Consider the following 60948-nt stretch of genomic DNA (forward strand, 5'->3'; position numbering starts at 1 on the left):
GATGGGACATGGTAATTGTTTATCCAAATTGTGTGTTTCTGTTAAAAAACTTAGTCCTAACCCTTTTCCTGTCTCTCTGGTGTTACAGCATGAGTGGCTAAGTTCAACCTAACTACCATCCTGTGGTTTTGTTCCTGTTGGGATCTTTCAGTGTCAGCACATGAGCATGTGACTTGCTCTCTCATACATAAGAGTGCTAAGTCCTTACTCCTTTAAGTGGATGTCTTATAATTAACCTACTCTAAATTTTTAGTTTCCTTCCAATTTATTAGAATTGGCTAATTTTGGTATCTCCTCTGGAGAAACTTTTGGTAGTGTGTCAGTATTGCACTTGCTAATACATTTTACTATTTCTTAAAATAAGGTTTCCTTTCCTTAAGGAAAAGCACCTAAAAGAGTAATCTTGAAAAGATGTCTAATATTCTGGATTGCTCTTATTTTATTTTCATAGGATGGATTTTTATAAATGTCTGTGTTTTAGAGTATCTTCCAATTTTAATTGGCAAGCTTTGAAATCAGAAGCTACTGACTTCTTTTTTTGTACTTACCATCTTTTTGGGGTTTTTTAGTGCAGTGGGGTAATAGTTAAGGGTAATTTTTGAAATTCAAAGAACCTGATATATTTGAAGGAACTTAATGTTTTTTTCCAAATTATATATAAAACATTTCGCTATATCAATATCACACTACAAATTTAAATAGTTAATCTTATGAGTATTGCCTAATGTCATGCAGAGCAGATTTTGTGCAGGCATCATCATTTCGAGTAGAAACATGCTAGTACTGGTAAGTTTGCAGAGCACATGAAAGAAAATTGTGTGACAGTTAATTTGTGTGAGCTGTGATGGATAACAGCTCTTCAGTCAGGTATTTTTCCTTTAGATTGTTCTGTAGTAGTGTGTAATAGTGGAAAGAACCAGTGTCATTGGTTGGTCAAGGGACATTAACAAAGATTGTCAGCTCACTCATGGACTAGGGTAAGAGGTTTAATTACTGTAATCATAATGAACTGGCCATCAGTATCTTAAAACTTGGGGGTTTATACATTAATGTGCATTAATCATCACTTGATTGTTTCTGATTTGAAAGTACAATCCCTATATTATTTAAAAGTGCTATTAATGATTTGGAAATCAGAGTTATGAACTAAAACTCCTGTGTCTTGAATCTCAACGAATGTGTTGTACTGTACTCTAGCTGATGCACAGCTAGTTAACTAAAGCTGCACTGATATTTACCATCTTTCTCAGTTTTGAGTTTTGTGTTTTGCTTATGATTTAAAGCTTTGGAAGTGCTGTGTGAAGAATTCATATGGGGAGCCAAAAATATAAAAATGCCTGTTGGCAGTTTCTGAAACTTTAAGTGAAGCAATAACTTCTGCTGTCTCAGGATTTAATCCTTGTTAAATAAATTTATTATGAGGTATATCTGGTTTGTTGCAAGTTTCTGTCTTTGTAAATAAAAGCAAAACTTGATTGGTGACACTTGATTTTTAGCATGATTAAAGGCTATATATTTGAGTTCCATTCATTGCAGTAAAGTTTTACTTGAACTTGGGGTAGAAATACTGCTAAGAGCAGTATAATACTGCTGGGTCAGACAGCTGGTGTTAGAGCTGTGTGGAGGATAAGCTTGGCCAAAGAGTGCAAAAATCATCTGAGTTGAGAAAAGTCAGAATGGGAATTCTGGGTGGTTTCCTGGACAGGAGGGTGGTTTTTGAAGAAGATGTGATACAGAGGAGTCACTGGTAGCCAAGCTAAGTATTCTTTGCAAAATTGATGGTTGAGACCAGTTTTATTGTTAATCTGAGACAAAAAAAAGAGGATGGAAAAATTCTCTGTTTGTGTCCATCTGCTTCCCTATTCAAGTACAAGCAGATGAGTCTTCTGCTACTGTGGGTTACTATTTCTCCTAAAAAAAGCTATGTGTGATTTACTCTCTGAAATGTATTAAATGCAAGCAGCTAGTAACTTTAAGGATACAAGGGCATAGAGTAGAAACATTATTTATTCTTAGTAGAGGCAGTAAACAGTTGGTTAAAATTACCTTATGCTCTTTGGAAACAATTTATATCCACAGCATTTTCTCAATTGCTTTCTTCTGGTTTTCCCCCCATTTTGATTGCTTTGAGAATCTACTGTGTTTTCTATTAAAATATGTATTTCTGAAGCTGAGTACTAAGCACTTTATCAATTTAAGCAAAGGAGGCCCCTACATGTTGTTGTTATGCAATCTAGTGCATCCTTATAGTGTATCACCATACCTTCAAGATTGTCTTTCAAGTAGAAGCATGCAATTGAAGAAAGAAGTGTTGGGATAGGTGCAATGAACAGGAAAATTTCATACACAATCATACACAAACTGTTGAGCTGAGTGGGGCTGTTCTGTGCTAGTAAGGCCTGTCTTTGATGTCTGTCAGTCTGTGTTGGATTGCAGTTCTCCTGGAGAAACGATAATCAAATAGACAAGATCTAACAAGTCTGTACAGAGGTGGTTGTAGCAGGTGGGATGCAGCTGAAGAACAGTTTGTCTACATGGCAAAGCTGTTCCATACTTTTCTCCCTTGAGGGCTAAACATAATCTGACTTTTGATAATTGTCCAGAAGGGACTGCAGGATGACCCATTTTAGAACTTGGTATGTGGTCTTGGTGGAGAATGGTAGGAAGACATGCAAGATCAGTAAACCTACATTCTGTGGTTAGTGTTAATTTATGTAACTGGCTTCCATTTTAAACACAGAACATTCATTCTCAACCTTCCCTTTCAGTCTCAGGGAAATAAATTGATCCTAGAAATTAGCCAGGCTCTCCTGTTCACTGTGAAAGAGGTTCTGTTGGGCTGCAGCTCTTCATGGTTCTGTCAAAGCTGTGGGTGCAGCTTAAGAACATGCTAAGCATTAAAGCGGAGTCTTGAGCAGGAAGTATAAGCCTGTTTAGGGAGATCTGTATTTCAAGCAGGGTGTCAAGCATCAGTGTTCCTCAGCAAACATGTTTTTAAAAAAATTCAGTTGCATAAAGATGAAATAATCAGTCTTAAAACTAGCAGTGATTCATGTAAAAAGGAACAGTTCTTTCAATCTGTTCTGAGAATGGAACAAGTAGAAGCTTCAAAGCCAGTAAGTGCACAGGTGAATTTAAGTAACCATCTTAGAAGGCTGCCCATGCAGAGTTTATTTGGAGATGGTTTTTTCAAGGGAGAAGGTGGTCGTTTGTTCTGTTTGGGTGGTTTTGTTTTGTTTCGAGTTTTTGTTTTGCATTGTTCGGTAAGGTTTTTTTTTTTGTTTTATTCTTTTGTGTTTGTTGGGGGATTTTTTGGGGTTTGGAGTTTTTTGGATAAAAAAGGAAAGAGTAGTTAGGTGCTTTGTGTCTGCTATGTAATAGCTTTAGGCTCCAGCTTTGGACTCTTAAAGCCTTCTCTCAGTGCTCTCTGAATAAGTAAGCCCAAAGAATTTCCCATTTCAGGGGCCACATGATAAACAGAACACTCAACAAGTTTGTATCTCTCTTTTCTCTGCTTAAACACTGGGATGACTTACACCACTCACCCTGTGCTGCCATTCCTGTCCCTGCCTGCTAGAGTACTTCAGCAGTGTTCAGCTCTAGGACAGGAGACGAAGCTGAAACAGTAGATTGTGTCGGTTGCCTTTATGTTCCCTCTTACTTGTGGGAAATCCATCCAGCTGAGCCCAGCTTACCACCCTCAGCAAATTACCCATCATCTTTTATAATATCATTATAGCCACACACAACTTCTCCCCTCAGTTTATTATGAAAAGGACCTCCTTTATACAGCTTCTGGCTAGATTATGAATTCAGGTATTTCTGCTTACTTAACAGTGGGTCTCAGACCTATAGCTGAGAGACACTGCAGCTTGAAAACCATTTGAAATGGTTTCTTTGAGCTAAAACATGCTGAGGAAAGGTTAGCTTACTTGGGTTGACAAAAATGATAGTGAAAAATTACCTTCAGAAATGCAATTTGATTCAAGCAGCTTTGTAGGCATACCTGGTGTGAAAGAATCTAATAGCAAAGAATACAGAGTATTCCTGTTTTTCTGGGAGTTTCGCACAGGATGAGAAACAGATCAAGAAAACTTGATGATGTGCAAATTGTTGTGAAGGAGATCTTACATCAGCCAGTTTTATGTGAGCTGAATACACAAAGTGAAAAGAGTGTCAACATGTTTGAATTTCATAAAAAGATGTTTATCCTCAACTGTTTGTGACCCATTTTTCCTATCTTTAGTTAAATAGTGCACATTTGTGGATGACTAGACCTTTTGTGGAGGGTTAACCCTGGGTAGCTGATGGGTACCTATCAAACAGCTGACTCTCCCCTCAGCAGACCAGGAGAAAATGGGATGAGAAAATTCATGGGTTGGGGCAGGGACATTATTCACCGGTACCCACAACAGATGAAACAAACTGGTCTTGGGAAAATTATTTTATTACCAATTAAAATTAAAATATAATAACCAAACACTTTCCCCCAACCTCCCCTTCCTTCCCAGATTCATTCTTCTGCCTTCTCTCTCACAGTGGTGTAGAAGAACTGGGTTAACTCAGTTAAGAGTCGGGTCATGGTCAGTCTGAAAAATTTCCTCTCTGCTTCATTCCTTTCCTCACTATTGCCCTGCTCCAGCATGGGGTCCACTCCATGGAATACCATCTCTCATAAACTGCTTCAGACTGGATTCTCCTCTTGCTGGGGTGGTCCTTCAGGAAGAGATTGTTCCAGCATGGATCCCTGTGGGCCACAGTTGCTGCCAGAAATGTGCTCTTGTGTGGGCTCTTTGGGCTGCAGCTTCCTTCAGGGCTCATCCATCCACCTGCTTAGTGTGGGTGCTCCAAGGCTGCCACTGTGGGTATCTGCTCCAGCGTGCTCCACAGTGGGCTGCAGGTGTAGAGCCTCTTCCTCATCATTTAAAGGATTGAGCTGCTGAGCAGTACCACACCAGTAAGAGGCTAATTGGCAAGACTGTTAGTATATAATTTAATGTGTGTATTTACTTGCTTTGAGCCACAGGCTGCATGGAATCTCTGTTCCAGTGCCTGGACTATCTCCGCCTGCTCCTCCAGTATGGGCCTGGCTGCCTGCAGGACTCTTCCTCACACATATTCCACAGCATTTTTTACTCCTTGTTAAATACATTATAGAGAGGAGGCACCAGCTTATGTTTGTTGGAACTGGCCCTGTCTGACACAGCCCTCCCTTGCCACCACACCCTTGCCACCTAAACCCACTACATCTCTTTTCACAGCAGCAGGTGGATGTAAGTTCAAAGATGCACTAATAAGGCAAAGGCTTGGTTCCTTCATCCTGTAAAAAACAAGCTGCAGGAGTATAAAAAACAATTCATCAGGTGGTTTCTCTGAGAGCTTTGTCTCTCTAAGATGGCCTACCTGAATGGCTTGCAGTCAGAAATAGTTCTTTTTCACAGGAGTAACTTCAAGTAAAGTTGAATACATTTGTCTTTTAATTACAAGTGTAACAGCAGTGAAATCAAAATACAAAATTAGCATGTAAGATTTGCATAGAGATAATTACTACTAAAGAAGTACAAACTTCTAAAATTTCACAACTAAAAAGATTTACCTGCTAAACAACAGTAGCACAGTAGTAAGATATGAATATTAAGAATGTTAATATATCAGTTAATGTTTTACTTGCACAGATCCAAAACCTGAACAGCAGAACGCTGACCAGGATGGGCTTGGCTACATCATTACCACAGAACCACAGAAAAATATTAACTTGAAGCACAGTTTTTATTTCTTTTAACATAGATTAAGCAGGTTTCTTTATCATAAAAAAAGCTTTAAGTATTATCCCCTTAAAACAATAATGAATTTTGACATCAGGTCACAACAGGCTTGTAGGTATGATAGACATTATCTGTAACCAGTAGCTACAATGCAGAATAAGCTTAATGCTGGAACCCAGACTGCGTTTCTTTCATCTAACTTCAGTCTCAAGTTTAACTCTTAAAATGAAGTTCAAGTTGCATTCATTAATGGCTCCAGCTTTCCACGTAATACTCGCAATTATTGCACTTTTACTGGTTGTATTGGCTTAGAAAAGCCATTCTAAAGCAACAGTTTAATATCTGTACATTTTAAAGCACTTGATCTTATCTACAAAGGAAATAAAGATGATGAAACCACAATTCATTTAAAACTTAATTGTGAATAGTCTTAATTTCAGGGTTTAAATGGATGTGCATTTAGTAACTACGCTAGAAAAGCAACAGATGCTGGAACTACCTACGATGACTAGTTTGGTCCATGTCAGTAATCAAATGATGTTATAAAAAATAAACTAGTTTATCATGTATAAAATGAGTAATGTTACATTTTTGTTCAGATTGCACAGTACAAACAAGCTAATATCTAAATTAATACTGTTACAGGTAGTTATTATATAGGGACAGCAGCTAGAAAAAATAAGTACCTCAAAGCAACAGACTTCTGCAGCCAGGTTTTCATAACATTGTATGAAAGTTAAATATGTCTTAGTTAGAAGTATGCATATTATAAAATGTTTGAAAAATGTTTAAGTATGAGCTGTTAAACTAGTTTTCCATAGCAAGAGTATATGATGATTATTTACATTTAAAAAATCCATTTATCAGAAAAGAATTTACAATTAAATAAATAACCTTCAGCAATCCCTTAACCCAACTGCAAGATCTGTTAAGTGGCAGTAAAAAAACAGGTAAGCCACCTTGTGTCAGTGTTAGGTCAGTAAATTATGCCTCATCCATAAAGAAGTGCAACTCTGCTTTAACTTTACTAGTCATCTAGAAACATGCAAACACACATAGGTACCTCCAAATATGCTACAGTCTTGAGTATTTGTACAAGATTATTCACAAAAACATACAATATATTTTACAGTCCTTTAATACAAAATACCGGTATCAAACCAATCTGAACTGCATTGATCAGACATTTATTAGGCAGGCAAGCTGCAAAGAAAACAGTTTTTATATTTAATCCCCTCTTCACCTTTTAAACTCAAGCAAGATGTAAGTAGTTCATTCGGATCATGTTGGTGATGTAAAGGTACTGATGAACATTGCCTGAATCTGTCTCCATGTGTGTTCACTCTCCAACACCATTTAAAGTATCAAAATGTAAAGCTGCAGTCTGGCCATTGCATCAAAAAAGAGTCATGCCTCCTTTTGAAATTATCTGATGAAACTGGTGTTTAGTTATCCCCACTAAAATTTTCAAAGATTGAAATATTAAAAAACCAAACCAAACAAACAAAATTTAAAAAAGAGTTCAAATCCAAAACACAGAAGCAGATCTAAGAGCTGGTTTGCTTCCTTTCACACCTGAACAAATGGAAGTTGTTCACCTTCCATTAAGACACAACACAGTCATAACTGCCTTCTTGGAATGAATCTTCATCCTCTGTCTTAGCCTTGTCCTCTTCATGTCTGCTTGCACTGCTGCTTCCAGCATCACTCTGAGGATTAGTGCCATGGCTAGATGAAGTCCTGCTTTCCTCAGCTCTTGGGTTCGCTTGTTCAGGAACCTTAGATGGATTCACTGGCTGAAATGCCTCTGGTTGTACTTGCTCTTCTACTATTTCATTTAGTTTCTGGATCTGTGGTTTGATGATACTTAGAAATGGCTTGTACCCAGGGCTAGGAGGAGAATGGGATGAAACACCACAAATGAATTAAAATTAGTACTTCTGTCACGTGCCTGAAAAGCACAAATGTTTATAAATAAAGAGAAAATGGCAACGCTGATCAAACAATAAAAGTTGGAAAGCTGGTTCCTCTGGGTTTGGTTTGGTTTGTGTTTTGGGTATTTTTTTCCCAGTTTCATTACAACTCTCTGAAGTGAAGTTTCAGATAAGGCGAAGGTAATAACTTTTGTTACTTTTTAGGTAACAAAATATCTACAGCTCAAATGAAAATGAAAACAGAAAGTAACACTTACCAATCTGTAGAAGCCCACTTGTCAACAGCATCTAGGCCAGTCTTAATATTCTGACAGATTTCTCCATCAATATCAGAGGACTGCATGATACTGAAAACCTGGTTGATAACTGAAGATTCTCTGAGAATAAGGCCTATGACAACACACCAATCCAGACATCCTGCTTCCATGAAGATATGTAGCAAATACCTATATGGAGAGAATAGCTGTTTATTTTTCTACTCCCAAGACAAAAATTGCAGTGTGATTGTGTAGATTGTTTCTTTCTCCAAATGCTGCAAGCCAGCAATTCTCAGTCTCAAAGGTGTCATTACTTACCGGAGCTGCACCTGTGACTTGTGTGGCCCTTTACTTGCCAGCTCTAGAGAGAGCTGCTCAAGCTCTGACTGAGTTAAACTTAGACTGGAGAAGTTTTCATCCATCATGGTCCAGTCTCCATCCACCATGGAACTTGTTTCAGTCAGGTCCGTTGCTGAACCAATGCTGCATTCATCACCTATCAAAAACACTCAGAAACATAAGGGAAAAAAGAAACTACTTACTTTAGTAAGATTCAGAATTTCTGAACTACTTCCTATAAAAATTGACAAACAGTAATGCTTTACGGTGCATCACAGTTACTTCAGGGATATTGTCCATCCCGCTTCAGCATTCTTCTTGTCACTATGGATGGTAGAACTAATGTTGCAGGAATGCAATAGTTTTTCTATCCAGTAAAAATAATTCAGGAGAATTATTATCAGTAAGGCATCCTAGGTATCTGCGGGCAATCATCATTAAAGCACCAATACAGCATCTTGCATACTGTAGTCCTAGAATTAAGTCCAGGAAGTGTTACAGTCTGTCTAAAATTCTGCTTATTTAACTTTAAATTTTGTTAAAATGAAGTTTCAATATCAAATTATTTTCTTCACACAAAACCATGAAGATTTCAAGTGTTTTGTAATGTAAATATTTACCAGCACAAAAATACAAAAATAAGTATTTCCAGTAAAAACATGAAGAGCAGATACAGTAACAGAATTTTCAGAAGAAAAGTAACAAAGCTAAAAACATTACAGTGGTGAGTCATGAAGGCACCTACTCTTGAGAACTATTTCCATATTAAAGCATATGCATCTTTTCTTGGAAAAAGTTCAGGAAGTCAAAAGGTTATTTGATTATCTTCTTGCCCATAAATACCAGTGCTGGATTAGTAATTTATGAAATTTTTATTAGAATTCAGCTTGCAATGTTTTGAAGGCTATTAATTTAGTTTCTTTAGAAATAAACTGCTTCAAAATGTGTAGCAAAGTACATTCAACTCAAAGGTCTTCATCCAGCTCAGAAAAAAGCCCTACATATACCTGTTTATATAAAGACCAGTAGTGGCAGACAGCAGTAAAGTCAATGCAATGAAAAAAGGTAACTATTTTCTTGCAGTCTCCAGATTTAAAACACAAGAGAAATAGGAGTGAAAATAAAATGAGACCATGCCCAAGCAGACAGAAAACATCTCCAAATGCCCTGAATCTCACAGAAAGCTCTACAGTTGTAAAAATTAAGGAAAAAACTGTAGCTCACACTATGTACTTAGATCTTTGCCCTAATGGAGTGGAAATCACATGATTTAGATACTGTTGAAAACACTCTATGCTCAAGGACAAGAGGAAGTATACAAAATTTTTAAAAGACTACAATGGTCTAACAAACTTTTCCCATATCCTTCTGTGTTCAAAAAAAGTATATATAAAGTACACTTTCTATTTTAGTAAGCTCATCATACATTGCACCTTTTAATAAGCAATTTACATAAAGCCTTAGGAAAAAATACAACAATATGGATCTCTAATTTCCTCAACTTCCTCAATAAGTAATATATCTAATATCATTCTTAGGAAACCCAAAAGCACAAAGTTCATGCAATTAGAGCTGTTCCAACACCTGCAAGAGGCTGATTTATGCAAGAGACAAGGAAACAAAAAACCACAACGTAGGACACTCTTCCTATGCAGACTGAAAAAATACTGAACTTCAAGTTATCACCACAGATAGAAACTTCAGCAAATATCTATTCCACATTCAACTTCATGTACTTAGAGATGTACAACATGGGCATTACCTTTCTGTTGTAAAAAATTCAGTTCACTTTTCAGTAAGTCCCTTCTTTTTTTTTCCTGAATTTTTCTTATCAGTAGTTGAGAAGGGACAATACAACAGTGACACGCAAATATCAAAATATAAGCATACACTTCACATTGTCCCAATGAGCAGACAGAAGGAAGAGTGACTAACCTTTACTTAGCAAAGGAGAAAGGAATGCATCTTGCATGTGTGGTCCATGGGATGAAACAGTATCAATTTCTCTCTGAGAAGAGCTGATAGTACCAAGCCAGCTACGACTGCGAGGTGTGTTTGAAATCCCTGTGTCCATTTCCATGTTTACAAAGGTGTCTGTAGACTGAGATTTTAGTAGTTGTTCCCCCACAGCTAGAAAAATCAAAACACACCATAGAAAAATCATGCAAATATCCAGAAGGAAATTTAGACAGTTCTCTCCAGGCATTTCAGGAAGCTAAAACTTGCATCTAAGTCAATATTCAGGGGACCAATGAAATTCAAGGGAATGCAGCAAGTTTAGGCATTTCAGGAATTTCTGACCAGCTTTTTATGAGAGCACTGGCATAAAAGAAGCATGATGTAATAAAGTGTTAGCATCAACAGAAGTAAATAATGATGCTGTTACTAAAAAGAGGAAGACTTGGCAGCAATGTCAGCCTTGCCATGTGGAGATACGGTAGCAAATGTCACTTTTGCTGTAAGGAGGTAAGGTAGTGAACTGAGAGATCAGTAACATAAAGGAGGCTTAGAAGTCTTCAAAGTTCTTACCATCTAACTTTCAAATATTAGGAACATTACTATTTATTTTTTAAGAAGTTAATCAAAAGCTCATCAAGAGACTACAAAAGAATATTGATTTTAGTAATTTTCTGCAGCAGAATTTACACTGAAGTAATTTCCATGTTGAGTTCAATATCTACAGTGATGTCCAATTCAGTACACCTGAGAAATCAGGAGATTTCAACAGAAATGGTAATCACACGAGAGGTACCATCTATGTTAAACAGAATCTCTTCAAAAAATACACTCTGTGTGAGAAAGCTGTGCAGGTGGCAAGCCTCAGCCTGTTCTTATCTTGGCTAAAAAGGGGCAGAACAGACTGAGATTCACAGATGTAGCATTGCAGGAGGGAAATCTGAGTTTGAAATCTATCAAACTCAGATGCTACTGTACCTGTCTTGTACTTTCCATTCTTGAAAGGTGAATTAATGGATGAAGCTGGTATAACTGGAAATGGCCAGAGGAAATCCTTGTGTAGCTTTTTCAAAGCACACACAAAATCCTCCACACGGGCAGCTCTGGCTCGCTCCTTGCACAACCAGCCGATCAGCTCAAAGCCCAACTGTGCAGCAAAGCAGCCAAGGTCTTTCAGCTTGATTTCCTCCAGCAGACGCCGAGCATGCCGCCAGAGCATCATGTCAATGTACATGTTCTCAGCACAGTCACTGTCTTTACTCCACCTACACACACAGCACAGAACACCCTAGTGAACACTGATAAAGCTGAGTCACAAAGGCCACAACTGCAGAACATCAAGTCACCAGAGTAGTAGAAGGGGAGCTTTCTATAATACAGCAGAAGCAGTTTCCCTAGTTCCTTGCTGTTTATATTCTCTAAAAGGTCCCATTGCCTCAACAGGTAGGTGAAATAAAGGATTTAAGTTACAACAGCAGCAGTTTTTATAGAACATTAAACTATTAGCAATGCAGAAAAAAGTAAAGTAGGAGATAAAAGGCAGATGACATTGCAAAGTTTAGAGAAGTAGTCAAGTATTGGCCCACAGCCCTTCCTATCCAAACCTTTAAGACAGTACTCTCTATTAAAAATTCCTAAATTCAGAATTTATACTAGGATGGTTTTAGAAATCAGGATGGGGAAAAATGCCAAAGCAAAGACAATAATTTCAATTCAATCCTACTTCTGAACTGTAATACCTATCAATATCAAGTTGGTATACAGCAGCTTTAGAGGGGTTCACCCCAAGGCATAAAAGGTTCTATTTGTAGCTTGGAAACACAGTGCCAGATCAAGATGTGCATGGTAGCAGAGCAGTACACTGTGATGCTGTGAACTGTGAGCAGTTCAAAATGTGTTTTTCAGAAAAACAGGTCCTTTAAATATGAGGCACGTGATCTCACTAGCTACTTAAATTACTACACTTGCAATATGTACCACATCCAGTGGTTTCAGAGTCTTTGGGTCAGCAATATCTATGTAAGCATACCTGTGCATACATATAAACATAAATACATGTATTTACATGTGTGAGAATATATTTTCCCAAGAATGTTAGGAGACACAAACAGTAAAAAAGTTGTGAAATTATAAATGCAAAAAATGTGGAAGGAGATTAGGACATATCCATCAAATAAATTTTTTCTGTAACTTAAATTAGTAAGAAGTTAGTCCTCTACCTAATAAAGTGGGCAATGAGAAGACATTACCTTTTTCCAGATGGGCCAGAGGGCATACTCAGTGTTTTTGTCAGATTAAATTTGCTATGGAGATTCTCCGCTGATTGGGATAAACTAATGCTGCGATGCCTGAAGAATTCAAAACCACTACTTGAACTAGGTTCCTAAAAGCAAGAAAACCAAAACATACACTGAAAGGACCAAACATGATATATAATATGAAGATTAATCATACAAGGCTTGATGCATAGTATCTACTTTTCTCATCACAAACCTGAGTTGTTGGTGTAGCTGGGGGTGTTTCTGTTTCTCCAGAGCCAATGGCTTTAAGAAATCTAATCATATGACGACAGAGATCCCACTTTCCCTGCTCTAAGGCAGTATTAAACAGGAGAGTAGCGTGTTGTCTGCTAACTGCTGGAACTTCCATATTCTGCAAGCAACAAAGCATAATTAAGTGATTTACTTTTACTATAGAAGATCTGAAGTTCTAATAAGTCAAGCCACACTACTTCACATTCGAGTATACCAAAGATTATAAACAATAAATTTAATGCTATAATTTTCCCATTTAAAACAGTAAACTAACTACTTACACTGCATGATCTTACCACCCTTCATAACTGGACATAATATCAACAGAAAACTGTTACATTAAAGATCTATTGAACATGCATAACTTTGATATGACATTATTTTTAAAATACTGCAATATTAGTAAATATCTTGCAATATATCTGGTGCTGTTACCTGTAGGATAATAAGGTAAGAGGCAGCTGTGTCCAAGTCCTGGGCCATTAAGCACTCTTCAAATAAGTCCTTCGGGTTTCCAACAGCAGCAAAAAGGTAATTCCACAGGGCATATTCTGTCTTCCTAGCACAATGAACAACTGTCTGCAGGAAGAGGGGGAATTCTGTAATGAACTTCGCCACAGTGGGAAGGAGAGGGTCAGGAATAGGTTCCCGCGAGGTAGCTTCTTCTTCCAGCACTTCATGAAGCATCAGTTCTAGTACATGAGGGAAGTATGGTAATGTGGCACAGGAGTGGGCCAAAAGCAAGGCTTGTTCACCGAGGTTCCTAACCAAGAGCTGGCGTAAAATGTGATGGAGGTAGATCTGAGAGGTTCTCTCAACAATGGAGAACGGAAAGAGAACTTCTAAGTGTTCTCTAGCACTGGTTTGAGTGTATAAACAGTCATAGAGCACAGTGTCATTAACAGCACCAAGAACCAAGGCATCTTCAAACAAAACAGCCAATGGGTATATGTTGATGTGGAAAGGCAGCATGATCCGTCTTGACAGAAAGGAATGCGGTTTTCGATGATCTCTGGGAAACAGGGGAAGCCAGACTTTCATACCTGCCCCACCACAGCTGAGCCACAGAGCCTCCAGTAAGTGGCGTTTCTGTTTATTAATCCTGCAAGTAGTCCATACATTTTCAACAGACTGGGCTAGGACAACTGGAGCACAAAAAGGCAGCTATTTAAAATGAAAAGAAAAAAATCAGTATCCATTATTCCTTTTATTTTTACCCTATTCACAAGAACTCTATTTTTCAGCTAAGTACTGTCTTCAAACATGTTATTCTTCTAACAAAGAAGAAACAAATTTGCTTTTCTCTTATCTGCACGCTAGCATGTGACAAAACACCACTTAATACCTATATTAACTCAAGACACTTTTTTTTTTAACCTCCTTAATACTTAGTCAGGAAGCAGAGAGGTAAGAGTAAAGGTGAAAAGTAAAAACCTGTTCTCTGCTTCTTCAGGTAGCCCCCAAGTCCAACCTAGAATTGACAAATCTATCTGAATTTTCCAAATTTCACTCTCCCAATGTGCTTGTTTCACATAGAATTGGTTTTCATCAGCTCAGAAGAACTGAGAGTTCAGTAATTGATTTCTATTGTTGTTATTGCCAAGAACTCTGTAAATGTACTCTGCAAAAAATGATAACGTTCCATAAACATACAAAACAGTTCTGGACAGACTAGAGATTTTCTGTTATTGGTGCGTATGAAATTTTGGGCAGTATCTTTACTCTTAAAACTTGTCTATTTCTTTTCAATATAACTAGTGAACACAAGCAAATGCTAATATACTTCCAGCCCACAATTTCGTCAGTAAGCATAAATACTGCCTTGCTTATAGTCTTATTTTCTTTATGTCTGGACCACTCTCTTGCACAGCTTCTTCCATCACTGCCATCTTTGAAGTCATACACAGTATGACTTCATATATGTACTCACATGCTTTCTTTGATTAGGATTGTTATCTTTATCTCGTATCTGGGGTCCAGATCGATCCCTTTGCAACATGATAAGTTGTCCTGCTAAGTTAAGCATAATACTTTCAGCTTCACAAGCCTAAGGACAGAAAGAATATTATGCAAATTATTTAAGCTTTTTGAATTATAATTTCACTCATAACCACATTAAAAACCCAGAAAAAAAAGTAAATTAAATGTCCCACTTTACAGAGATGACTAACAGCTGAATTCAATATAGAAGGACTTAGAAAAATCAAGAACAAGTTCTTGTGCAAAGCAGTAAATACTGGAAGGTTTCTTATTCACCAAACTCATTCCATGTGTTTAATATGGACTTTTTCCAACCATGTGTCTTAAAATGGGCAATCCACCAGCATTCTAAGAAAAATAAAACTCTGTATTCTTATCAGTATCATCACAGTATGATTGCCAGTATCTGACTGCAAAGACTACACTGGTACACAACCCAAGAGCTGAGCCAAAAAGAGCTGAGCCACACTTGTACAGCATCTTGAACTTTTATTTAGCTGCAGTTAGAGAAAAATTGTTTTAGTAAGGTGGGTCAAGAAAGCAAAGTATTCTGCTCAGTTAAGTCTACTCTGTTTTTATTTACAACAAAAATCCAAGTTCTCTTTGCATGTAGAAATTCTTTCAGTGCCCTGACAAAATTATGATGTTAAGACAGGGACCTTCACATCTTAAGTTATTGTTTGGCTGTTGCAGAATTGACAAAGAGTGCCTCATAGGGTCATATGAGACACAGAATGCCATCTTTTCATTTTTTCTATTTATTCTTTGAGTAATGGACATGTTGTTGCAAGAAAGGTAATTCCTGATGCCATGGATTGCTCTGGTTTTTGACTGTTAATACATGATAGAGCAACATACCCTTGACAGAGTTAAATTTAATTTGTTCACCAAGACTTGGTCTCAAACTTTGCAAGTTAAGACGAGAAGGTATGAAATAAAATCTAAACTCTTATTTCTCTATCCACCCCCTTATGCCCAATTCCCACATAGCATATCTACATAGTGAACTTCAGAAAAAAACGCGTTCTGGATTTTACCATATACAAGAGTCACTGATTCATGACTGATTTATCAGCCAGGTAACCTTTAAGGAGTAAGCTAACAAATTCAGGCACCAATTCTATCAAATTTCAAGATCTGTTACCTGCTGAGGCATCTTCAAGGTGATGCCAGTCTCTGTTCTCACTGATGTCAACGTAACAGATACTACAAGAAAAGGATGAGGAATGTACCGAGACATGGATACTTCTTGAAGAATTTGGATACTGGCAGTAGGATTAAGACTGAAAGGAAAATGACTACATTTAGAAATTTTACAACAGTACTTAACATGAAAGAACTACCTTAAAGTAAACTTAATGAAAATAAGCAACTTACCCTTAGCAAACAATTTACTCTATGGAACAAATGACATTTCTTTAATCAGGAATCAGCAGAAATGCCCACTTATCTACTCTATATAAAGTTACCAAACAAACCTAAAATGGGCTACTGATCTCGATACCTTGGGAAATACAGATATGCATGGATAGAAGACAATATCAGATACTTCAGAATATGACTCTATTGACCGTTCAATGAGACAGTTTCCAGGTTTGGATTCTGCTGAGAGCTTTTTTAAAAGCATTAAAAATATTTTTCTCTGAAGTTCACCAACAACTTGCTTTTTTCTACCACGAAAAGGTCCTTTCTTGCTAAAAAGAAGATACCATAACTGTAAGAAACATCACCTACATAGGGACTTAAACCCCCAATCTCTGAATCTTTATCTCCTCCTTAGATTCACTAATCTTAATTGTCTGAAAGCACCTGGCATATTTTACGTTGCTACTCCTTTTGTACTAAAACAATTCCTCAACACCTCACCAAGACCAAACCTTTTCATCTTTGCAAGCCTACTGCCACCTTCCCTTCAGTAATTAGTGCTTCTAACATTACAAACATGTTTTTATTAAAAAAAAAATTCAAATATGTGGGTCTTTTTTAGTCCCTTTTTGTCCTATTCATATTCAGTTTTCAAGTTCCCACAATTTAGGAACATGTTTGTTCAGACAGCTGGAAATGTGCATACACCAGCCACTACCTACTTCTGGCTTGCATGGGCCTATCAGTATGTGTGCAAATGAAAAGCCTCATGAACTTATGCATAAAGATAACATCACTCCATATTTTAAAAATCTGACTCCACCAGCTATCAAATACCTTTGTATTATTGTAGGAATTTACTCAAACTGAGAGCAGGTCTACAGGTACCTTACTGCAAAAGCATTTCAATAGTGACACTCACCCCTCAGACCTTCTCTCAATACTGTAAAGGCAAATGGAACAATCTGCTCTGAACAGTATCACAATGTCCCGGAAGACACTCAGTAGTAATGTGTTTGCCTGCACTTTGGTGATATGAGCAAACGCGTTGTCAAGGTTAGACGTTCGCAGGTAGATTCTCAGCTGCAAGGAAAAGGAGTAGTTTGTAAACATGTTCTGTTTACCAAGAAGGTAACAGTAATTCCACTTCTGGTTATTTTCTTTATTGTGGAATGGCTGTCAAGAATTTCTACCAAGACACGCTACTGAGTTTTTGTTTCATCAAGTATTTTATCCATTGCATCCGTTTTATTATTATAACCGAAGCAGTTAAAGCACAGTATAGCCAAAGCTGAAGTACTGAACAACAATCATAAGGAAGGAATTTTATTCACCAGTTTTAAAGAGCAAAGAGTAAGTAAATCTCCTCTGCCCATATAGTTTAAAAGCTTGCAAAATTGTCCCAAAACACTGTAAACAGGTATCTCAGAACACACTTCATGCTAATTGCAAAAGTGTCACAAAGTTTTCAGAACGAGTAGATTCACTGTAGTCAGCAGTACACAGTTTTTAATAACAACAACAAAAATTTTCTGCAAAGAATTACTTATATATTAACATATAAACTCTGAATATAACCAAAAACCACCAAAGTTTATCATGTATAAACATGCTCACAATATCACGATAAATTTCATGCTTATGAAATTTAATAATAATACTACTGTCATACAGATCAGATAATTTAATCATTGTAGGTTTACTTTGAAGAAAAGTATCTCACCTCTTCCTGGTGATCATTTAAATTATAACATGCAAGAACAATGAAGTCATTCCACCATGCTAAGCCACCTGTTACCATCATAGTTTGCTCCTGAAAAGAAAAAAGCAAGCAGATGACATATAGGTATGTATTTTTATACACTAAAACACACACACATGTACATTATATGGGTAATTTCTTAAAGCCATGCATGATCTCTATAAGCTTTATGCATAGGGGCAAGACTATGAATAAGAAGTTTTTAATGCTTAAAATAACCAAAGTACTAAAGAGTAGTATGTGCAGGCCAAACTTCATACTACAAAATATAGTTCCACAGTTCTTCATGCTACTGACATCCCTGGACTCTCTCAAATGCCCAAATTTATAAGCTTTACATCCAAAGCTACATCACATGAACTCTCAGATAAAACAAATGGAATTAAGTGACTGACTATACACTCGCAAAATTGGAACACTCTGCTAATATTCAGACACAAATTAGTGTGTCAAAACCACAAGACCTGTGTTTCAGACACTTTATGAGAAACACATGCATAACCAGCAACCCTAATCCCAAATGTGTCTACAGGCTGTTCCCTTGAAAATGATACTCTTTAATTTTCTCCAGGTCTCACATCCCAACAAATAAAATCTTCCCTGTGCACCAGAATAAAATTCCATAACCTCTCACCTGGGTAATGTTTCCAAACAGCTTCCATTTTTTGGTGAGCAAAGAATAATGTGCAAAACCAAACTTGCCAACAACAGCTACATTCTGTCCAAGCTTGTCAATAGCTGAAAACTGTAAAAAAGAAATAAAAGGCAGCAGAACCTCAGATGGGAATTTATTTAAACTCTATGTCCTATCCAAATATGCACCACAAGGCAACAACATCAGACTCAAAACGTGTAAATTATCTTCATGTTTCATACTTTACTAACACAGTTTTCTCTCTGTAATGTAAATTAATGATTTCATTTTCAGAGTTCAGTCAATCCTAAGAATAACCCTCCAATATCTTTAAAAAGCATGAACATATTCTTAAAATAACTCACCCTTATAGGCCAGTTGCTCTCTAGATATGTACTATGAATCTAAAAAAAAAAAAAGAGAAAATGAAAACCACATGACTATACCAACTACCATTAAAGTATCAATTAATTGCCACATCCTACAAGAATTTGGACAATGTCAGTGGTTTCTTTTCAAAACACTATCATAAAGGTATTTAATGTTGGAAATTTGTTTTTAAATAAAATTACTGCCCACACACCAAAAGTTACTCATGCCTAAATGTTACCCTGTTTTGAATACACAAAACATCAAAATGTACTAACAACATATACCAATTAATACTATATTACAAATTAATAGTCACAATTTGCTCATGTCTCCTCCCAGCTACTTCCCTCTCTAAGAGAATCTTTCAAAGGAACATAAATATTTTGATAAATACAGTCTTCAGACAGGACTTTCAGTGTAGGGATGAAATTTCTAATCCTGTCCCAAATACACACCAGCATATCCAAAAGCCTTCCTATAAGAGAACCTTACTGGAATATGTCAGATCAAATCTCAATTCGGTATTCTTCACGTCACATGGGATGATACAAAATCAGCCTAGAACTCCATTCTCCAATCTGACACAAGGAAGGTAGGTACTCTTGAGACCTAGGCACTGTCCTTTTTCAAGGATATGCTGCTCTGCACAGTAATTCTAATTGTTTCAGCTTTACTTTTACCACAGAACAAAGATATCTCCTTCTTACACCCCAGTTTTAGAAGACAGAAGAGCCACTTGGCCAGCTAAAGTGGAAATTCAACAGTATCTAGAACCTGCCTGATATGCCTAGAATCAAATACTTTTTAATACTACTGATTCATGTGCTATGTGAAGAACAAAATAGTGGGGATCTTTCAGAAATCTTGTTTTAAAAGTGTCACCAATTCAACCATCAAAGAATACATATTAGAATCACAGATTAAAAGATATTTATCTTTTTATTTATATTGCACGAAAAATAGAAGTCCCATTACTACCCTGGAAACAACTTCTTCTTTGAAAGCCTGATATTGTGAAGTTTCAGTTATATGCTAAAATAGATGCCATTTTTTATGTTTGAAAATATAGATGGAAGACTATATACATCAGCTGAATATGGTTTAAAGCATTTTGCATAAATAAAAAAACAAACACCTAAATTATTTCTTGCATGTTGCACTTATTCTCTCTTTCAAAGCCCAGGAAAGTAATTAACTACTCCTTCCCAAAGTCATAAAAGCTTTAAGACTGTATTTATTGGCTAGGAGGCAAACTCATACCCACAAGGCTGATAGGACCAACACTGCTTTACCTTTTGTCAATGAGAAAAAGTTGTACCATGGCAAACCCCCAGAGACAATAAAAAGGCAATGATCTCATACCAGAGGAAGAAAGTCTGGCAGAGAGTGAGGAGATCAGCTGCATATTCTATTCCTACAAATTCTTGCAAGCATGAAGCACATACGGGCAACCAGGATCAATTACCTGTACAACATGCCAATGCCGGTGTCCTAGTAAAGTGCTTAAACCCTGAGAATCTAAACTGCCATCTGAAAAAGGGCCTCTTTCCCTGGTGTGGTTATGTTCAGAGTGTGCCAAAGTATTTCTGGGACTCTGAGTCTGTGCTGCATCTCCACAGTTCAAATATAAGCGATCTTCTCCTTGAAGGAGGACTTGCTCCTGGTTACTCTATATTAAAACCAAACAAAAACAAAACAAAAGAAAAAAAAGCAACTTTGAACTTCACATACAGAAAGGAAAGGAAAAACACATGATCAATATATTAAGAGATTCTAAGTAAACAATATGAAATATTGCATAGCAATATTTTCACAGTACCATTTTAAAGGTTCTACGATAAAAAAGAAAGACAACTCTAAAACTCTAATAGCTGCAGAACAGACTTAAAACCTGAGAGAACAACCCAGAGGGCACCTAAAACTGGAAGTATGATCTAAAAAAAGGATATTATTTATCAACAAATAAACTTACCATACAAGGATTAACAGTGAGTGCACTCTTGATGAACTGAAACTGCAGAATACCAAACTGCTGAGCTTCATTATTGGCATTTCTTTCAGGTTTCATGTTTGAAGAAGAACTCCCATCAATAACCCAGAGATGATACCCTTCTGATCCCCAGGTCTGAAGGTAAAAGAATAACAACAATAAAATTCCCAGCCCAACACTACATACACATATATAAATGTAATACCATATATTCTCACAAAACAAGAACTACAGAAACTTACTGCAACTGATCTTATGACATACTTGAGCCTGGAAAAAATCCACACATTCTATTGTTCTAAAGCATATCATTATAGGAATCAAACAGTAAAAATCACAAGATACAGTAAGACTCTAGCTTGAATGATTTCCTGTCTTATGTTAAAAAAGTAATGATTAAATGAAGTGTAACTGTGCAAAGACACTCACATAAGTAATGAAGACTGTTTAGTTCACGTTTAGGGTAACAAACAAAAATTCAAACAAAGAGCCAGGTATGAAACAATCCTGATTTCCAAAATTACACTGGCTCCTGCTCATTAAATTCAATGATATCAGAATTTCAATTTTTGAAATTTTTTAAGAGGTAAATTTAAAAGGTACTGTCATTGCATATATGTACCTCCACTTGGGATGCATGTTTAGAATTGTCAATCTTCATAGCAACTATGTCATGATGAATAAACCAAATTGTTTTAAAAATACTGCAAAAAATTCCTCATGGTTTGTACAAGGCCTTGTAGGATGTGTTTGAAATTTGTTCTAATTTAAAATTTACTCTAATTTATTCTATTTATTTATTGATTTTACAGACTAGCAGGATTGGATTTAATGTTAACTAGTTTGTATTTAAAAAAAAAGCAGTTCAGTTTCTCTGGAATTAATAATCTTAGTAAAGTTACTTTGAGTGTAAAAGGCCAGCTAGTAAATTTAGAGAAATAAGAGAGTCTACAATTAATGTTGATCTGTGTCTGACAGCACTTTGAAATACAGACCAGAGAAAAAAATCAAAATTAAGAAAAAATCACAAGTGTTCATTCTTAATATTAAAAGCAAAGGCAAGAAAAGGCATGTCATGCATACTTCATGAAAAAAATTCATCAGTTGTCCTTTTGTCCTTCAATAAAACATTGTAGTAAAGGCATCTTACTATGAAAACTAATTAGGCAAAAGAAAGATAGTTTGATTTTCTGAAAACCTGTTATACTAAAAACAATTAAAAACATTAAGAGTCATCCTATTACAGTGTTTTTATACTCCTGCTTACCATGGAACAGATTTTCAGAGGGTCCTTTTTGGCACCATCAGACTGATACCTTAAAAACAGAACAGAACAAGTTTGAGTTTACAAATGACTTCATCAGAATAATAAATTAAATTCCTATCTTTGTGTTTTCATATGGTTCTACATTGAATCTCATCTCAAATGATACAGCCTGTTTGATCTATGACACTAAAAAAAAGGCAATGCAACTGTCAGATGTGTAGCATAAACTATTTGAAATACATGCACTGAGGGAATTTTAATATTTGCTTGCTCAAGCTTGTTCCTAGAGTAATTTTCTTTTACAGACAAAAAGACCATTACAAAATAAAAATAATATATTTTTCTTTATATTTAAATGATCCCCTCCTAAATATTTGCCAAGATATCTCAATATCTAAGAAATCACAAAGGAAAAAGAGAATTTTAAAAAGCTAATTCAGTGAATTAATTTCTAATTAGATGCTTTCAATTATAAAAACAAACACTTCTAATACACTCTTTACAATGTAAATTAAAAATACTCACGCAAAATCGCCTCCTAAAGTACAGATAAGCTGAGCACCAAAAACACTCCATAAGGACAAACCTCCACATTCCCAAGTCACCATCACAACACAGCTATCGGGTGACCATCTGATTAGTTTAACGGGTCCTGTTTTATTCCAAATATCTGTTTAAAAGGAGACAACAAAGCAAGTGAAAACAGTGAAAGTCCTTCAACTGGTTTCACTATAAAAGTATAAACAAAAATATATGGAAGTAAATATTTGATTTTTCAATTAACTGATGTATTTATCAAACTGACCATCTCAACATGAATAAGTAGCAAACAAAAAATCGTTTCCTTCCAATGCATGCTTGGTTTCATAAGAAACTAATAATACAGGAAAACATGCCAGAAATACACTGCTATAAGACAACCACACAACCACAATTCTATTAAAATAACTTTTTGGACAATAGAGGCACTTAACACAACTGTAAAACTTACTTATGGACTTGTTTTTTAACTGAAAACCAATAGACACATATATTTTCAGTTGAGGATGCAATTTACCCACTTGGTATGCTCCTTACTCTTAAGCACAGAATACTACATGAAAAAATACACTGCAGTGCAGGAAGGAAGCTGCATTACTCAGTATTTTTCTGTACTCTGTATATCAGTCACTTCAAATTAATTCACACTTCTATTATACTCATTATCAGTTTTGGCAATAACCTTTAATTTCCTGAAGTAACTGAAAATTAATTTCAAGACTAAGAATTAGTTTAAAAACCCCACAAAAACACAAACCAGCCACCTGAACGCTCACATACACAAAACATATCCAAAAGTTAATTAAAAAGCAAGCTGCTAAAAGTGCAAAGACACAAGAGTCAATTATTATAAACAGACAGGAGTAAATACTATTCACATCAGTGATTATGCAAACTAACAGAGGTTAACTAGCCAATGATAAAAAATATAGCATAACCTAAAAGCAGCTGGAAAATTCTAGCAATAAAAGTAGCTCACCAGGATATTGTTTTGGTGTCAGTTCCAATTTATGAGAAAACTGCATGGCGCCAGTGGTGGTATCTATTGTATAAACCTGCACAGAGCCACTGGAAGACATTACACATGCTTTAGACTACGGATTATTTGGATTTCTTATCAGTTTCAAGAGTCTAAGAAAAGATGCTATTTCTCTCACCAGTAACAAATTTATCTAGAACAGAGATGTTGAATCAAGTAATAGTCAAAGAACTTTGTGAAACAAATTACTAAGATGCTTTCCAGAAGGCATCAGAGGACCCAAACCACCAGCCCTAGAATAATCCATGTACTGAAAAGACTTCATTCTCCTAAGATACATATGTACATACAGTCCACATACATTTATGGCTTCCAACTGCCAGACAATCCATGAGGGAAGGCAGTAGTTACTCAGTGCCAAAGTTTCATCAGGGATGTACTAAGGCATACTATGATCAGTTAATCAAAGTAACTATTCCTGTTTCTGAAGAAACACCAACACACTGTATTGTTACTACAAACAAGAATACTAGTTCTTAAGAGGACAGATGTAAAATAAACCAGATTTTTAAAAATGTTATAAAACAAAACCTAAGTAAAATACAATCAAAGAAAATAAAAAGCTGCACTCTAAGTCCAGCCTAAGCACTATTATACAGGGGGGACTTGAAGGAGCAGTATGCAAAATACCACAACTAAAAGTACTTCTGCAACATTTAATTTACAAATATTCACAGTTACTCTAACAGGCAATATTTTTCTTGACCAAATCATGACTGCACAGAGCATCTTCTCAGCTGAGTGCCAAGTGCTGATTCTTGTCCAATATTACTATGACTAACTACTTAAAACTGACTTTATAATCCTGCTTTGACATTAGCTGGGATTGCAGCACTTTCCAATCCTTGCTACTGGTTGAGCCACCTTTTAATTTTTTTTCCCCGAGACCTGAACAGCAAACATAAATCTCAACTGCAGTTCAAGCAAGCAACCATTTCTTTCCACCTCTCTCCTGACTCCTTGACAGCACATTATGTAATCTCCAGGCAGACTGATTATTTTCATCTTTACAGTTCTTGCAACCCAACTTAGTAAGAAGTAACTACTAATTCAGATTTATAATGAAACAATCTTCCCCTGCTCTGAACCAGCCTTAAAAAACTTACTTGGCACATCCAAATGCCATTAGCCTGTATTTGTTATTCACTGCCACACAAGTTCCATCAACTACATCTTGTGCCCAAACACCATGGAGTTGCTGTAGAGAAAGGAATTCAGAAGATTTTTTGTTAAACAGTGCTTTTATTAATAGCAGTCAGCTTCTATCCATGTCCACCATATTACACATCTGTCAGTTGACCTTTATGATCTCAACATTTCTATTAATGTCAAGATCAAATTACATGGCTCAAATAAATAAAATTCCAGTAAATGCAAAACTGGTTTCATTCTTCTTAATATAAATTACAGAGAGATATCAGTATGTAAGAAAACTGTTTATAAGATCTCTTATTAACAAAATAAGTCAATACCTGTAAGGCAAAAAAGTTCCTAACTCTGCCTAGGGAGAAAAAAATTGGTAGATGGTACTAAGAATGAAGAAATAAATAAAAACATAAAAGTAAGTTTTCATCTGCAACAGCTGAGATCACAAGTGCTTTAAGTGGGTGAAGGAATCTGATATAGATCTACTCTTTTTGGTACTCTGTAATTAAAACACAGATACGTAACAACAAATTGTAATAGTATTTAGGCCAAATTACAGGTGAGAAAATTTGGAAGATTCCTGTTAAAGAAATTCTGAAGTATGCTTGTCACTATGAGAAAGAGATGGACTTGATAAGAACTAAGTCCTAGACATAGTACTTATATTTAGGAGATACCACTTCCTGTCATCCCACTTGTAACTTTTAACAGGAAGGCTGTTGATCTGACACAGTAAGACACAGTCTGTAATGACAATTTCAATGAATAAATGGAAGTTATTATCAATTATGGCCTCCCAGCGCTATCAACCCTATAAAAATCTAGCTCAAATTATGCTACAAAATGCAGCCTTGTTCTTATGTGATGTCTTAAGCAGATGTCAAATTTTAGTTTCTTTGTAGCTGAACAGAATTTAAAGTAAAAAGCCAACTGAAATGCAGAAACCAAGGAAAACACATTTATTGTGCATGATATAAATGCTAAAGGAAACATACCTCAGCAGTGAATCTACTTGACATCGGTGTAATGAAACCAACTCTGCCATCATTGAAAACAACAGCAAAGCCATCAAGCGTGGCACAGTATTCCATATCTCTGATGTAAACATCTTCAAATCCCGTAAGTGAACCTGCTGAGAAAGTATGAGTAATTTAAAAATAAGTGAACACAGAAATATTGCAAGCTAACAGACATTTCAGATGTTCACTTATTACCTCAATGAGAAAACCTAATTTAAACAGGCTATTTCATTCCCATTTACAAATGGCAAATTTTTCTCATCTCTGCTTAAGAACAGAGAATATTTTATATCAGATGGTATGTCACTAAGAGGTAACTGTTATAAGCAATAGAATCCCTAAAACCTACCTCGAGAAGACTGCAGATCTACAGAAAATGGAACTGTACATAGGTTGATGGCCTTCCTCCCATTGGTCATCCCATCCCAGTGAATGAGATGGAGAAATCCATCAGCAGTAGCCACAAGTAGATCTTCTAACATGGACTGCAAACTAATAAAAGATATTTGTTAATCCCTAAAAACACTTTGTATCAATTCAATGTCACAGAAGTATCAATTAATATCATAAACACTGTATTACTGCCTTTTGTACCAGCAACTGCATTGTAAAATTACAAACGTACCACGCTGACAAAATATGGTATACACCTCAACTTCTCTCCAGCAATCACTGTTCATGAACAGGTCTGTATTGTTAGAGTAATTGCTTAACTGGGATACTAACTGCTGAAGATCTTTTCAATACTTTTGACTAACCTTAAGACATTGCTGACAACAATCAATTATTCATCTATCCCAGAAAATTAACAATACTGCCTAGGCTGTAAATAATTCACAATACATTTTTATCTGTGGTTGGAATGAACTGGTGAAGGAGAAATTAGACTCCTCCTAAATCCTTTCTTAAACATTTCCCAACTCCTGACAACTAATACAAACCTTTTTCCAGTATATACTGCATTTCTTCCAACAGCCATTTTGTCCTAAGGAGCCTCTTCCCAAACTTCACTTTGTTACTTTCCCACCTCCTCAAATGCTATGAAGTTTCAGCAACCTTTCACACATACTTATTTATCATGTTCAAAATTTCTTTATAGGACAGGCCATCACCACAAAAATGCAAGAGGTAAGGAAAAAGGACAAAGGTGGACTCTCTGCAGGCATCTGGAGAAATGCTGGGATCCTGCATACAGTTTTTCTCTAACTGACCAACACCTCTATGAAATCTCTAATACACACTTGGATCTGAAGGACAAACTCATTTATAGTATTACACAGTAATACTGAGCATACTTCTGTATGCTGAAAATATCAGTACAGCCAAGCACAGAAAGAATTCTTAAACAGCAATTCACTTTTTCATCTCCTCAGACTTACTAGCTGCTAATAGTAACTTACTAATACTAGTCATTAGTATTAATAAGCGTAGAAACTTACTAGAAGCCTTTTCTTCCATCCAGTTTTCCTTTCACTTTTTAAAAAGTATTGATACATATGGAAAAATTCTCAAGACCCAATTAATGAGCATACCTTGTGATAGAGGCTTGCAAGTCCAGCACTTTCTTCATTTCTAGATTTAATGAAGGAGCACATTGTTCTTCCTTATAATGTGGGGTCCCCTTCAGATGAGGGCTTCCTCTAAAATACAAGAGAAATGTTTTAATTGAAACAGGTTGTCCTTCAAAAGACGCAAGAGTTACGGACTTACATTCCTGTGGTCTTTTTTTCCCCATATTTATATGTGTGTATATATATGTGTATCTATGTATACACCCACACCCCCACAACCAGCACTGAATATCTAGGATGTAATTTTGATGCTAAAAGTTTAGTCTAGTACGTAGACAAGATAAGACAAATTAATAGAGAATGAACATTACAATAGCTGTGTGGCCTGCCTTAATACTCCTAAAATAAGGGATATGTATCAGTGAAAAATCTGATTTAATAAATTGTTATTCAACTGTTTACAGTAATTAAATTGGTGAATTATTAAGTATCTCCAATTTATTACTTTTCAAGATGCATTACAGGTATTACAGATTTCAAAATGTTTATGTTTCTTCCATTCCTTCTGCCAGATCAATGTTTATAATATAAATTCAGTAGGTATCATACAAGTAGACATCTATCACAGTATTTCATAGGAATATTTCTCCCTGAAGCAAATTAACTAGTTTTTAACCTATGACCAACTAAGAAGAGCTGACTGAACACTGATTCCATCCCTTTAAACAGACCATTACAAAGTATCAACTTCTAGATGTAGAATTCCATTGATTATGTCACAACATCGTTATACATGACCATACAGCATCATTAAAGTATTCCTTATTTATCTTGGTTATCAGACATGCCATGTGCTTTTTAAACTTTTTTTTAAATGAAAACTAACCTACAGTCATAAGTAACATGTCATTCAGCTCAGTTATCTAATGCGCATTATGGTAGTAAGCAAAGTAAACTGTGAATGCAACAGGCATTGCAGACAAGTTAGAATTTGTAGTAACTTCAACAGTCAGAAACAATAGATAAGTACACAGATTCATGTAATCTTTACCTGTGTTTTAACTGACAGAACATTTATTTTAATTTACATCAGGGTAGCAAATATAACTGCCTACGACATGGCAGAAACTAAAGCAGATGCAGCTTTGGAGAAGTTTAAAAGCACAAGGATGCATAAATCTCTTTCCTGTCTTTTTTATCTCAGTAGATATCAAGTTCCTTAATTCATTACCATTTTATAGCAATGCCATATTCATATCTGGTATTCTTCAATGGGGATTATACCTTTCCTTGTGTAGCAAGGACAAAGATATATGCCAGCTAAGTAAGACCAAGGTAACTTTTGTCAATCTGGATTTAGCAGATGAAAGTAGTATCATTTTTCCAGAACGAAACTATGGTGGCTGTGAAGAATTACATTGAAAAATGAGAAAAAATTATTTTAAGGTTAGTTAATCCACCATCAAAAGATGTGCAACTTGTTCAAATTATTAGAATGTTTGGTTTGCATTTTGAACAAAAATTAATTCTAAAAGACAGCTGTCTTAGGAAAGATCTAGGCCTTCATGTAAGCTAGCTATCATGAACTGACAGGACCCCTGAAAAAAGCAGTCATTTCTTTTTTTAATAATACAGGTGGGTTGTTGCATGGTGGGGTTGTTGCGGTATTTTTTAAAATGTACAAAACCTCAGGTGTTTGGAGATAGGCTTTTCAACACATGTGAACATACAGTTCCAGAAAGTATACTCCCAAACTAGATGAAATTACTCTGGTTTATCAACAATCAGTGGTACAACTAAATTGTGCAAGCAAGTGACTAAAACTGAGATGAAAGGGTTGAGTAATGCAGAAATGTTGCTGTTAGGTAGGTATAAGACACAACTTAGCATGTCTGTTTTAACTGACCGAAGTACATAACCAAGTGTAAACTCAGTGTTTCTGCACAGCACAAGCTACAAAGCCAGAATGGTAACAACATAGTTTAAAAGACATGTTTTGCAGGAAGAAAAATTTCAAGTCTCCACATAGGCTGGCTTTTTTCCCTTCAACACCTTTGATAAAAAAATAGCTTGCAAGAATATTTGAATATTTTCAGTTTCACAAGCTAGTTTTAGTGAATTGGTCACCATCTGTGGTACCTTATCTTTTCCACTCGGGCACTATCATTCCTGTCCCAAAAAGGCTCCTTTTACCCACCTTGCAAGAGCACAATCCACACAGAGTTGTGGTACATCACCTTGACTGAAACTCCAAAAATGCCACTATTTCAACTCATTGCCTATGATTTTGTCTAATTTATCAATTCAAAAAGAAGCCCTTAGCATGGGTGCAAAGGAGGCGCTACCGAAAGTACACGATGTTCATACAGTCCACATCTGCATGAGTCAGCCTTACTGGCTGAGTTCCTTTGACCTTTAAACGAAGAATGCACACAGATGACTGAAGCAGGAAAGAATGTTTGGTCTGGGTTGCCACATCAGCATCTGCTATGGCTGCAGCCAAACTTGAAGTTTTGCACAAGAATTGAGAGGAATATATTCCAGTGACCGACCAGCTGTATGTCAAATCAAATATAATCATTGCTATTTGCATGGCATCTGTTAATGTAACTCAGCCCGTGAATAAATCTCTTAAAACTCAGAACTGAGGAAAATCTGCAACCCAATAAAAACTGAAACAGGGAAAGATTAGGGAAGCGTTTTTTAAAAGCCCCAACACACCAAACTTAAAAGCATCCTAAATTCAAGAAAGAGGCAGCACCATGCAAAAGCAGAGTCAGACAGCCTCTTCTGGTAGGAAGAATTTCTTGAAGTTTGTTATCTGAAATGGTGGGAAGTTCAGGGAGGAAACAGGACACCAGCCAGCTAATTTTTCTAGGTGCACAGTACTGCATTTATGGCCTCCACTAACTGCACAGCAGTTAAGTCATACAACATGATGCACAGACAAATTTGTCACTACTACCAAAAGTATCTAAGAAATACTTAAGAAGTTAATTATAGCAGAATCTGAAACTTAGAAACTTAGGGAGTTTCTTTATAATTGCAATTAAGATACACAACACATATTATATTTAAGTCTGTTCTAGTATTTTAAAATAAAGTCCACTGCTTTCTGCTCAGTAATGGAGAATTCTAACTTGGAGATAGAATTAGCAATAAATTCATATTTAAGTTTCCACTGTACTATTTGGGGTAATCATAGTAATATAGTTGGCAGTTATCGTTGGATAATAGTTTAGAAAAATTCAGAAACACTCTCAGAGTAAAAAAATACAGTACTTCAAAAAAATACTGTGGCTAATGGCAAACAATGTATTACTTAAAAAGCCAAACAAACAACAAACAACGCAGTAGCATCCATTCTCACTAACTAAACCGTGCAAGTAATGAGAAGTAATGGAGACATTTCACTGAAAAAAATAAGAAAGACTGCAGACACTTAAAAATCATTTCTAGAACAATTGTTTGATACAAACAAGGTAAAATACTTTTATACCAGTTTTGGGCTATGATCTTCTTAGTTGTTCCTGAAAAAATTACTTCTTCAGTAGTACTTAGAGTGGGAAGGAAGGGACAAGAAGAAGATTGAAAATCATGATGGTTCATCTATTAATGGCAATATTCATAAGACAAAAGCAGGGCAATGTTTCTAAAACAATTTACAACACCAACAAGTTGTTCTTCTCCAAGTCAAGAAGGAAGAAACCTGACAACAGCCATTATCTTGGCATTAGCACAATTACACAATTTTCCTAACCATTTTGCAATGGTTCATGTGAACAGTTCAGTTAATGTTCACACTGAAAAGCTGAGGACTTCATTTTTTCATACCTGATTCAAAAAGGCTGCATCACCACCTGTGAGATTTGGTTTTCATGCATCTAGCATCTTTTCACTCCTTAAACCTGCATCTCTGCACCACACACCGCAGGCAACCACCAGCTGAGGATTAAATACATCTGACTGGATGCAGAGATGTATTCATACAGACTGGCAATAGCTGCACCAACAAAATTAAAGTGAGTTTATGGTAACAACTATGAAGAATAAGTGCTTAGAAAAGTAGTTCTTAGTATAGCCTTTACAATACAATTAGGTAGTAGCACATTTCTGCAGTTTAAGAAACAGCTAGCTAGCATATTAATCAACTATACATATAAAAAGGCTAAATGGTTTACTAAATTATTATTTCTGTTGCAAAGATTTCTTGACAACAGTTACAGAACCACAAAATCACTGGGTTGGAAGAGACCTTTAAGATCATAGAATCCAGTCCATGCCCTAACTAACCATGGCACTGAGTGCTACATCTTTTTTTCAACGCATCCAGGAATGGTGACTCCACCACCTCCCTGGGCAGACCACTCCAGTACTTTATCACTCTTTCTGTAAAAAACTTTTTCCTGATATCCAACCTGTGTTTCCCTTTAATTAAAAGGTTAAAACATCTCAAACCACCATCAAGAGTTTACAAGTGCCATAATGGTTAATAGAAGTTCCATATGGTTCCAATGGTTGCAATAGTTAATCAAAGTTCTTCAGCTAATCTAGTTTTAAATATATATTTTTCAAACAGTCCTAAAATCTTACAGGGAAAACCACAATGGTAAAGTTCAGCAGAAGCTTAATGCTGAGCACAAATTACCTAGTAAGTGAATTCACTGCACACCTCACTTATTACCCTTGCAGAGTTTGAAGTTCAAAACCTTTGTACATAGTAATCTTCAGTCATTGAATCAGGAAAAAAATGTCCACTGATGAGGTAATTTATGGCACCTTTAAACCATCAGGCTATAGAAAAGGAGATAGACAGCTTTTAAAAATGCCAGAAAGATAAGACATTAATAGAGTAACCAGGTATATAAGCAACAATACAGCTTTGAAAACCATCATATGAACGAGTTTCTTCAAAAATTCATACTGGTTAGATAACAACTAATTTTCAAAGCATTTTCAGAGACTTAATAACTTACACCACTGAGGTCTCATTCTAAATTTACACAACATTCCTATCACTCCCCAAATGCAGGCTCCACTTGAGGATATGAAGAAACCTGACACAAAACACTCTCCAATTACCACATTTAGTTAATTAGCCATGTGAAATTTTTAGATTTTGTCTTTTTTGAAAGGCAAAAATATCCTCAGCACTAAGTCACACATGCTCTTCAAGCAAAAAAACTTCAGTTACTCTCCTTGGCAAACCTTTAAACAGAAACAACAACCAGATCAGTAGAGAGAAGCCCCCACTCTGATGGTGTTACTCACCTCTTTACTGTCAAGCATAAGAATAGCTATACAAATTCATTTGGAAAATCCTCAAAAAATTTCCACTGTACCTTGCCACAGCTTACAAAGCTGCAAATTTGCTTCTATGCACTGTTACTTTCCTTAAGGAATCAAAGGTACAGATAAATTTTATTTTAAAATGCTACAATCTTACCTTATTTACATTATTTTTCATTTTTTGTCTTGTAGTTACCTTAGGAATTGAGTGGTAAAACCAGACCGAACTAATTGAAGCAGTACTTTGTACTTGTGCTCACTGTAAGAAAATACCCCAGAATGTGGGCTAACGGCCAATACTGATTCTCTTCCAAATCTGCTCTGAACTGGAGCAAAGCATCCAAGAGCTGGAATAAAACTGCAGGGTACTCTGGCTCAATTTTAAAAAACTAAACACCATACAATTACTGCTTTCTTCCCCATGTTTTTAGTCTCACAAATTAAGCAGGATACTGTAAGTTTTCATTAAGCATGAATGACAGTTCACTCCAAGAACAGACTGGCAATTCCTAGCAAAACAGCAACAGTGCCAGAAAAATTTTCTTTGACAGAAAAACTACATTCTTAAAATATCACAATATGACAAAAGAACCCAATAGATTCCAGCAAGAAAAATGAAAAGTTTACTTTTTTATATATAAATATTCATATCTTGCACTTATGGCATGAGCACTTGTTTTATCATATGAGTCTAGTAACAGGTTTTTACATATAATATGCATAATACTGAACAGGTTATTTGACTAACTCTTACCATACCTACATGAATAGATTTCATATAGATTAAATCTCTAAAGGTATAAAATAGTGTTTAAGAAGTATTTCCCACTAAACCTTCTTTAAGTATTTAACATATTCTAAATTTCGTAAGAGCTATTGTCCTCAGTTACTAATACAACAAGCTTCAACAGATTTGTGGGCTCCAGCAACAAATTTTAATTTTGGATTTTAGTACTTCCATTAAAACACTGGATTTAAGAATATAAAGACCATTACAACTGGGTGATTTGAAAAGGAGACAATCATGTGAAATGTACATTTTTAAACAGGAAATCAATTTTCCTAGGCTCTGATTCCATCTGGTTTAATACAAACAACAGCAGGGTGCAAGAGAAGTTCACTCAACCTTACTTTCCAAAATCTCTGTATTTCATAATACTGAAAGATAAGGAAAAGCAAAGACTCTGGTATTCAAACAGGATGGCATCTTAGCCTCAATTCATGCTTTAGCTCTTTTACTAAACGTGTGCTGATTAGAATGAGAACAAAAGAGAGACTTGGCCCTGAAAAAAAATCATGCTGCGATTAGACATACTAGAACGCATATTGAGCTACAAACAGCCCAAGTGTTTCTGTCACTTCTCATAGAGTTTTGTTTTGCTTTCCACCTTGAAGCATTTTGTTTGAGCTGGACCAATAAAAAACTTTCATAAATGCAATTACAGTTTACACAACAGCTGCATGCTAGAACAGCTGTTAACACACCAGACACAGGCAAGCTCGAAATTATCTACCATATACCCAGTACCTCCTTTTCTGACTAACCACTTTTTCTTTCATTTATGGTAAAATATGCACTGTTTGTTTAAACGAGAGCTAAGATGACAAAAGGATCTAAACACAACCATTCTCAGTATTTTCACCTGCATGTTAACAAACCTAGGTGCAATTTCAACTTCAGGATATTGAATAAACTAGGAAATTTTGCACTAGACCTGTATTTTGGAGCAGCTGAGGATTTTACTGGTGTGTATTCCCAGCGCACAACCATCTTGTTACATTGACATGCACAGCTTAAGAAATCTGTTCAAGAAAAAGTTGTATTAAGAGGGTATCCCTTTCTCATTGTAGTCATGACAGTGAAGTTTTGTATTTCTGCCAGAACTGGCCATTATTATTTAAAGAAAAGCTACTAAAGAACAGGCTTCACTCTGTTTACAAAAAGTTAGTAGATATGGGCACTTAATAAACATCAACAATTAGTAATAATAAAGTACAACATGACTGAACATTCATCTCAGTTTTTACTAACTAGTTTGCAGTAGATGTCACTTCACTAATGCAAGGATTCCCTCATACTTTTTCCAAAAGTAATCGCCCTCTCTCTCACTTTGCCCGGCATAGGTAAATAACCACACAAAACAGAGCTGGAAGAGTCCTAATTAATACCACCATGACTGCCAAAATGTTCCGAGCAATTGCTTTACCATGAATCATAAGACTTAAACAAGCATCACCGAACAGTCACTTCATGCTTTTCAACTTCCAGTGTAGCTACTCAGTGTACTACTTCAAAGTCACCATTTTCTAATGCCAGCCTTTTATTAAATGCCAATTTGCAAAATAAGCTACTAGAATCCAGGGCAGGGGACAGGGAGAGTTAAAAAGGGAGATAGGCAGGTTTAGTTTCCCCATCAGGTCAACAACCCAACTTCACTTAAGGCACAGCTGCATAATCACTGCTGCCAACACAGAGGAAGGAGCCAAGAACACACTGTTACAGGGGGAGAAAACAGTAAGACATCCCCTTTCAAGCATGAGGCAAGCCACATACAAGGCCTTTCACTGATCTGTAATGGCTTCAAAGTGAAGAAAACTAATTTGGTATTGTTCAGCCCAGCAGAAGTGAAATCCAACCATTTCAATGAAATAATGCCTTTGGAAAATGAATATATGCCAAAAGAAAGATAGAAGTTTCAATTCTAGCTTTTGGTCCCATTTGTCTGTTTGTTCATTTTAGATTGGAGGGTTTTTGTTTGATTAACCCCTGCCAAGTATTTGCTCTACAATGTAAATTAGTGAGACTGCCTACGGGCAGCGCACTGTATCTGCACCTGCAAAAGAAGTTCATTCAATCTTAATAACTTAAAGAATCATTTTACATTAATCACAGGAGGCACAATTCACTCACAAATAGCTGTGTCTTTCTTTTGATCTAATACAATCAGAGCAGTAGTAATTTTATTTAGGTTTTCAAAATTGAGGGCTAAGTATAGACAAGCCAGTAATCCCAGTGAATTCAGTGAGATCATTCATCTTCTTAAAGGTAAGCACACACAATATATAGTCTTAGGAGACTGTGAGCAACCTATTATAAACACACAAACACCTTGTTCTACTGAACAGAATTTGCATTATAGTCCTTTTTGTGCTATACAAATGTATTTTAAAACCCTGACTGGTCAACACACAACTAACAACTAAAACATGCATTTTCAGGTCAACAATTCATATCAATTACTAAACTTTTATAAAAGTTTTACGTAAGTTTATAAAAGTTAGACTGGTTAGTCACTGATGGCTTAATAGGTATTTTCAAGCTTTCCTACAAGTTATATTCTAAGCAAGCTTCTTTTTCAACTTTTATTGTGTTTTATATATATTTTTGTAAGTTTGCAGATTTTGCCAATTAAAACACCCACCAAACTTTTCAAAAAGAACAAGAAAAACTCACAATAAACTACTGCTTAGTTTTCTGCATTATGTAATGTACAGACAAGGATCTACTATCCCTTTATTTATTTGGACAAGTTGCAGCAGCAGGCTGTCTGCCTGTTCCCCTGAAGACAGTAAGCCACATGTGAAGAGTCAGTTTGAAAACTGCTATTCAGTTCTTCAAAGAGGCAAGTAAAGTAATATAACTTGTCTACATTAAGTTTCTGGCAAAAAGAAAAGTAAGCTTCAACAATAAATTCCAGTTAACTCCAGAGCTTTGAGGGCTATTTCACAGGTCAAAAGATGGACTACAGCCATAACACACAAAAAAATTTCTAGTCAATAAAGGAAAATTCAGTTTTAAATCATTTACTACCTGCTAAGTAATTTCTTCCAACACATATTTGTGAAAGAAGACAGATTTTGAATTTAAATACTTTTGAAAACCCCCTTTATTTCCTTTTAATGTTCATGGTTTAACAGTTATACTGAAAAGAAAAAGAAGTCAAAATATCTTCCTCTTACATGACATCTTAGGTTATCCAATACTCCTAAGAGATGACCATGTGGAGAGATTCATGATTCAACTTTAACTCTTTTTATGAATGTGAAAAAAAAAAAAATAAACTGACTAGTACTATCAGAATGATGAAGATATATAGAGAGATATATTAAAAAAAAAAGAAAAAGTTTCTAGCCAATTAGAAATTGAGAGTGTGCTATTACGTGCATGGACAAATCCAATCCAACCCATGACTACAGATTCTGCCTATCTAAACACACAGACACATACACATATACTCCTTGAAGTTTTAATTTGTCCTGGGCATTTCCCAATTTTGTAAAATCCAAAATCAACCACAAACACACCCAAAATACATTCACAATTTAAGTGCATAAGATGTATTCTGTCATTCACAATAAGGAAAATAAGATGAAGCTGACAACATAACATACTGCACCAAGAATGCTTGCACACTCTTACTGAAAATATCCATTTGCTTTCAAAAATACTGGGATTTTATTCCCCATTTCTTTTTAAAAATCCCTCTGAGTTATGAAAACATAGGGAGCAGGATCTATTTTTGAATTGTATCTTAACAGTTCCTAAGACATCATTTTTTCAATTGAGTTATTCAAAAAGCATCATTAAATCTTGTTGCAGATCATAAACACAACATAATACCTCAAATTCTAAAATTAGACTTTACCTGCTATTAAGGCTTTTGAGAGCTTGTAAGAAGGACCTAAGGAATCACACCAGCACACAGCAATCTACTTGAACTGACTCCGACTCTACCCTACACTGACTCTAACTCATAGGAATGATGGTTCATATACTCATCAAGTGTTAAAACATACTCTGTAATGAAGTATCTTTTGTCATAAAAACTGCTTAGAAGTTGTCCAGACAGATTTTTTCACACTGTGATGATCCAAAGTTTAAAATACTTACTTAGGATATATTGGCTCATAAAGATACTTGTCTCTTGCTGATGGGATTTCAAAAAATAAGATGTATCCATTTGCAGTCTGAAAGAGAAATACTGATAAGATAAATATCTAGTCTCAGCGTGAGTAAAATCTGCTAGTCTTATGTGATTTCCATGTATGTCTCATATATTGAACTCAAATATACATTAATTCAGACATTTAAAATACTGTGTATTTATATTAATTCCAGATAAAATCCATACCTACCCTTAAAGTCAAGTGAATAGATTAGGCAGGAGATCGAAAAATGGAAAAACAATCCTGTTTATGCACCAGTCCATCAGAAATTTTCCTCCAACTCATACAAACCTATAAAACCTGACAACTATTTCAGATATGTAGAAATATCTGAATTATTTCTAAATAATTCCTATCAACTACATGAATTAGCATAGAAAATAAGCGTAGAAAAGTAGAAGGTGGGAAGTACCTGAATAAACTCTCCAAGTGCTTGAACACAAACGAACACTACTGAATGCAAAGAGTTTAGCACTGCCTCTCAGGGTTGGCCATCCAAAAATCCTCACATCACTTATCTTTAATACTACCACAAAACCTGTAATAATTCAATCCCAAGCCACGTTCTGTCATTCTGGAAGAATGACTTCATACTATATACAGGGAACAAATAATTTAGTTATCTGATGTTCCAGTCATACCTAGAAGCTGCTTGTATAAGCTTGAAACAAGTAGATGACCAATAATGTTATGTGTTCAAAGAAGTGTCATTTTTTACAGCATGAATTTATTTTCTGGGCAAATCAGTAAACACATTTTGGTTAAATAGCATTTCCATCCAATTATTTTAATATGGGCTGGGCATGTATCCAAAGCACTGGAGACAAAAAGCACTGAAATGAATGGCTTCACATTTCTTGGCAAGATTGGTTTCCTTTTCTTTGAATAAAGCAACACTCTTGTTAACTTAATGTATCATTTCATAGATGATATTCACATTTCAATGAAACATTTTGCTTCAGAAAATTTGTGTTTTGGCTTTGAATTCCAAGAAACACTATTATTCTCATTCAAAGTGAGTGTCTTTTTCAAGCAAGAATAAAATCTGAACAATAATGGTGAGCTTGAGACAGGGTGGCAATAAATGGAAGCTTTTCTGTGTGCTGTAATATCATGTTCAGGTATTATGTGGTAAAGAACCGTCTTCATTTCTAACATCTTTACAGGTTCGTTCCATTACATCATTAAATATTTAACCCCTAAGTTACCTTATCCTGGAAAGAACAGTAAAACAATACTGTGAAGTATCTTTATACTGATATTAAGGTACAAAGGGCCTTACTGAACACTATTCAAAGCACAAAGTTGCTATTGTTACAGGCTCATTTCTAAATAGAACCTCAAATTCCATGAAGAGGGGGAAGAGGTGTAGAAGCATTCAAGCACAGACTTCTGGCAAATGGATCATATTCATTTACAGAGGTTTCATCGATTTAAAAACATTTGAGTGAAACTTACTAAATAAGTAACCATCACTGTCATCCATTCCCTGATCATTCTAATCTTTGACAGTCAGTACAAACACTGGGAATCTTGCCAGGAATTTCATAACATGGTTTCTTGCTACCATGTTTAATAAAGCTCTGCCTTATCTATGGGAACGCATGCGGAAGAGCAGTCTGTATTGAAGGACTGCCTGCAACATGGGAAGGATCAAAATGCCTCCTATACTTCTCCATAATGAAGCATCTTGACCCAATTCCTAAGTTTGATTTACTACTACAATTAGCTATCTGGATATATGTACTAATCTAAACAAGAAAAAGTATTTCCCAGTAACACTAGAAAAATCACAAAGGCAGCAATATGAAAAAAGAAACCACAAAATATAAGGGGAAAAAATAAGATCTGTCTAGGAAATGTGCCAACAGTTTAACAACAGAAGATACTAGCGGAAAAAGAAGTTACAATTTCTAGGGGATGGTGATACTGAAAATTGCTTAAGCTTGTTTAACTACATACTTTTACAGTTACTTGAGGTATGTTATAAAGCTTGATATGCTGGCCCAAAGTCTGCAGTACAAATAAAATTTACCTCAAAGCATATGCTGTTAAGTGATTTGTTTCCATAAAGACACTTTGAATATTTGGGCTGTCAGAAACAAAAAACATGGTATATCACTGTTAGGGTGAACATAAAATTCAGACTACATTCCATACGATGATGTCATTTAAAAAAAAAAAGGAAAAAAAAAGGAAGAATGTACCACTTCACTAATAAGTATGTACTAAGCCTTATGTTCACCTTCTTAAAACAAAGATTTATTACAGAAAATTACTACAACCAAGTACTCATGAGCACAGGTAGTAATAGGTGATAAACATCACCTAACTCAGCTTTCAAACTGAAATGTTCAGGTGTTGCACAGGACTTCAATAATTAAGTGAGGCTAATTCAGTTCAAAATCGCTGGGTTTTTCATTAAAAACTTGCTTTGCCATTGCTCCTTCACTTGAATGTGTTAGTTAAGAAAAAAGAGAAAACTATGCACTTGGACAGAATTCTTGGGTTGAGAGAATCACACATCTGCAGAAACACTTTCTTCATTAAAGCTCTAAAAACTGACTTTCTGTCCTGTCTCACTACAACAAAACCAGCAATACTATAAATGCATCTTTCAGTAGGACTCAATAACTGTTCCAAATAAAACTATATATTTTTTTTAAAGTATATTGCAAAACAGCTTATGTTAAGACCACCATAACAAACATGCTTGACTATATAATTTGTATACGTACACCCAGGGATGAAATATCATCCTATGAAACACAAAGAATATTAGAAATCTTATTACACTCATTATTTTATAAATGATGATCATTTAGAATTTTAATTCACAGAACTTTAGCTTACAAAATGAGACTTCATGGGCATTTACATTCTGACACTATCTGCCAAAAAGAGCACTGCACATTTAGTTGCAGAAAAAATTTAAAGTTCACTATTGAAGTGGCAAAAACTAAAGTTAATCTGTCAGCTGAACCACAAGGTCTCCAGAGCAAATGGATCACAACATCTCAGAAAAAAAACCCCACAATATGTGAAGTAATTAAATATAAGAATTCAAATTTCCTCTGAACTACTACATAAAGGTTTAATTAAAATGTGTTTGGTGCAATATAAAATTGAAAAACTCTTTTTGATCCGCAACAAAAATTACAGAAATCTTTCTGACTTTATTGACAATTATTAGTACTCACTGAGAATATAATCTGGCACTAACAGAAATACTTAACTTCATTGATTTCATCAGATACTTCTAGGCCATTTTAGTATTTTAGACTAACTATTTACTTGCATTAACTTGCATTATGCAAAAGAAATCTGGACCATGGGAAGCTTAGCTGATTTATGATTATCATGATATTGCTAGAGAGAATAACTACTCCATAAATCATCTCCTGTTTTCCACTAAGATAACAATATCTAATTTAAGATCTGGTCATAATGTTTAGACCTGACCAAAAGACACCAAGAGGATTATCCCATATTGCAACTCATAAACTGTAGTCCCACCTTTCTTGTGTTCACCTTGCTACTCAAACTTCAAATACTGCTGCTGAAATAGTCCAAAGTACTGTGAACACAGCACCAGATATGAAACAAGACTTTATTTCCATGTGAGACAAGATCTCATCTCTAAGATTCCGAACAGAAGAGTTCACATATCACTTGTCACAGCCCTTGTTTCTGTGTTCTCAGTGACTTGCAATATTTTTGAATCACTAAATGCCAGTAATAAGGCCACAGCTCCATCTCTTAAGACTCACCTTTAAACTCTATTTATCAAGTTAAACATAATTATGTTACCTAAGTCCACAACTATTTCTTTCATTCACATAACTTTACATTACTGTATTACGTTACCAGATTACTAAAGTAATGAGATGTTGTATCACCCCCTGGCAATACATCTAACCACTGTTTTAAGACAAAGAACTGCAGTTCATTCTCACAGGGAAAAATTAATGAATACTACGAAAGAAAGCTTCTATTGTCTAAAAAGTCATTGGTATTATTATATATTTTCACAAGACAAGTATCAATTAAATGTATTTACCGTCTGCAAGGTTCTATAAGCACAGAAATTGGTAACACAAGCTTTTGTTCGCAATAGTTTAACCAGAGCAAGAAGGAAAAATTCTACTTACCGAAACAGCTATCATTGTGCTGTCAGGCCGCCATTCTGCTCGTTTGTAAGGTCCAAACTGAGAAGCTGCTTTTGAAAGTTCCTTGTAGCTTACAATTAATACACTTGGCTGGAGGAAAAAAAAAAATAATAATTATATCTCCTATCTAGTAGGAATGGAATGCTTTATATGTTGCGCTATAGCTGTAAAGAACTATGTCTCCTTCAACAGCTACAACATGTTTCCCTTGAAGGAGGTTAAAAAGGAACTTTAAAGAAACTTCATGGAGAACTGTTGCCATACTGTCATTCCTAATCTCACTCTTTCAAATCCAGGACGTTTGAATAAAATACTTAATTGCACAGTAAGGAGTCATTACAGAATACAGAAATAGTTTCAATTTAGATAAAAGGTAACTGATGTTTAAGATCAACAGATACACCTCAAACAGGCTCCTATAATGATATGGACTGTCAAATGAATTAGGAGGAAATATTCCATAGAATATTTGGTACAGACAATTTGCTTAGTTTCTACTAAATGGGCAGGCCATTGTATTAAAGAGAATGATAATCAGGAAATTTGTTTTCTAGAACAGGTAGTCAGAACCTGCTGAAAATCCACCTCTACAGTTAGCTGGAAGGATTTTGCAAGTAATGAGGTGCCCCCATTAGTACCTTTCCTTCTGGGAAGGGAGAAAAGCTTTGGGGTGATGAAGACCAGACAAAGCTACCTTGGGCACTAAGCCTTCATTCCCTTTCATGAATGCAGTGGAGAGCTGCAACATAAAAAACCTAATGCAAGGTTGCCCTTCCTTGCTCTAGTGCTTAGAAATGTTCATTCTCCTTAAATATATTGCACAACTGTTTCTATTTTCTTGTTTTTGAATCAATAATAGTTTTCAGCTTAGATAGGTATTTCTCCTTCCATTATCCTCCAGCACTTAAAGGACACAAAAGTTAAATTAAGCAGGATGTACTTTTTGTTTTGTCAAAGAAGTTACCCCTCACCTTCATACCTAACTTTATCAATTTCAGTTGTCATTCAGATTTGGAGCATCAAACATTGTACCAAAAAAAGTACACTGAAAGGGAAACAAGAGGGTAGAGAATAACCACTCATTTTACTGAAATTAACCACAATACCACTAGGCAAAGCTCCCCATTACAACCACAGGTGACAGAAATTTAGTACTGTTCTTTGCTTACTTGATGGACCAGCAGAATCAGTACAATAAATATAAGACATTCATTCTATCCACAAATCTTGTGAGTGGCAATCACTCCAGAATTTGGTAATCCTAGTTAGAATTCCATGCTATTTGGAATCACTTCCTTCAGTTTCCTTTCAGAAAAAGTAGAGTTGCAAACAACCTAACATTAAAGTATGAATGTTAATTTTAAAGAGTATAAAACAAACCAATGAAATGTTATCCTCATGCATGTAAACAATAAGCTGAATTAGTGTCACATGGGCAGCCTTAGCCTTTGTAAATTCACAGTATGACTCGGTGTGCCGCTAACGGCATTATTCTTTAAATTTCATATCCACACAGAACTGAATTATCAAAAATAAACTCAAACATTTATGAAGGATAACAAGCACATTAATCTTTACCCTAAGAACTATTTGAACCAGCTTTTTCAATTTGAGTGGCTTCTTTTGCCTTAAATTATTTAATATTAAATAGATAACTAATTATTCTTACTAGCAGACTCTACTTGATTGTTCTCAATGAACTACACAGGCTTTCCCTGATTGTCTTAGAACCACCCTAACTGCCTTAAATATACTGAGAAAAAGCAGTGCCTTGGTAATCGGCATCATTACTGCAAACCTGGAGATCATTCTTAAAGCACTTCCATGCCTGAAGCATTTTAGCTGCTGGCAAAATTAGAAACTCAGTAATACACAATTTTCTTTCTATATTACTATTCTTACAGAATATAATTATAGTATTTATAGTGTAGAATTCTTGTGACACCGATTCACAAGAAAGCTGCAATTACATCTTTGAAGCTGGAAGAACATTCTATATACACACCAGCTACGGGATTTATACAAATTTATTTTTAGGCTTTGTGACTCACAGATGAGGTCTTAAGCAGTTAAAAATTATTGCTTGCACTCAAACTGTTATCTTTCTGTAGTTTAAGTAGCTTCTTGTTAGAAAGCAGACTCACTTCGAATTAAATAGGTCACAAATGCTACCTAGTGAGAGGTCAAATGAGGAAATACTGCACTAATACTATTAAATTCCACATATTCCAGAACTCAAAAGCATGAATTCAGACATGAAGAAAACTCTAACCCTGTTTAAAAGCTTTCCACAGAGGTGTGAATGCTCTGGATTAACAAAGATAGAAGGAGAGCTCAAGATCCTGCTCTTCTTATGCATGAGAAACAGTAATTTTACATCTGAAGTCATTTATTATATCTAAAGTGACTGAAAATGTATATTGGCACAGGAATATTTCTGTAAACAGGAATATATGTCAACCTAACTACTTGACCCAAGCACAGCAAGCCACTGAACATTCATTTTAACAAGTAAACACCTTCAGTTGTTAAGGAAGAAAGAAGTGAGTAAGCAAGTCATAATTGCAATTTAACAGTAAAAAAGGCTTCCCAAAATAGATAAGAAGCATATCTAGCATTTTAAAATCTGCTGCAAAGAAAATCTAGCATTTTGATATGGTACTTTTGTCTCTCAGGAGGAATGTAAGGTCAGGCAAAACAGAAGCTGCCACTCATTTACAAAAGGAACTGTGGCAGTGGATGTTTACAGGATAACAAAAATAGTGAAAAGAAAAATAAGAAATGCAACCTTAAAAACAATATAGCACTACTATTACTAACGCGTAAACAAACTCTCCAGTACACTAGTTAACAATACTGAAAAGAAAGAGAACTTGTTGTTCTCACAGCTAAACTTTATCTCCTTCCATCAGTCAGTTACCTTGGCTATCACTTGACAAGAACATGTTCCACAGTTCTTACTCCGAAGTTTTTATGCTTCACAACAATGTCTTTCTAGAATTAAACATGCCTCTTTTTTACTGGTGTGTGATTAGAACATGAAAGCAAATCTGGTTTGCATTACCAGAAATTAATTGCACTATTTAGTAAAACAGCAAGGTAGCAAGAAAGCTCCCTCCACAAAGCCACTTCAATTCAAACTACCTAAAAACTCACAGGTGCTTTATTGTCAGTGGTACATTAAGAATCCCTCTGGACTTTCCACTATGAAATACAAGCTCTGTATCAACATCTATGCAAACAATTACAAAAACTACAACATAAAACACCACAGCCAAACCCATGATGAAATAATCCCTAATTATTACTATTTAACTTAATTCTACCTGACCTAATACAGCAGCTTGCTCACTTATGAAGTATTAGCATCACAACCCATGTCAGAACACTTAGCCATGTATAACATTATTTTTATTAAAAAATCTATTAAGGTATAAAAAACCCTGAAGCAAATGATCTCAGCAAGTTTAGATACGGGAAATTACCAATTCACTTACCTTAACACAAGTATTCTACAACATTTTATGAAAATACAAATCAAACTGACATTAACCAACTGGAAAAAGGTAAAATCATTTGACAGTATATAAAATAACAAAAAAAAATTAGTTTCTTTAAACTAGATTCTCTGGTTTGACTGTAGGTTCATGATCAACTGTGTGTATTGTTGATTTTACTAGTAGGTCGGCAAATACAGTAGAAAACTAAGTCCGAAAAGCAAACACGTGACCTGACAGTACATATGCAACATGGTCTTATGTACAAGTTTGGGTTTCTTAATGTAACTTCAATCCAAGAACCTGCATGACTACGGATAATTGTTAAAACCTAATATTCTCATTCCCCAACCATGTATTACTCTAGACATCAAAAATGCATCCCACCAAGGGTAAATAAGCCATTTCTTTGACAAACACCAATGTTCTGTTTAGTTTTATACAGTAAATGCTTTAATGCTTCATTAGGCTGTAGGCATGAGACAAAAATCAAAAATGCTGTTCAGATGAGCTTATGGTCTAAGTGACAAAGATAAGGCTGGGAGAAAACAACAACAGAACAGAACAAAGGTCTGGTGACACTGTGCACTTTATTTTGTCACTATATGGTCTGTGCTTTGCTTTAAATCCTGAAGCTTTGTAAAATTACAAACTAATAAAACAGAAAGGTTATACAGAGAAAAGCAAGCGTGTGCACATAAGAAAAATTTGTATAAATAGACCACAAAAGGTCATTGTCAGTAACAGAATGGTACCTGACAAATGGAGGTGACAAATGAATTTCTAAAAGCAATGCTAATTATAAAATCATAACTCCTTTAATTTAATTTTGAAAGTATTTGGAAAGCTTAGAATCAACAGACGATCTACCCAACAGAGCAGACACAGCTTCCAATCATGTGTTTCATGGCTATTGTGAAATAATTCAGAAAAACAAAGTGCAGAATTGTCAACCACTACCTCTGCCAAATGAAAGTTTTCAGTTAACCTACTTCTCAAAAATGCTGACAAGAGGCAAAGGCATATTCTATGCATCTTTGGTTTTCTCTTACATGCAACTAACTGGACACTGAAAAGTCATAACTGAAAATGCATTTTCCCATCATGCACGTAATTACAACACCACTTTCAGGGGTCATATATTTTATAACACAGGAGACACTGAAAGCCTGTAAATCCTACTAAATAACCACATGACAATTTTGGATTTCATCAGACAAATTCATCAGTGCAACTTTTTTTCCTTATGTAACAACAAGTTTATCTTTTTAATAGAAGCAACAGCACAACTGTTACTGTTGCTGACAAAGAAATCCCCTTCTCAGACAAGTGTCTAAAGGGTCTAAATAAGAGATCAGCATTTTGGGGGTTAAACTACTAAGGGAGAAAACACAGTAGAAGGGGTAAGATATCTTAACTTGTACTGATGCTATCTGTATCATATCATTCACAATACACAGCCAAAACAACCACTTATATCAAGACATCTGTTGTCCCATTCTGCAGTCAAATTCTAGACAAAAAACCTCCAGAGGTTGCATCCAATTCTATTAAGAAAAAGCCACACACAATAATTCTGTAAATTATTCTGCTTACAGTTCTGAGATGAAAACATAAACTTGAAAGCATAGTGAAAACATTTCTTTTTAACAGCCCTCATAAGTAAAAAAAAAACACTACAGAAACAACTGCAGACAATTTTAATGTATTTATTAATATATCTTATGAACTTCATGCACTGTGTCACAAGTAACTCCCTTTATAGTGTGGTAAAATTCCAGGTTACAGAGATCACCTCCCCAACAGAAGCCCTGTTTTAGCCTATTGTATGCATAGATTTAAAGCACACATTGACTTCAACTCTAATATGGCAACAGCTAGAGACTGAAGAGCACATTTGACAGAGCTGTGAGAGCTGATTGAACATCAACTTACACAGCACTTAAAATTAATACCAACTATTTGACAATTTAGGATTCCGACATGCACACTTTCTCAAAAGCTTATTATAGTTCATTTAGGTGCTCAGACTCAGAATCAGATCATTAGAAAAAAAGAAACCCAAAAAGGAAGAAAAACAAGAGTAAATGTAAATCACAAGTGGAGAAGCATACAGGTAATCAAGAATTCTCCTCTGAATGAGCAGATGGGACAAACTACTCTTAGCTTGAAAGGGCTCGCAAAACTGGTTTTGACTGACGAGAGTCATAGCAGATAGTCCAACAACCTACAGGAGATTTCATTAAATATTCAAGGCCAGTACTTATTCCTGTCATTGTCACAAGTTTGTTAACACTAAAGAAAGGAAATGCTGAACGATATTTATATGTACAACTACATCAGCAGACTATTCTTGCTGTACACAACTCACTTGTCAAGGGTTAGGCAGGGAACTCCACTCATCTATGACACCTTCTTCCTTAGCCACATTACCTTGTCTCTTAATACCTAGAGCCCTATGGGTGAATTTCCAGAATTCAAAAGATAACTAAACCAATTTAAAATTAAAGCCACAACTGTCAAAGGAGTAACACTTTCAAAGGGCCAACTATAATGTTCCTTTCATTCTTTCATCAACTAAATAAACAGGCTTCTATTTGTTCATTAAGCTTAACAGCCCTGTAAAACAACATCACTAGTCCATCACAAGTTCCATTAAAATCAAGGTGCAAGCAGGAAAGATGATAACACACAGGACTGCACAGCTGCCTTGTGAAACCTCATCTTCAGTTCCCAAGTCAATCTATCAAACAGCAATTATCTCATTATACCATTTCAGAAAGGTTCTATAACTTGCTGATGTTTCTAATTTCAAGCATCCAACTACTTAACTACCAGAATGAAAATGTTTGACAAGCTTTTCCATGCTATCAATGAAAATAGTTAAGATGGCCCTTAAGTATCAGGGTATTATCTACAGTAGACCTAGAACTTTTGATGTAAAGGAAATGTTTGGAGCAGAGGTCTCCACAGTGGGGTGTATTTAACAGAATCAAATGGGGAGCAAGAAAGGATTTTTTTATACCACTAAAAAATAAAATAAAAATTTTAAAATGTGTTCATTTTGGTATTACCCCATTCTTTCTTTTTTCTTTTCAAACTCTGGAAGAGGCATCCAAGAGACATGGTTGATGTCCAGAGCCTACTAGTGTATAAGAGCATTTGAATAATGTTCTCAATAACATGATTTAACTTCTGGTCGCCCAGCATTGGTCAGGCAGTTGGACTAGGTGACCAATATAGCTCCCTTCTAAACAGACAAAAAATTGTATGCATGTGCTACTGTACTGGCATACACATTATCAAGCATACACAATGTAGTCTGTACACAAACTACATCATGTATGCTTGATAGTGTGTATACCAGTACAGTAGCACATGCATATAACTCATAAGGAAATGTCAACATATCTGGGGGCTGTGCTCAACAACCTTTCACCCATACTGGTGCATGATCAAAATCATTCACCTGAGTGGTCTTCTCTGTCTACAACCCAATCTCTCCTAATGTGTAAAATGTCAAGAACTTTTTGGCTCAAAAACACTAGCAGAATTCCATCTGTTTTTTTTCAACACCAGTTACCCTGTTTTGAGTCTTAATACCTACAATGATTCCAAATGATTCCAAAACAGGAAACAATCCACAGTTTGGGATCAACTTTCCTTAGTTCCACTAGTTCTTAGTGCACAGTAGGTGAAAAGGAGTTTTAAACATGACTATGTCACCTTAAAAATACACATTCTGAATGTAAACTCACACACCTGGAAGCGCTTCAAAGAGCTCTGTTTCTGAAAATTTCAAAACAGAACTTTCCCAGTCTCATCACCTCATTCTTAAATGAAACCTTTGATACATAGCTGAGATAGTAACAAGTCTAAACAAGAACAACAGCCAGAAGGCTTTTCTGTGACAAGAAATCAAGTTAGTGCAACCTGGCAGAATTTATCCTTGTTCCAAAAACTGTGCTTCTGACCAATGAAAACATCTTCTAGATGCAATAATTAAATTGAAAAAAAGAAAAGCCTGGGGGGAAAAAGCCCAACAAACCACATTCAGGACCACAGCTAAAAATAATGCAAGAAATTCTCTTTTAAAATTACCTTGACCAAAACATTTATTCTTCCAGGTTTCTGATAACAGGCAGTTTTCCACAGAGGCCTTGAGACTGTAACACGTTTTTCAGTTTAGGATCAGTCAGTGGGTAAGGCCTGGTGCCTGTCGGCACCTTCCTCAAAAGCACCCATTACAAACAGAATCAAAATCTATTTAAAAAATATTAATGACCTGTAAGTTTAGTCAACTCCTCTGCACGAGGTGAATTCTTCTAGTGCTGTTTGTAGCAAGTCTTACAATGTTTAACGTTTCAAAACAAGTCTAAGCATGCAAGCTAATGAACCTCGTCCTTGAAAACAGACCATGAAGTAAACGACATTCAAGACAACAGGGCACATCTTGTGAAGCATTTCATGAGCCCGTTGTTTTCTATGTCTTTCCACAAAAAAGATCAGTTCTGCTGTGCTGACAGACTACAACTACAGGTTCAACAACTACAGGCAAAAACTAAGAAGCGTACACTTTATATACACTGTGTGCCACAAACCCAAGAAAACAGAGGCCAGATGATGATGGTCACACAGCAAAGTTATGGGTTGATTATGTGCTAGCTGGATACCTGTCTAGGGTCAAAAAACAGCATGAGCACATCAGCCAGGAACTACTGAACTGCCTTACTGAGCACAATAAAACATAACGTGATGAAATTGCTGCATAACTTAAAAGAAGATTTTAAGGCTATGACTGTCATTTGACATCTTTCAGTATCAGCTTTCTAAAACTGGATTGTTGGTTTTCTCTGGTAATCTGAGATGAACTCTATAAACCACCTGGATCTAGAGATATTTATAGACAGATTTAGGGTCTAATCTAGGCAGTATTTAAAAGGATCCAGCATCAAAATTTAAAGTCAGTATCACAGTTTTCATTGACTACATCAAATCAAACTGACAAATAAGCACTTTGCTACCAGACTAATACAATGTGAATTAAAAGCAAGGTGCTTAATATCAATTATTCACACAGTTTCAAACTAGATTTAGCTAAACCAGCACCTTCCATGGAAAAGCCATGACAAGTCTGCTTTTAGAGCCACAAAACTTTTAAACTTTCCATAAAAAGAAAACTTAGTGAACTTCAATGCTACAACATTCTGGGTAATGATAGCGTTTGTTCCATGTTTTACAAAGAATGTTTCATATGTTCTACATTCACATGTTCGTTTATATAAAACATAGAAAACACAAAGGTGAAAGACATGAAACATATAGGCAAAAAACCCTACACTGCTACAAACACTCTTTATATTAAGTACAAGCTGAATGTACAGTCTCAAAAAGAACAGTTGCTTGGAAGTCTTATTTTTTAGCAGAAACCAGTGTTAACTGTAACCAGGCTGGTGTTGCATATTTTCTTAAGACTATACTGCTATCACTAAACACCGCGGATAACCCCTCAGCTTCACAAATACCTATGAATATCCTGTGAAGTTAGCACCAAATTTTACAACTGTTTCTGGAAGAAAAAAAAATTAGCAGACGACAGGTCTTTTCAGCTGGTAGAGCAGCGTCCGAGAGCTTATAAAACGATGGATACTTACTCTGCAGTACCAGATGCTTAGCTGCGAGGGGAACAAAACGGCGAAGAAAGCTCTCTGGGGATCCGTCTGGATGTGAAGCGGTCGCTCCAGGGACTCCAGAGGACACAAGAGCCTCTTGGGCCAGCCGCTGAGGAAATACATGGCTGAAGATTTCCAGAGGAGCTGGCGCTCAGCCTGCTCTAGCCTAGGCGGGGGAACAGCGGGGGCATCAGCGGGAGGACAGATACAGCGTCCGCGGCAAGCCACGCATAATCACCGGCACACCGACGGAACCCCTGGGCTCAGCACCACTGGGGACGGGGGGCTGAGACCGCCCCGGCGCGGGGACGAGAGAGCGCCGCAGCCGCCGGGGCCGGAGGCGGACGCGGGCTGGGCAAGGGCCGGGCGGCCTGCGGGAGGCGGCGGCGAGGGGGACGCGGCCGGGCAGTCACTGCTCCGAGCAGACGCCGGGTCGCTGCGGCGGCGGCAGCGGCGGCTCCACCCTCCCGCGGGTGTCTCGCCCACCCGCGCTCCGGATCGGTGTCGTCGCCGTCGCCGAGGCCCCCGCCGCCATCTCCTCCCCCTTCCGCTTCCGCTCCTCTTCCTCCTCCTCCTTCTTCCGCTCCTCCTCTTTCTTCCGCTCCTCCCCCTCCGTCCTCTCGTTCTCTTGCTTTTCCTTTTCCTCCTCCTCTTCTTTCTGCCCCTGCTTCTTCTCCTTCTTCTTCTCCCCCTCCTCTCCCTCCTCCCCCTCCCCTCGCTCCGGTGTCCGAGGCCCCGAGGGGCGGTGGCGGCGCGGGGGGGCGGGCCCGGGGAGGGCCCGAGCGAGCGGAAGTGACGTCATAGAGACGCCGCGTCACTGCTCCGGGCGGCGAAGGCGTGACTGGCGTTGGGGCTGAGGGGCTGCGCGCGAGTGCGGGCCGGGAAGGGAGGGGGCAGAGAGCCGGAGCCAGGGGTGGCAGGATAAGGAGAAGTGTGTTCAAACTTAAAGAGAGTGGCTTTGGAGTAGACCTGGGGAGGAAGTTATTTGCTGTGAGGGTGATGAGGCTCTGGCGCAGGTTGCCCCGCTGTGGATGTGGATGTTCCGTCCCTGGAAGTGTTCAAGGCCAGGCTGCATGGGGGTCTGAGCGACCTGGCCTCGTGGCAGGCGGCTTGGAACTAGATGACCTTTGAAGTTGTTTCCTACCTAGTCGTTCTGTGGTTCTGTGATGAAATCCATCTGGGATAGCCTTGCGAGTGTCCGGTGTGAACGTTGCCTCTTCAAGGCAGTGGTGGTTTTGGGTGGTTTTGGGGACAAGGTGAGGTGTTTGAGGTGGTTTTGGGGACAAGGATGAGCGCAGGGCACAGCTGCTCACACACTGAGTGTGCTGCATCTTGGGTTTGGCTTCAGGCTTCTGACAGGTGCTACCACAGACTTCTCTCTCAGCTGATGTGTTGGACTGAGCATCCACACTGTGTTATTTTTACCCGAGACCTGTTTGTTAATCTTGTTTCCATCATTGCACAGATGCTTTTATTCACACACTGTGGAGAGAGCAGGAGCATGTGGTATAAAGAATGGAAAGTAGGGAGCTGTAGCTTTAGAGGTAGTAAATGAGGCTTGTTAGTCTTTTTCTATAACGGGAAGATAAAAGGGAATAGAAGAGAACTAAAGGTAAGATCTCCTTGCCATTGTAGGGGCAGTGCCTCTGTTGGAAAGAAATGGCTATGGGTAGAAATAATCAGAAGAGTTTTATGAACCAGTCCCCTGACACTGCCTGTTAGAGGAGTTTGTCTGGACTGAGCTGTCTGGTAGCTGGTCTTACTGCACAAATTACCCAGTGCTCTTCAAAGAACATAGGTTATCTGCACACCTAGGGCCTTCCCTCTCCCTGCAGCTTTCTGGTTACATTACCATATGAATTTTTGTTACCATCTGAATACCATTTTCCAGCTGAAGTATTTTCATCTGAACACAAGCACAAAAAGAGAAGGGAGTTAAGAGGACACATATATTAGAATCCTAACAAAGCCATAATATAACTTGGAAAAAAATAGTAATAATGGAACAAAATACCCAGATGTTTCATACCTTTGGCTTTTAACTGGGCTAGTTGGAAATGCCTTAAAATCAAATTTAGCGCTCTCAAATATATGCCAACCAGTGCTTTATGCTACAAATACCATCCTTGCTTTAGTCTTTTCTCTGAATCTTTTTGATCTATGTTTTTGACTGCTAGCCTTTTAAATTAGGAAATAGAAGTTATGTTAGGAGTGTGGCATCATCTCATTTTACTGTCTCTCCTGTTCCTCAGGTTATGAAATAAATGGTACAAAATACACACTGAAGAATAGTTACAACTATAGAATCATCCTTCTGGATTACTTGCATTTAGAGCCAAGTTCATTTTACTTGAAAGTAAGGAGAGATTTGTCAAAGAAATTCCATTAAGCAGTTAGTAAGAGACCTGCATGTTCCTTGTTTGTAGCTTCCTTAGTTAATGCTGCAGCATCCTAAGATGGCTGTGTAAGAAGCAAACATACTTCAGATCGTGCTGCTCATGCTGTGTGCCAAGACCAGCATTAATGAAGAAAGCAGCTACTGCTTTTAATAGCCACTACATGGTAGGATTTTGTAGTAACTGCACAAAAACCACAGGTTTTCGGAAAAAGTTGAGACTGAAGCCTTTGCAATTTTTGGATTGCTGCTATTGTTCTTTTCTCTGTGGAGAGACATGAGAAACATATTTGAAGTTAGAAATCATGAAGATTGCTGTATGTTGTTAAAAGTGTGACTACTGAAATCCTCACACCAATAATACAATTGTGATCCAAAGCATGTAATGGTTTTGGTACTTTTTTGTAGACTGAATCAAAAACAAATGTAGATGCCTAGGATGGTAAAACAGCAGTGATCAATTTTTTCTAATGATAGTCTGTTTGTAGTTGGCTAGAAAAGCATTTCTGAGTGTTGCAGAATGGGAGTGTAACTCATAATACTCAAGGATGCGAAAGTTGTGTGGAAATTAAATGTGTGCAGTGGGCCAAGCTCAGAGAGTTTCTTGTACAGCTCTGGCAGTGGATGCCAGGGCGCCATTACAGGAGATAGTGGCAACAATAGGATAACAAAGCTCAAGAGAATTGTGAAAGCCCCTTACACACAAAGGTCCGCTTGTCAGTTGTCATCAACTTCACCAAGTTGAAAATAAGTCTTGATTGCAGCTGCCTATTTAGTGACAGTCATGTGGTTTTGGAAACCACACTCCTGAGACCATTGTGTCCTGGCAAGGAAGAGCTCATGCAGAGCTGTGGGAACATGCAGGGACATTGAAATGCCATTAGTTTGGATATTAGCAGGCTAGTGAAAGGAAGGAGGAGATACTGCTGGTGACAAAGCAGGTCTGGAATAAAAATGTTGGATGAGGATAGCTGTTCTGTGTAGTTGCTTCTGTTAAGATGTGCAGGTGTTGCCCTGAGCTGTCCCTTAGATTGTGCAGCTAGCTCTCACCTAATGTGTCTGCAGCTCTTGCATGAGCAGTAACAGTATTAGTTCCTGCATATTAAATTTAAAAAGAACAAGTACTCCTCCCCCTGCTTTTGTCACTGCTAGCAATATAGCTCAGAGTAAAAGAAGAAAACTCAGAAAGACTGAGGCACAATCAGAGTCAGTGTCATAAAGTTTTTGCCATGCTGCTTACACATGCAGGCATTGTGTCATATAAAACACACTAAGTGTGTGACAATGAGTGAGCACCTGTGTTATGTACATAAAAATGTCTTCGTTTAGTCATCTTCACTTAAACTGGTTGTGGAACAAACGAGTCTTTTCCCTTGCAGATTTCTGCTGATGGAATGTGAAGATTGCCATAGATTACCCTGTTGTTTAAACTGCCCATGTTGTTAGTCATCCACTGATCCACTAAATGGACATTTACATTGAAAACAGTTCCAGATGAACCGGATGAGGTAGGACAAATATTCAAACCATTTTCCCACAGACCATCCACAGAGGTGTTCTCAGAGGGTGAGTTATAATGGTTGTTATCACCCTTAATGATGAAATCTAAAGTATAATAATAATAATATCAGAAATTTTAAAAAACCCAACACTCCAAAACCAACCCAGTAAAAGGGAAGTGATTTCTTGTAACACTACAAGAAAATCTTGCATAGTTTAAAAGTAAAAGGAAGAAAAGCAAACAAACAGTGGGTTAGATGCTAAGGCTAGTCAGTTGCAATTAGTAAAGAGGAAAGTCACTGTGATTATTTCAGACAATTTCTGAAATCAGCTGAGAGAGCTTGAAGGAATATTCCTGTGAAGAGACTGCTTGGAAGAAGGGGAAGAAGTTTATTATATTGTTACTACTCAAGGCAGCAATTGAGTAGTAATTTGTGCTTAGGTACAGTGCATGACCTGAAGTACTGGGACAAAAACCAGTAATTCTGGTGCAGAATACAGTACAGTTCTTAGTCCTAATGTTTAGATTTACTTTCTGACAATTTTTCAAAGTTGTTTACTATATCCAGCTACATTTAAATACAGTAAAAAGCTAATTTTGAGCTGAGGAAGTGCAACTAATAAAATCAATTAGAGAAATTCTAGCTGATTTTTCTAGCAGTCACTCACAAATGGCCACAAATTTATTTACCTTTTGATAATTTATAAATTAATGCAATTAATAATGATTGGTTTGAGATCATTCTCTGATTATATGTAATATGCTGCCATCCGTTTTATAGTGTATTTTGTACACATCACACAGTACCATTTCAGTTTTTGACTGAACAATTTATGTCACCAGCAGTATAAAACAGTAGCACTAGAACCCACTTTCCTGAGTTTTTCAGCAGTGTGTTGCAGCAATGTTTTGGTTTGGTTTTTTTTTTTTCCAGTGGATAAACCAAACAACTGACAAAGTTGTATTCTAAATTTCTAAAATGTATATAGTATTGAAAAGTGGCTTTCACCAAGCATTCAAGAGCCCAAAGCTAAAATTTTGAAGCTTACTAGTGGATTTTACAGTGGGTAAAGTTATGGTTGTGATTTAGTTAGGTTAGAAATCAAATAAATTTGGGCTCAAAATACTTTCTTTTGTTTACTTATCTCTTAGAAAATAGAATAGGAAATCATGACAGAGCTTGGTCCATGCATTAACAACCATACCAATATATAAAGCCAGACAAAAAGGGAGACAAGTATTTCAAAGTTTTTGAATGCCAAAACCATGGTCTATCAGATTTAACATACATAGCACAATATTTGCAGAAAATCTGGGTTCTTCAGATTATTTAGCCCTGAGGAATTCAGTTTGGTTTTCATAACTGCTATAAGTTCAGTGGAGGGTATTTAAAAAAAAAAAGTCTTCTGCATCAGTAAAAATATCCCTAGAAATACAGTCTGTTCTTTCAGACTTTATTATCTGGGTTTCAGTGACTGGTGAATATGCTCTTGGTTTCGTGAATAGCTTACCACTGAAGTATTTGCTTTGTGTACACAATTACTTTGCCAAAAGCCATTGTGGTTTCTGAACTGCGTTCCTTTAATATTTGATGCTTGGAAGATGAAACATCCAGAATCGCAGATCATTTTTGAAATCTCAGCTTTAGAAAATAATTAAATTCTTTCAGATTGTGGAACACACAGTGCTGCCTCCTTTGTAAAGCACCGACATAATGAACTGCAGGTCATTTAATTGCATTAGGTCACTGCTGCTCAATAAAGAGTCTGTATATAAACTATATATGACTTTGCAAGAGGAAAAAGGGATTGTAGAAGGAGCTAACTGAGTAGAAGGAGCTAACTGACTCGGGTGTGCATTTACTAACATAATTTTCACTATGAACCAGTGCTGGAAAGACATATTCACTGTAAATAAACTGGCCGAAGAACCATGCAAGCTGCTGTGTGTAGAAGGAAATTAATGAAACTTTTTTGGGGTGATAACTGCGTGTTTTTACCAGGTAACACCACCTACATGAACTGCAGGCTGCACAGTAGGGTTAGAGTGTATTAGGTCGATATGGGAGTAGCAGACAAAAGAGTTGGAGAGGTAGTAGCTCTTGCATATGGAAGCGTTGGTAGATAGGATGGCCTAGACTTGCCATGTATTATACGTTTAAATTACTATTTTTACTAGGTATTTCTGAAATTTTGTGAACATCTGCTTTATTGTATAATCTGTATAATCTGAAATTCAAAGGAAGTGCACTTGAATTATATTGCTATACATAATATAGCCATACACGTTATCTGTGACACATGTGTAATACAGTGTTACCTGTAATAGATCATGCCTCAACTCTGCTGATGAATTTGAATGTTTTTGGTCTGAAGGTGAACAGTAAAGGACAACAGATGCTGGAGGCAGGAGTCTGATCTGCTGGTCTGTTGAACATCCTCTGCAGCTTGGATCACTGTCTATATCCAAGAGGCAGGGCCCTGACTTTCAGGTGACAGGATGTAAAACACATCCACAGATTTCCTCTTGAGCAGATATAAGGAACAAGTAAAAACAAGAAAGAAAACACTGGGATTTTCTTATATAATCTTTGTGGATCTTAACCTTGTCTTCTATGTATCCTCGTTGTAGGCACTTATTTGGTCTGAGATGTCTATTAAATAATCTCTAAAAGTATGTTAAGATGCCACTGTTTAGCAATGCCCTCTGCAGGCTTTTTTTTTGGTGGTTAGAGAAAGATGTAGTAGCTGCACTCTGTCTTGATTATGTGTTTGTAGTGGTTGAGCAGGTTCTTTTTAAATATTTTCCTAGCTGAGCATCAGCTGAACTTTGGAATTTTATTCCCAAGCTGCATGGAAAAATACACAGAGTGCTGTAAGTGATTCATGAAATGGCACACAAATTACATGCTTGTTTCAAGAGCCTGGTTTCTTATTAGTTTTTGTGTTACAACCATATAGAGTTCTGAGCAACAGGAATTCCAACTCCCCTCTGCCTTTCCCCTACAAGCTTATTTCTGTCTGTACTGACCTGGCTGTTTCAAAAAAAAAAAAGTGATCAATTCAGCTTTTAGTTCTTTGTGAACAATGATTACACTGAAAAATATCAACTTTTTTTTAAAGGTCTTTTGTCCCTTTCAGCTAAGTTGATACTGAAATAGAACTGTCCAAACTTCCCTAGAATACAGCTGCCAATACAATGGAAATTGACAGTGTCGGAGAAGGCACCATATTTTGAGCTGTTTCCTGTAGAAGTCCAATGTAAAAGAAATTATATACAATTCTTTTTTTACCTATTTGTTAATAATCTATGTATTGTGGCTTAAAGTACTTTCCAGTTGCAGGACAGAAATTGGAAATAATTCCTGTCTTGGTAAATTGCATAAAAATCGATTGCTCGTTCCAAATCATCATTGATTAAATAGTAACCCTTTCAGTGCAAAATATCATCACATAAAATAGAGCCTTTTCATTACTGTATTTATTAGTAAATTGCTCTCATTCCTGACTGTGCCCTGCACATTACGCAAAATATGTTTTCTAATTAGGAGGCTCAGAACAATGAGGACAGTAACAAGCCAAGAGTTCTGTCTTCTAGTCTGAGACTGTGCAGGGACATCTTTGTGGTCTCTAGGATATCATCAAAGTCTTTGTTGCTAAAACCTTACTAAGAATGTGTGCATCACCACACTTAAGTGTGTGTAAATTATTTAAGGAGACAGATTGGAAGCTTTTGTCAAGCAGAAGCTCATACTTCAGCAGAAACTGGAGATCTGAAGTGGCAAAAGATGTGACATCAGGACTAGCTGAAAATACACGCAGAAAATGTGAATGCTGTTAGTTATATTCTTAGATAGATCTGACAAATATTCAATAACCTAAATTAAGAATAAAACCATTAAATAAGAATGCACTTGAAAAATTATAGAAAGTTGGTTGACTTTATCCACATTTAGAAAAAATTTTAGGTATTCTGTAGCCTGTTCAGAGGTGTGACGTTGGCAAGTCAACACTGTGTGGAGCTCTAGAGTTTGTTCTTCAGTAGATTTAAATTTGCATCAAACAGCGAAGCGAAAGGAGAAGTGCTACATGAACTTCTGCTTTTAGGCTATACTGCAGTAATCACATTTTTTCAGTCACTGAATCATGCCAACCTTTTAGCAGTTCCTTGACAGAGTTAAATAGATATTTTCCTAATTGTAATCAAAGCTCTCGTTTGCATTTAATAAAAAAAAGAGGAGCATTTCAGCTTTTGTAGACCATACCCACAAAAATATGAAGTGGGAAGCAAACTGGCTGACATGCTGGCAGAAGAAAATACAATTCTGTACACCAAAGCTTACTAGTTTTGAAAACTGTTAATTTATCATTGGATGCCATTTTTTCAGCTTGGATACTGCTTTATGACTTGGCTTATTACTTAGTTATAGTAAATAAATAAGAACATGCAGAAATATTCATCTCTTTAGGCATCATATGATGAAACATAGCCCCAGTTGTTCTCAAATAATCCTGGGGAACACAAGTCTTGGAGTGACTGGATTACAGTCTTATTAAGAGTATCTACCAGATTTTATTAAGAATACTATACTGCCATATTAAGTGGTTTTTTTCTCTTTTACTTATTTAGGACAGGGAGAAATTTTGACCAGCCCTCAATATGTTGAAATTATCTCTGTGATGGAAATGTAGATGGATATGTAGATGCAGGCAGGAAGATGTTTAGTCAGATGACTCATTTAGCAAGCAGGTGCTTTGAGTGCCTTGGCAACTCACATTGGCTTCAATAGTATGTAAATAGATTCAACTGTTTAGCTATACTTTTTTGTGTGACATACTGTACTGATAAGAGGTTCATATTTATAAGTTAAAAATCACTGGAACATACTTCTAATGCACTGATAATATAATCTTTTAAACACTTTTTTAGTCACTGATGTTTTGCCCTAACAAATGCCAGCTCAATATTACTTTACTGATAGTAATAAGAACATTATTTTGTCAGTAAGCTCAAAGTGGTCTTCTCACATGAACACAGTGGGCTGTTTTCACCTTTTGATGTCAACAAGGGCAACAAGAAATGATTAAAGGCATCAGAACTGCAGGCTGCTGAGTAGGATATGACCAAGGGTTAAATTCATTGAAAATAAATGTGAAACAATATTGTACATGACATGAAAAGAACTGCAAAGGTGAATGTACCTTTGACATATGTGAGAGAAGACCTGTATATATGTTGATCAACCAGAGAGGAGGAACAGAATCAGGCCACTCCATGCTTATGTGAGTTCAGATCTGTTTGAATGGGAGACACAGAATGAAGAGATGAGGGGGAAACATTGGAAAATCTGTCAAACTCAGTGATATGAGCAAGGACTGGTATTCACTGTCCTTTCCAGTATAAGACCTAGGAAGTATCCAGTGAAATTTACATTTGGTTAGGTACTAAATAAGCAGAAGGGCGAATTCAGTGTGTTCACTTCTTGAGTAGGCTGTTCCATTGCAGGTATGTGTTTTCTCACCATTTTATGACTTTTTTCCAAAATCAGTTCATCAGCCGGTATGTATTGTAACTTGGTAAGGATGAACAAGATTGCCTAAAGGTTAAAAATCATAATGCCCAGAACGAAAATCACTGTCATTCCTGTGTTGCCTCCATTTGGAATGCACATAATTACAAGCATTCCCCAGTATTAAATGGGGTAAAACTTTAACCCTTCAATCACAGAATACAATGATCTTCCTTCAGCTTTACTCAGGCAACACTTTTCAAAAGGGCATGTTTTATTCTTTGATAGAGTATCCATTTTGAAACCTTGTACAAATAGAATTCTAGTTAATCTCTGTTGACATTAAAAAAGCAGAACCTCAGTGACTCACCAATTACAAATTATTTTTAATTGATGGATTTGCAAATTTTTTTTTGTTTAATTTCCTCTAATGGACATCTGAGAGCTTATAAGAAGGCATACAGGCAAAACTGCTCTTGCAACCTTGCTTTATCAGCTGGAAGAATTTACCAACTTGCAAAGTTTGTAAGCAAGCACAGGACATTGATAACTGAAGTCA

General features: G+C 36.4%; 2 protein-coding genes across 3 annotated transcripts in view; one reads left to right on the forward strand and one right to left on the reverse strand.

Annotated features, from left to right (window-relative positions):
- Positions 1–1425, forward strand: part of ERMP1 (endoplasmic reticulum metallopeptidase 1) — a 20375-nt gene extending 18950 nt beyond the window's left edge. The window contains exon 15 of the mRNA XM_059492898.1: positions 1–1425. This exon is cut by the window's left edge and continues 730 nt beyond it. The gene's annotated coding sequence lies outside the window, so the exon portion shown is untranslated.
- Positions 1426–5459: 4034 nt separating this feature from the next.
- On the reverse strand, positions 5460–51179 carry RIC1 (RIC1 homolog, RAB6A GEF complex partner 1). Of its 2 annotated transcripts, none has more exons than XM_059492332.1 (26): positions 50967–51179; positions 41798–41905; positions 37591–37667; positions 27432–27539; positions 26249–26391; positions 25876–26012; positions 24841–24932; positions 23675–23763; positions 22681–22825; positions 22156–22204; positions 20871–21023; positions 20364–20567; positions 18892–18930; positions 18527–18637; positions 17854–17943; positions 17053–17213; positions 15910–16048; positions 14716–14832; positions 13221–13949; positions 12745–12903; positions 12501–12634; positions 11230–11516; positions 10231–10425; positions 8275–8452; positions 7957–8145; positions 5460–7655 (listed from the first exon to the last, which is right to left on the reverse strand). In XM_059492332.1, exons 1-26 carry the CDS (start codon positions 51105–51107, stop codon positions 7370–7372), a joined length of 4260 nt encoding a protein of 1419 aa, XP_059348315.1. In that variant the 5' UTR covers positions 51108–51179; the 3' UTR covers positions 5460–7369. The 2 variants fall into 2 exon arrangements, with proteins under 2 accessions (XP_059348315.1, XP_059348313.1); XM_059492330.1 differs by having other exon boundaries at positions 8275–8464.
- Positions 51180–60948: the final 9769 nt, after the last annotated feature.

This window comes from Ammospiza nelsoni, chromosome Z, assembly GCF_027579445.1.
Source record: "Ammospiza nelsoni isolate bAmmNel1 chromosome Z, bAmmNel1.pri, whole genome shotgun sequence".
Lineage (NCBI taxonomy): Eukaryota > Metazoa > Chordata > Aves > Passeriformes > Passerellidae > Ammospiza > Ammospiza nelsoni.

What these genes read in the sequence shown, in the direction of transcription:
- RIC1 (XM_059492330.1), bottom strand. Translation starts at nt 51,107, where the DNA reads ATGTATTTCCTCAGCGGCTGGCCCAAGAGGCTCTTGTGTCCTCTGGAG. An exon ending in AGATCTGCAGTCTTCTCGAG is followed by an intron (nt 26,013 to 26,248) that starts GTAGGTTTTAGG and finishes ATACTTTCTCAG; the next exon opens with CAGGTTCACTTACGGGATTT. An exon ending in CTCTGAAAATCTGTTCCATG is followed by an intron (nt 21,024 to 22,155) that starts GTAAGCAGGAGT and finishes TTTTACCTTCAG; the next exon opens with ACCTGGGGATCAGAAGGGTA.